Here is a 70490-nt window from a genome sequence, read left to right on the forward strand (position 1 = left end):
TTAACTAAACGTGGTGTATTTGGACTAGTAGTCCAGACACCTGAGAGTGTTAATCCTGTTGGGTACAAATAGGTATTTGTACGAAAGCGTAATGAGAAAAATGAAATCTTAAGATACAAAGCCCGATTGGTAGCCCAAGGTTTCTCACAGAGACCTAGTATTGATTATGAGGAAACATACTCCCTCGTGATTGATTCACCCACATTTAGATTCATAATACATTTGACAGTGACTGAAAGATTGCATATGCATCTAATGAACGTGGTTACAACATATTTATATGGATCACTAGATAGTGATATTTATATGAAAATCCCAGAAGGATTTAAAATGCCTGAAACAAAATTACGTAATATGTACTCGATAAAATTACAACAATCCTTATATGGATTGAAGTAATCTAGACGAATGTACCCGCCTTAGTGATTACTTACTCAAAGAAGGGTATGTGAACAATCATCTTTATCAATGCATTTTTATTAACAAATCAGAATCTAGTTTTGTTATTATTGTAATATATGTTGATGATCTGAATTTTGTGGGAATATTGGACGAGATCGAAAAGACGGCTACTTATTTAAAGAAATAATACAAAATGAAAGATCTTGGAAAGACAAAATTCTGCCTTGGGCTGCAAGTTGAACATTTTTCAAGCGATATTCTCATTCACTAATCAACATATACAAAAAAGATTCTGAAACGTTTTCATATGAATAAAGCCCATCAATTGAGTTCTCCAATGGTTGTCCGATCACTTGACATCAAAAAAGATCATTTTCGTCCTCAAGAGGATGATGAAGAACTCCTTGGTCCTGAAGTGCCCTATCTTAGTGCGATTAGTGCTCTTTTGTATCTTACAAATTGCACAAGATCTGACATAATTGTTCCAGTCAATTTATTAGCAAGGTACAGTTCTGCACCAACCCACAGACATTGGAATGGAATTAAACACATATTGCGATATCTTCGTGGCACAACTGATATGAGATTGTTTTATTCAAAGACGCCAAATTCTCAATTAATTGGATATGCAGATGCTGGTTATCTCTCTAACCCACATAAAGTTTATTCACAAACAGGATATGTGTTTAAATGTGGTGGCACTGCTATATCATGGCGTTCTATGAAACAAACAATGATTACAACTTCTTCAAATCATTCTGAGATACTCCCAATTCATGAGGCAAGTAAGGAATGCATTTGGTTGAAGTCAATGATCCAACATATTCGAACAACATGTGGTCTCTTATCAATAAAAAAAAGTCCAACAGTATTATATGCAGATAATGCGGCATGCATTGCACAGATGCAAGAATGGTATATTAAAAGTGACATGACCAAGCACATCTCACCAAAATTCTTTTATGCACATAAACGCCAAAAAAAGAGTGATATTGATATTCAAAAGTTATGTTCATTTGAAAATTTAGTAGATCTATTCACTAAAATGCTTCTAACTATAACATTCAAGAAGCTGGTGCATAACATTGAAATGCGTCAACTAAATGATCTTTAGGGTTGAATTAATGCAACAATGAGGGTGAACAATTGATCGAAGAGGTATTGGCATACTTTACTCTTTTTCCTTCGTCCAGGTTTTGTCCAACTAGGTTTTCCTGGCAAGGTTTTAATGAGGCAATTTTAATATATGCAATACCATTTTCAGATAGACATGAATACTGTACTCTTTTTTCTTCGCTAGGGTTTTGTCTCACTGGGTTTTCCTTAGCAAGGTTTTAACGAGGCATATTCTTAGTGTAATATTGTGGACCCCAAGGGGGAGTGTTATATATATATCTATGTTTGTGGGGCCCATAATATTTTAAATCATCCATGATGACATCCTTGGTGTGGGGAGGAAGCTCAATTTTTTGCTTACAGTGAAAGCCTTATTAAGGCTTGTTTGGGAAGCTTTATGTTAAGCCTATAAAAGGCCATATGCACCATTGTTTTGAATATGCTTGAATGAAAACAATTTCATTTTTCTCTCTCTTTGAAAGCTTTTCACTTTCTCTCACTTAAATTACTCTATATAAATACATATATATTTATTATATGGATGAGGTTTTTCATATTTTTTTGAGGACAAAAACATGTGCTTCATAGCTTTGTCCTTTTTCTTTTCCTCTGTTTTATTAACAACCTAACTGAGAACTAGGGTTTACTATTCATTACACTCCCTGTTAAAAGTCATCATCTCTTGGTTTGCATTTTTTTTTTTTAAGGGTAAAATCACAAAATCTCCATCTATTATTAAATTGGTGCAAAAAATTCGTGACCTGTTAATTAGATTATGAAATTATAATTTAATCTTATTATTTAATATTTAATATTAAATTTAAATTTAAATTTTTTTTTAAAAATGACACCCCTTCATTATTGACAACATGACGTCGTTTGTCACCAAATAGTTTCTTCTCTCTTGGATTTCCCGCACAACTTATATACATATATCCATATATATACACACATACTGAAACCCATTTTCCTTGCTCTTTTCTTCCAGATTTACAAATGCTAAGTTGCTAATCCCCGCAAAAGTATTTAGTATATTTTTATTTTTCCATTAAATTGCTTCTATTATATTTTTAGATTATTTGATTTTAGCTTATCGTTGTGTTGTCCGGTAAACAAAAAAATTCAAGAATCAACATTTTTGGTCAAGAAGGTTGGCTATGCACAAGGAATCACCATTTTCTGGTTGTGTAGATAAAACAATTTAATCCCATATTCAATCTCTCATTCGTTGATGCTCTGTTCTGGGTCTTCTTCCTCCACTACTTTATTGATGCCGGCAGCGGCCACCAAAACCCAAAATCAACCAATAGAGGTCGTCATCCTCCAATGATCATAGCAACAGAAATGGGTTCAAAACAAAATGATATCCCCATTTCGATTCGAGCAATTTGATCAAATTTGGGTTCAAATTCATGGTGGTCTGAATATATCCAATACTATTCCAAGTAGTTCTAAACTTCTCTACTCTTTCTCTCTTTCTCTTTGTCACTTCCTCTAGATTTTCCTACCGATCGATTCTCTTTCCACTTTGTTCCTATCACTGTGTACATATTCGATTCAAGATTTATCTCTGTTGATCTCTCTCTCTTATATGCAAATGTATTTATTGTCTTCGATAATAGTTCACTTTCCCTCTTTATATGATCGATTCTCTCTTTCTAGGGAAGGATTTTCTCTCTCTAGATTCAGAACCCTTGGAGTTGGTGAATCTGAGAATGAGGATTGAGAAGGAAAGAGAAAGTAGAGAGAGGAGTTGAAAAGGACAATACTTGCATCCAACCTAGGTTGGATGAAGTTTGTCCAACCTGGATACGTGGCCCAATCATATGGAGACACGTGTCCACAATTAGTATTAAATTAAATTGGGCATTGCCCATTAATTTTTGGGTATAACCCGTCTTTTTACTTTTTTTTTTTTTTTTCTTTTTTTTTTTTTCCTTCTCATCTGATCTGCGCCTTCTTCTTTCTCCTCTGATCTACAGCCTTTCCCCCTCTCTTTCTCTCTCTGATCTGCAACCCCTTTCCTACCGCCTACTTAACTCGTCTCCATCACCAACTACACACTCTCTCTCCTCCGCTCCCCAAACGCTCCACCACTGCAAACCGAGAAGAGTGCTTCGACACATCCCAAACTTCTTAACCCTAACCCTAAACCCCTCTCCATCACTTTCCATAACCTCCATCTCATTCCCATTCCCCCAATTCTCCACCACATCCGGATCAAATTCGCCTATCTCGAACTGATCCGACATCGTCCCATTCTCATCCACAACCCCAAATCTTTGCACCGACGGTGGTGGCGGTCGCAACAAGGGAGGCGGAGGCGGTGGAGATTGAGGAAGTTGTTGTCGATCCAAAACAGGGGAAACCGGAGCTAGGGTTTTGTCCTTCACGATTTCAATTTGATTAGCGTTTATCGAGTTAATATATCGAAGGTTTTGTTGTGATTGGGAGAGAAAGAGACTAAAGGGCTTTTGAAAGAGTCGAGATGGGTTTGGCTGAAGTTGAAGAAGATGAGCTGTTGATAGCCACCAGATCAGTGCAGATTTTTGGAGTGATGAGAGAGAAAAAAATGGGTTATACCCAAAAATTGATGGGCAATGCCCAATTTAATCGTGGACACGTGTCGCCATATAATTGGGTCACGTACCCAGGTTGGACAAACTTCATCCAACCTGGGTTGGATGCAAGTATTGTCTGGTTGTAAATGTTTCTGGTGAGAGTTGATGGTATTGAGGAAGAAGACTCAAGGGTATTTTTGTAATTTTATAACAATTATTAGTTTTTAATTTAACATTAAATCATAAGGATACTTTTGTCATTTCACAGGAACATGGGGCCAACTTGATAACATTTTTTTAGTGGGTTTTTTTTTTTTTTTTTAACCCTTTTTTTTAAAAATGATATGATGTTTGGTTTATTAGCCTTTTAAACCTTGTTCTTAGTGGTGTGCATGTTTTCTTTAAATTTCCAATTTCGGTTATTAATTTTATTTATCAAAAAATTGATTATTGATTTAAGATGGGTTATGATTTTATGTTCTAAAGATACAATTATATTTTTATCCCCCATTTGGATAAAGAAAAAAAATTCCTGGAATGGGGATGTATGAAATCTCAATCATAAGCTGATGCTTGGAAATGATAGTGAAAAGTGAAGACGAGATAACAAAGCAGAGAACACTAGGTAGCAAAAAAACAGAATCATCACCACTATCATTACCAAACCAACCGGTTATGCCTAATATATTAAGTGTAAAATTAGGAAGGATGTATGATTCCATTCGAATGGTATCAATCCAATATATTTTGCCACTATCATTTTACTTCAATTATAAACTTGAATTATCACCACTATCATTGTTAACGTGTGCAATGGTCCCATGTGATGTAGGACACACTTCTTATATTTTACTTTTGGAGCAGTAACTTGTATGGGAAAGGAAGATAAAAAAAACATAGCAAAAAAATGAAAACAAAACTTACCCTTTGTGAAGGACCACTAAGAGTCTCTGAACCTTAAATTGATGTATCAAACAGCTTCTCTTTTGGGTGGATATAGAAGCATGTGGAAACAAACAGAATCAAAATTGAAGCAGCACAAGGAGAGATGTGATTAAAGAAAACAGCCCTGATTTTTTTGAAATCTTCATAAAAAACTTGATGAATGCTTATATTAGTTTAGCCTAAAAGGTGTTAGAAACTTTTTTCTTTAATATTTTTATTATTTTTTGGTGGTAAAATTAGAGAAAAATAAAATTAATGACAATTTAAACTTACTACTGACCACTTCAATATTGTCGTACGCGATATGTATGGTAAAAAAAAAAAAAAAAATTATGAGCATATTTCCCTTCTGCCATTTTCTCATCCAAAAAGAAGTCTTATGTTTTACAATATGCTAATGTACTGAATGACCCTTCTTTTTTCGGAGAAGAAGCAATGAAGGTATCTGGGGAATAAGCATCAACTAACTCTCTGCTAGCAGCCACGGTAATACAGAGGATGCAAGCATTATCTGGAATAATTGAGCATAAAGCATCTGTAGGTGACTTTTGGATCATTCAATGTTTTTGCATTTACTACCAAAGATTTTATTTATTTATTTTATTATTTTTTTTGGTAAGAAAAAAAAATGATCTTTTTGGTTAGGTATTTGATCAATATCTAGGTCTTCATTTTAGCTAATTTTCAGTGCAGCATATATGTTTTCCAGTTAAATGTTTGAAGGCACTTGTAAACAATTTATGGTAGTTGATAGTTGGTATGATATTCCCAGAACTTTATATTATTGAATTACTCAGTTTTGCAGTCAAATTGAATGCAAATGGAATGGTGGTTGGAAGTCTTCGTGGTTAGTTTTGATCAGTTTATGAATCTGGTGGTAGACAATACTATGGAAGTTAGTGGCAATGAGAAAAATGGTGGTGAGTCTATGCTCTTCAACCATTTTGTTGTCTTCTTTCTAGTTAGTTTTTCATTTAATAATTAGCAAGCTTATGGCAATTGATACAACTACTTCTTCCTGCAGGTTATAAGAGGAAATAGTGTGGAAGCACTTGAACCAGTTAGCAGAACACAGTGATTGTGAATATGTATTGGCATGGATTAGTTGTATGAAAAAGGGGAATATGTTTTTCGTGGAGTGACTAGTCTTGATTGGATGTTTTGTATTTGAAGTCATTTCTATGTCTGAATATATGGATAATGCTATCTATCTAATGAGATGTACTGGTATCAACTACACGAGCTCAAGTTTTGCTTATGAGCCCTCTAACGAAGAAATCCGTGTTATTGTATTTTATTAAACGTTCTTTCGCATTCAATGGCAAATGAATCCAGGTTGAACTCTATTATCTCTAATCTGTTGAGTTAGTGGATTTAGAATTAAACATGCCATTAATTGACCAAATTTTGATTATTTTAGCATTCTGAATTCCTCGTTCTCGCCCAAAATTTGTGACACAGATTTTGTCGCTAAACTTAGTCAAATTTGTCAATAGCAGTCTGAGAATTTCATATCTGTTTCGTCCTGAAAAACTTATAGCAATGAAAATGAAGCTATTTTTCTTCACTTTCCTGTTGTAGTGATTAAAGGATTCATTGCTTTTGCATATAATGGAGCCATAGACTTGCACTTGACTATTAATCACAGGGAAAAAGTAGCTTGAAGGCTGACAGACAAGTTGAGTCCAGGCTTGAAGTCCCACTGAATATGTGAGTCTCTCACAATTTGCAGATATGCTTTTGATAAAATTGAAAAGGCAATTGCAAATGTAATATTTTTTTTTGGAAATTAAAGCAATTTCTATTTGCATCAAGCACATCTATGATTTTAAGAGAATAACTATAAAAAGGAGTTGGTCTGAAGAAGTATGAGATTACTTTGGTTACATAATGTACATTTTAGTAGCAATAGGAATTAAGGCATTATCCAAGTGATGATTTACTCCTCAAAATAAAAAATAATGATGAGGCCGGTGGTATTTACTAATTGGTGCTTCTGTTGTCATACTAGATGCTACTGCAATTAATAGATACAAACAATATGCATACATGTATATACATACATGCATCAGCACCACCTTGCCTTAGTTTGGATTATACATAATACATAGGAGCTATATATATACATCGAACGTTGAATAAAGGGATTGAACTAAAATAAATGGCAAATTTATTATTTCATATTGTGGGGATTTGACATGCAGCCCTTAAATTGCAATTTATTTAAGAATATTATTTTTTTTTCGTTTTTTGTAGTTGAAGGATATTTTACTATGTCAAGGGATTGTGACTTTTTTCTTTTCTTGTCTATTTAATCAAAGTTAGAGTTTTTTTAATAACTTTATGGAAAGATGTATTTATATAACTTGGGACTTTTTAAATAAGGCTAGTAAACTTTTTGGAATGCCTACGCTCCCAGAAACCATGTACTTGAGACTTGGTCCAAAACAAGAAAAAGGAGGTAAAATTGAGGAAGAGTGACACACCCATTAAGCTATTACCGGAAACTTTTTAATCCTTAACCTTTCACAGGAATGTAAAATTTTTGTTGGTAAAATAATTTAGGTTTCAAAGGGGATTTTTTTTTTTTTTTTGGACAAATTTTGCTTTTATTGTGTAAAATCCGCTTAGTATAAAATAATATTCTCGGAAGAAAATATCCGCCATATCTATATCCATCGATATGTTGGTGTTTTCAAGAACATTGTGGTACCTTTCTCTTGTAGTCTATAGTCCCAGTATTATAGTAGTCTCTCTCTTATTATTGGAAGTTACTCTGCTTTCTGTTCTTGTGATGGAGCTATTGTTACTGTTAGTAAAGTTGTCCGCCATAAGTATTTGAATTTTAAACAGTAACGGTTATAACTTATATACCCTAAAAAGTTGTAAAGTTCGATTATGCTCTGTGTGTGTGTTTGTGTGTGTGTCTCTCTCTAAGTACCTAAATTATGTTGGACCCTACAACCACTTTTCCTTTTCGTCTGTGTTTTGTCTCTCAATTGCTCCACACGCAACAAAACTGCATTGCCGAGGCAAGCTTACCAGTAGAAAATGGGAAAATTGTGATAAAAGAAAGAAAAAGGTGAAAAACAAACTAAAAAACAAAATTATTGAATAGTGGGGTATGCGGACATTTCAAAAAAAGTTGTTGTCTCGTGTTCTTCTAATCAACCCAAGCGAAGTGTTACATCACAACGTCAAGCCCTAGTCCCAGCACATTTACAATTTTGTTGTATTGTGAATGTTCCATGAAACTGGACTCCTCCTTGTTGCAGTAAATGACATTACAAATATCTCCCTCTCATCAAAATTAATATGTATAGCATAATAATGTCCAAAAAATGGTGAAAATATCTACATTACACACACACACACACACACACATATTTATTTACACATTTGCTCTTCGATCAGTTCTCTTCCTTTAATAGGGTGCTTCACCAACAATAAACCAAGAATAATTTGCTTTACAGTGAGAGTAGCCGTTAAGGAGAGTGTATATATTCTCTCATGAGAATACAAATTGCCAAAGTTTCCTACCAAATACATATTGTCAAGTGAAAAGTGGCACATGTATTCTATAGTCATATAATCAATTCCTCTGCTCCTTCTTATACTTCTCACTCTTGGTGGTCATCAATGATCTGCCACACTGTCACCTGCCTACATCTTATAATAATATCACTTGTGAGACTTTTAACCTTTTATAAAATAGTCCATTTTTAAATTACTAGCAAATTATATTGATATCACTTTAGATTTGAACAAATTACACAAGATGCAGTGTTTATTATATTACTTCCCGTTAGATTTGATGCGTGTGCTCAGTGACACCCCTAACATTTTTATTTTGGTAAAGTTGTTAACCAAATTTTATAAGTTGACAATTTTATCCTTCCATTGTATAAACTGTAATAGTATATTATAATAATAATATAAGTACATTACTGACTTTTCACATTTTATATCACTTTCCGACATTAAAGAACGAGTTTAGAGAATGTTAAAATAATAAATGTTGAACAGTATATACGTGTGTCATTTGTCCAAACCTAAAGAGCGGTCAAGTCTAATTTATTCTTAGATTTTTTTTTTTTTTTTTTCTCGGTAATTAAGTGGTAATTTACCCTTAGATTGATGCTGCTGAAAGTAGTTTAATTCTGTGCTTCTGAGATGCAATCACTTAAAGGTTATGATGCATTTGGGAACCAGCATATATAATGGGATTTGTTGTTGGGGTTGAAATTTTTGCACACGACAGAATGGAGGAAGCTAACCGACATTGATGGTATTGTCGATGGCAACATCCCAAAAATATTAATTAGGGCTATATATTACCTTATATTCAGTTAGATTTTCCATTGTGGCTACAACACTTGTTTGTCCACCAAATGCACCAGAATCCAAAGCTAGAATGGTGGTTTCTTCTACCAAAAAATTTGGTCTGTTAGCCATAACTATCATTCGTGAAACTACTTAGCTAATCAACATATAATACAGGACAAACCTCCACAATCAAACCTAGGAGTAGACCTAGGTCCACTTTAATGTTAAAGGAATTTAGGGCAAGTACTTGGCACAACTATTACACAAATGAAAAGGTCACAAGTGTCTTCACCTGAAACTATCTATCAAATCCTACTCAACAAAACTAGTAAAAGTAAAAACATTTTGAAGTGCAGTAATATAATTGTACATACAGAGTAAAATCTATAGTTTATTTGCAATTCAAAATTTCAAATACCTAATTAATTGCTCCAACAAATTAAGTACACAAAAAAAAAATAAAAATAAAAATTATTAAGAGTCAAACATGGAACATTTGAATTTTTTTGTTGACCTTCTTAGTAGGTCTTTTTGGATAACTAGTCCCTATTCTTATGTGATACTTCAAAATATATATATATATATATACACACTCCTATATTTGACACATTATATTAACTTTGATGGACTTTCAATTTTTGTTAATTAGAGTCATATTACGATGTTTGAATTGAATTTTTTATTATTCCAATAAATAGTGTTCAAATAAAGACTCATTGTAGCATTAAATAAGTTTAGAGTCTATTTTACATCATTGTAGCATTAAGTTATAATTAATTTAGACTTTATGATTTTTTATATTTAGTTTAGATTTTATTATTTGTTGTGTGTGTGATGTGATATGCCCGTTGGTCAATTATAGGTGCTCGGTCTTCATGGATTAAAATAAATAAATAAGTAGTTATTTAGTGACAGATATACAAATATCAATACAGAGGAGAGGAGCCAAGCCTTTTAAGTCACTTGTAAGAAAGGAATTGTATTTGATTCCAGCAGAAGCGGAAAAAGCACACCATATATTCTCTCTGTGGAATTTAGTATTTAGTATTTAGTAAATTACCCACTTCTTCACTCTCTTAAACTATACAATAATAATACATTTCTTGCTAAACCTCCAAAGTAAAGCAGCCAGCAAGACCAGATATAAAAAGCACAAGAAAGAGAGAACTGAAATGAATAATGATGTTCACATCTCACCATCCAAAACCATTCCTTCAATCCAACTCTACTCAAAAGTCTGAAACATTCATGCCCAATCTTCCTATTCTCTCTTTCCATCTATAGTCTTACTAATCTACCAACCCATCAAAAAACAGGGAAAACCCACCAAACTCCTCAATCTTTTCCCTCCCAAAAACCCAAAATATATATCATTCATTTACTATATCACAAATTTACAAGAAATGACAGAGATACTACAATCCCCATCTCATTTGCCTTCATCTTCAAGCTCCATACCATGTGTTGTATCACCTACGCTCAATGATGGGTCACACCAACAGGCCCATCTCAACCATGAACCCCTTTTTAACAATCCCACTTCGTATTGTGTAGCCGTATGCAGGGGAGATACAGAGGAAGAGGAAGAGAGAGAAGGAGTTAGAGAGAGAAAGGAAGCAGAGGAGGGAGATCAGCTGTCTCTGTTGGCCCTTTTGGTGACGGTGTTTAGGAAGTCCCTGATTGCTTCTTGTAGCAGTGAGAGGGTGGAAGAGCTATCTTCTTCAATGGAGATTGGGTGCCCTACAAATGTCAGACATGTTGCACATGTCACCTTTGATCGCTTCAATGGCTTTCTTGGTCTTCCTGTTGAGTTTGAACCTGAAGTTCCTAGGAGGCCTCCCAGTGCCAGGTCTGTTCTCTTGTCGATTTTTTTCTGAGTTTTAGATTATGGGTGTGCCTGTATTTGCATTGTGTTTATGTTTGTATATCTTGAGGTTCCGGTTTTTGGTTTAAGATAATTGTTTTCTTTTCTTTTTGGGCATCTAGTGGTTATCTTTATGAAAAAAATTCTGTGACAGTCATTTATTTGCTGTTAAGAAGTACTCTAATTTATTCATTTGTCAGAAATTGATGACTGGATCCAGACATGATCTATCATCAGGACAATATTTGTTATTTATGTTTAAATTATTTAACAATTGGAGGTAGATTGTCACTAAGAAACAAGGGGAAAAAAAGAGTCACTAAGAAACAAAATTCAGGTACTTAACCCTTGATTAGTCCTATACATTGATGAGATGGTTGGAGTAGCACTAATTAGAGATAAAATGAGAGAAAATTGGTTCAGATGTTTGGACATGTGCACAGAAGACCTTTAAGTGTGCCAATTAGGAAGAGTGACACAGTCAAATTGAGGGTAATACTTGGGAGAGGGGAAGATCAAAGTTAATATGGGTATAGTTAGTAAGAAATAATATGATAACATGTGGTTTGATTGAGGCCATGACCGTGGATTAAGCGAAACAAAAATCAGGATTCATGTAGCCAACCCCAAGTGGTTGGAAAAAAGACTTTGTTTGTTGTTGTTTTAAAGCTTGGGTACATTCACCATGTGAACAAATTGCAGGATTTGGTTTGCAGGTATATTCATTCATTGTCTTGGCAATGAAAAGCAAAGTTTTTTATTTATTATTATTATTTTATTTATTTATTTATTTATTATTATTATTTTTATCTTGGCAAGAACTCACATACCCACTTTGTCCCTATGGGAGACACGAAGGTGAGGAAGTACACTAGGCTACAATCCTCGTGCGCATACCATATCCTGATTACCATTCAGCTCACACCAAGTCTCCTTGACAGCCCTAGGAAGTGCCATAACCTGATTTAAATTACATTGAATTTCAGCTCCTTTATTAGATTACTCATAGGTTTTATATAAGCAAGTAATATAATTGGAAGTCACTCCTGACATGAGTTGTTATATCAGATCTTTCACATTAGATCTTTCACAATGTGAAATCCACTATCCATAATTGAGTAGAATAACATCTCCAATTCCTAATATCAGGAGAAGTTGCATCAAAACAGATATAATGTGGTTTTTTCATGGCGCTTCATTCTATACCTTATGCCTGGTTGGGGGGCTTTTACCTTTTTCTTTTTGTCCTTTGTTTTCTTTTCTTTTATTATTTTATTGTTTTGCTGGTGGTTTTGTTGTACGTGGGTGGGGCTTGGTAGTTGGTATGGACCTGTAACAGATATCTTGGTTATGGCATAAAAAGGTGATCAACTCTTCATTCCAACTCAATTAAAGATAGGAAAACAAGGATAAAATAAATGACATGAACCTCTGCTCTTTTGTTTTTGTAATAGTGTTACCTAAAAGCACGCACCTCTTCCACTCAATTACAGACACTTCTCTTGATTATTTTTTTCCTTTTCCCGGTAAATCAAACCCTATGTGCATCACATATGCTATCATATTGTGAACTTTGAATTACTTATGTTTGTACCAGTTTACAAGAGCCCAGAAAAGATTCTGACATTCTTTTTTGCATTCTTCACTGTTCGTAACCATTCTATTCTGTTTTTGAACTTGGTATTTCTTTCTGACATATTGATGACCTTGGCTTAGTTAATATTACACCATTGACTTTTTTTATTATTCTTCTATAGTGCAAGTGTTTTTGGAGTGTCAACGGAGTCTATGCAGCTTTCATTTGATTCCAGAGGGAATAGTGTACCTACAATACTTCTGATGATGCAAAGACGCTTGTATGCACAAGGGGGCCTGCAGGCATGTGTCCTCAGATTCTATTCTCCTTTTTGTTTCTGTATTTGATTATAAGTGATTCAACAATCAGTTACTTTGAATGCATTGTCTACTGATATTTCTGTATTTCTTGATTGTGCAATTTCAACAATTATGTGTTGAACTTCAATATGCAGGCGGAAGGAATCTTCAGAATTAATGCTGAGAATGGCCAAGAAGAGTATGTTAGGGAACAACTAAATAGGGGAATTGTGCCACATGACATTGATGTGCATTGTTTAGCAGGTCTTATAAAGGTGCTGTTTTTCAACTTAATCGTAATTATTCTTTTGCTCATTCATTTTGTTATAAAATTCTCTTATTGGAAATAGGAAGTTGGCTGCCTGATGTATGCATTAGGTTAAGAATTTTAACCCAAAAAAAATAATTACTAAAGGTTTCAAACCTTGATCGCGCAAGCAGAAAGTTTGACCTTAGGGAGTCCATTGGTTTCCTCACCCCATTGGACATCCAGTTTGCAAATGATACACAAAACTGAATATTTGGCCAATGATAAGATTCTGTTCAAAAAATTATCTTACTAAATTCACTAAAAATACCTCGAATAAAATATGGCTCTGTTTGCACGTGAAATATTTGTCAGTATTTAAGGTGTGACCAGAGCTGCTCATATAATGAGGGGCTATAATATGGGAAATCCTGACTTATTTACATTCTATTCTACTGTATTATACTGATCAATACTCATGGATGAATTCTTAAAAAACAATAGTAATAATAGTATTCAGAATTTAACTTGGATGCAAGCACAATATCTTGATTACATTAGGCATGTGCATTTTCGAAAAAGTTGGATTTCAAATGGTTAGAATTAGTGACATGAGAATTTCTGATTCGAGGTGAATTGACATGAGTTCCTTGTTTGTACTTGTTTCATTGATGCACTGCATTGAAATGGAAAAATTATTGGATTTGACTCCTGTAGTTATACTTGTCGATAACATTCATTCTGCCAAAATGTGAAGAGTTTCCTTTCCCATCATGCTGGTGATTTTAATGTTGCATTGACTTGAAGTTGGTGTTTCTGTAGGCTTGGTTTAGAGAACTCCCGAATGGGGTGTTGGACTCTCTCTCACCGGAGCAGGTAATGCAAGCTCAATCAGAAGAGGAATGTACTCGACTTGTGAGGCTCCTTCCCCCAACAGTAGCTGCTCTGCTGGACTGGGCAATAAACCTAATGGCTGATGTTGCTCTACTGGAACATCTAAATAAAATGAATGCACGCAATATCGCTATGGTGTTTGCACCAAATATGACTCAGGTGCGCAGAAAAAATAGTACTCTTCTTGAGACCCATGCACAAGTCACACACTTTGCACCAAGCAAAAAAACATAAATAGAAAAAGGTCATTCAGGTATATATTACCAACTCCTCAACTCCCCCACCAAAAAAAAAAAAAAAAACCCTTTTTCTTGCATTTCACATAAGGTAGTTGTCTTACATTATATAAAGTCGTTTTCCACAAAGAATTGGTTATGGTTGTACTGTCAATTCAGTTTTAGGTGTGCTGACAGTCTTGATTAACTTGTGCTGATTGCAGATGGCGGATCCTTTGACAGCATTGATGCATGCAGTCCAGGTGATGAATTTTCTCAAGACTCTTATCGTCAGGACATTAAGAGAGAGAGAAGATTCTATTTTGGAATCGGCCACTGCATCCCACTTAGAGCCTTCTGATGAGAATGGACACCACAGCTATTCACAACCAATAATTGAGGAGGCCGATGAAATGAACCAGGAAGAGCAAGTTTTCGTACCCAAAGAACCCTTTTCGGAAAGCCCTGCTCATCCAAATCATAGTGACTCAGAAGCTGGATCTGATGCTCATGGTTTTTTGACTTCGATAGGGAATATCATTCCTGGAGGAAATGGACAATTGGCTGATAATTGCCCTGGTGAGCTTCCGAACCAAGTTGACTCCACAAGAAGGGGACTTGAAAAGGGTGGTTCTAGTCGTCCAAATGGAGGGACTCAATCAGACAATTGTAGGACCAAAACTGGCCAGTCAAGTAATTCTAATATCAAGAAGGGATCCAAAAGAGTGAATAATAATGACAGGACAGTGGTTCGGGCAACAGGTCCTGTAGACAAAATTCGGGGAACGAGCATTGTGAGCCGTTTAAATTCATGGTCAGAACGAGTTGAAGCTTGGCGATGAAGGGGACGGGATTCTGCATCTGAGAGACAGGTCCTGGTGGAACAAATTGGTGCATTGTGTTTTTTCATTTGGGAGTTTGTGTATGATTCATTTTCTGGTCTGTATTTATGTTTCTGAGTGGGGTTCTCTAACTTCTTCTTGTTGATCAACAATATTTCTCTTTGCTTTTAACACGTTTGTGCATGTCCATTTATGCAAATCATGGTTGGAAGTTGCCGTATTGACTCATTGATATTGGGTGTTACACAACAATGTGTTGTATATGAAGCTTGAATTATTATTACTCTATTTTTTTTTTTTATAAAAAAAAACATGAAAAATATATAAAACAATAACAACAACAAAATGGAATTATGAAATAAGCAAGATGCTGTAACAGATCCTTACCCAAAAATAAATAAAAATACTAGGCATAATGTCATAGGATTTACGGAAATGAAAGAAAGAGTGGAGATAACAGGAGCCGAAGATAAAATAATTAGCTTGTGTGTTTGGTTTACAGAGGTGGAAAGAAGAATAAGTAAAAGATAATGATTTGAAGTCAGATATTTAACTTTAGATTTATTCATGTGAGTGAAAATGATGTCATCATGACATAAAAAATATTAATAAATTTGTGATAACATCATTTTGCTCACATATTGTTCCAGGAATTTTTTAACATAATTTTGTATTGGTTTTGAGATTAGTCCCTTATTAAAAATTTGCTAAAAATCAATCCTATTTTTATATATTTCTGATTTTCTGTTAGCCAACAACCTGTTAATTATAAACAATGTTAACGACTTAACCTAAAAGATTTTTTAAAAGAAAATTCCAAAACTAACCCTAATTTATTCCACCAAACTATCCAAGAGAGGATGATCGGAACCCTTCCCTCCTCCTCTTTCAGACGACACAATCTGCTTCGACACTCCGCAGGGCGCAGCCTCCGCTATCGCCTCAGGTGACAAGGTATGTTCATCCTCTCTCTCTCTCTTTCTCCTCTCCTTTTGCATGAATCGATCTTTTATATATATGTTTCTTTCTTTCGTTCATCTCATCATTTGATTTGTTCTAACTTTGGTTCGTTTGATTCGGGCCTTTACCTTTGTTCCAATAGTGAAAAGTAGCTTCCAAACTAGGGTTTTGTGTGTGTGTGTGTCACTGTGTGTGATGGCTATCAAAAGCTGAATGAATTTTTTATGGTTCTCTTAGTATTTTAATAAATGTGTGCCTTTCTACATGTGTCTTTCATGGCGATCGAGTCCATAATCTATGGCAGGTACTTCTTTTTTTTCCTCTCCCTAATTCCACCCCAATCTCACAACAGCAGCAACCATACCCCTTTTCCTCGTAATTTTTTTCATTTTCACATTCAATCCTACCACTTTTTCGATTTCTAAGTTATGCTCATACTTAAAAGTGCCAAATTAATTGTTTTTTTATATTTTATCTTTATATGAAGATACATACCACCAATCCACCATTATTGATGTTATTTGAAGTTGGCTCAGCTAGAATTTCAGTTAATAATACTGTCAAAGCACTATCAAGAGCAGGCTTTAACAAAACAAAAGTTAATGGTTTTTCTATTAATTTGCACAGGTCTTCTGTAGCAATGATCAATCAATCACTGCTACTGAAGTTGATTCCTCATCCTGAAATCAAGGAAGGGTAATTGGCTCCCAAAAAAAATACACACAAAGTGTAGTGCAGTTAATATAAAGGGCGAAAGACAAAACTATATATGATAGTGAAGGCCACATATAACCTAAAAGTCCCACTACTTCTTAAGTACTACAAGTTCAGCCTCCTATAATATATATAGTCACCTCATCTCCACATATTTTTATCATCTGTAATCATCAAATTTTAGTAGCTATATAAACAATGAATGTAAAAGAAGCTGCAGTTTTCTGTTCTCTAGTAAACTGTTCTCTTCATTTTTTATTTTGTGCCTGTGAAAATTTCGTACTCTTTAATTGATAGATTTATTGTTATTAGTTAACCGTCTTATGCATACTGCACATGCGCACAATTATTTATTGGTGAGGATAGATTTATTGTTATTAGTTAATTGTCTTATGCAAACTGCGCAGACGCACAATTATTTATTGGTGGTGATAAAAATTTATAGTTATTAGTTAGTTGTCTTAAGCACACTGCACAGGCGAACAATTATTTATTGGTGGTGATAGATTTATAGTTATTAGTTAGTTGTCTTATGCACATTGTACCGGCGCACAATTATTTGTTAGTGGTGATAAATTTATAGTTATTAGTTAGTTGTCTTATGCACAATGCACAGGCGCACAATTATATTAGCTATAGAATTTGAAAACATTGTGTGAAAATTTTGCACTCTTATATTTTTTTTTTGCGCGTGTGAAACTTAAGGGCCTCACATTTGAAAGTTCGCCTGGGGCCTCTCAAAATATTTGGAATCTCAGGGCCGGCCCTGCCTCCACCCCTAGCCCCCATTGCTTAATTATATATTTGGTAATTGTTTTTTCCAATTAATTCTATGACTTTATGGAAGACAATTTTTTTTTTTTGGCTAGCAAGAGATGTTGCAAACACCACAGAATCCTCTAAACCAAAGAATAATCATATGATCTCCGTATCAATCTCTAACCGACTATTCACCATCATAAATAACAGTGCTAATTTCTTTCCTTTTTTTTCTTTTCTTCTTTTTTTTTTTTTTTTTTTTTTTTTTTTCCCCCTTTTTCGGGTATATGATACATGTACCTAAATCAAGGATTGAGAAAGAGAAACATAGACACTGTCAATGTGTTGTTGAATAGGATTGTGTGTGGAACAAAGGTGTCAATTTTAAAAAAAAAAAATTGAGAAAAGCTACTCCATTGATTCATTGAAATCTAAGAACAATATTCACAAAATTAACTTTACATGCGAAACTGGAAGAGCAAGAGTTCTCCTTGTTTTTCTCATAACTCAATCAGGAGCGGTGGTAATTGGTTAAGAAAAAAGAGATCATATCTTACTGAATTAGCAGCGGGTAATTTTAGCGAAGGGTAGTTTTGGAATTTTATAAAATAATACTCTTAAGTTCTGTTTGTTGACTAGCATAAAGATTTAAAAATATGACCAATTTCTGATTTTTTAATAAATGGACGAATGTCAAAATTCTAACAAAATTATGGGACTCAAGTAAAACAGACCTTGTTAAAAAAAAAAGATTTCTTCTTTGAAAAGTGAATTTGCTATATTTCTAAAAATAAGAGTAAACTGAAGAAATTTAAGAAGATAGTGATTAGTCTTCTCTTTTTTTTTTTTATTATTATTATTTATTTATAACAATCCAATTATTGTCATCAATTACTTTCTCTTTACAATTTTTTCGCATTTCTTTCCTTTCCCTCTCATAACTAATTTATAAACATCCTGAATACAAATGATTCCTCATTGAAAACAACCCTTTTGAAACCAAAAACAAAACCGAATAATTAAACGAATAAAATAACACCGGTATTGGTCTTTCACTTTTTCTTTTTTTTCCTTTTTTTTTATATAAATTATACTAACCTCTCATAAGGCTTAAGTAAATTACACACAAGTAAACCAAAATTTATAAAATGACAATTTTGTTTTCTAATATGATATATTATTATAATATAAATATGTTATTCTCAGCCTAAAAAGGTTTAGGGGAGGTGAAAATAATAAATGTTCGAACAATGTAATTTATTGAGGTCGTTTTAATTAATTTTATTTATATATATATTTTTCATCTCGAGTCTCCATTCTGTTAAATTGTTATTATGCTCAGAGGCTACGTCGTTTCAAGAAGGTTTATCTGCTAGCATACAACTACTCAGAAAGGAAACTAGAGATGTTGAATTTATTCTCTTCCGGCCTTCGTCCCTAATTCGTCTGATAGCGTCGGAACTTCCAATGCTCTTTCCCCAACCAGGTAAAATCTCTCTCTATTTGTGTGTGTGTGTGTGTGTATATATATGTACATCGATCTTGAATTTTGGAGATAGGCCCCAGTGACTCAAAACCCTAGCATTTTGACTCATGGTAGAATCAGTGATGAACATGTGGAGGCCTTAAAAGAACCAACACCGAGACCTTTTTTTGTCTTGATGACTGATGAGAATGGAATTATAGACAAAATCAGGATAGAATTTGGTCTGGTTAGTGTAAGGGGAGATAGGTCTGGAATAAAGCCTGACTGATTATAGTTGCAAGATAGTTTCAAAAGTGTTTGACATGTAAAGAGTGCAGAAGAAATGAGAAGCGTGGATGAACTTGGGAATGATGGTTTTCGAATTTACATGGAAATTATGTTGTGATGACAAGTATCTGAGCAATGCCATTATGAAAAATACCTGGAATAAAGAAAAATGGGCAGTTTGACTGCCCAAGAACCACAGATAAACTCCCTTTGAATCAAGTAAAAAGCAATGTATCTCATATTAGACATATTGGCTTCAAACCCATAAACATAAGTTCCTTAATTGCAGTTCCAGGCATTTTTACTTCCCTTGTGTTTCATTTCCATTTCCAGCTATGTAATCTTTTATTTAAAATTCTAGTTCAGTTATAGTATTTTAGTTTGTTCAATTAGTTTTTGCACTAAACAAAGATTAGTTTACTGCAATGAAGTTGAGAATTGAGAATGTGTGCAATATAATGCTCTTCAGTTGGGTACAGTTTGTTTATTGATCTCTTGTTAGTTTTATTTCCATTTGCAATTGATTAAGCTATTTTCCAAGAGAGGTCATTTTGCAATTTTGACTTGAGGGGAAGGGTCATCCCTACATTCCATTGCATTTTATGTAGTGTTACCTCAATTAGAAATGTTTGTAAGGGATTAACTGATTGAATTAGTGCAGCAGCAATATGGTTTAGCCTTAAGAAGGTAGGTACGCCTACTTTTTTGCATAGGAAACTTTTCTTCTTTTTTTGGATAGGTAAATATTTTCTCTCTTATGCTCTCACTGGGGCATGAACTCTCAACCTCCCCTTTGGAGAGTTGGAGGACACACCACTCAAGTCAAGGCTTTGGTGGTTTGTGCACGAAATCTTACCTAGAATGGATCAACTTAATTAAGTTTCTAGGGGATTCTTAGTCAATTTATGCAAAAATCAAAAGGTAGCCATGAGATGCCACAGTGGAAGGTTCTCAGCAATGCTTGCCTATTTATATGTATGTATTAATGTACATAAGTATGTGTTTCTTGTATATATGCTTCCATTTAGTTTGTTTTTGGTGCCTGCTGTAATTCAGCCTGTGTAGACTCCAGACCACATTCCAGATGCTAGTCAACGGTCAGTTTGAATGGACCATGACATAATTTCCTTTTTGTATTACAGGTTGTTACTTTTAAGTTGGTTGTTTATTGGTGCCTTGGTAATCCTGATGTGAGGGAATTCATAAGAAGATAATTCGTGTATTGGAGTATGCATGTTCTCATCTCTGTGCAGAGCAACTTTTACAATGAAGACACATTGCTTTGGAAGGAACTTCTGCGTTTCTTCGTTCCCTTTGGTCCGTGTACCACTCCCTTCTCGAATGTATGATTCGACCTATATAATATTTCTTAATTTATTTTGTGTCATTTCAGGTGCTTACTTTTTGAAACTTAGTAACTGCTTCTGTGTTAGAAATTCTATTTAATTATGGTTATCAAGGACTGCTTGAATTTTAATTTATTTGATAAGCACTGTCAAGGTATATTCTATGTATGTTTGACTTATTATCGATTTTAAGTACTTTCTCCTAGGATTTATATTGACTATATATTTTTTGATTATCAGGGAGACCCATTTGTGGTATATTCTACCTGATGAAGTGAGCAGTGCATCTATCTTAAATCAATATCAAGATCTTCTATCACCTTTTGAGAAGGAAAATGTTTTACGTATGCGCGGAGACGAGATGAAAAAAAGAGCCCTCTTAGCCCGTGCTTTGGTTCGCACTACCATAGCAAGATGTAGGATACTTTAATTTTCATACTATCATCTGATTTTATTATATTCCTTTTGTTTTTATTCTCTTGTACAAGATGAGTAAAAAGCCAACTGGGCAACTGATACAGGTAAACTACATGTTTTTGGCTGTTTACTTCAAATTATGTATTGTAGTTTCTTGACTTACTTGGTACTTCTCAATAAGATAATGGCTCCGGCCAAAGTGTGGAATTGTGTATTTTTTCACTCCAATTACTCAGGACTGTAATGTTTATCATGGATGCTTATTTGTATTATGCTGAAACTTCACAAGCTCAAATATTCTTGGAAACTAACTGTATTGCAAGTTAAGTACAGAAATAATTGCAATATTTCAGTATACACATGTGATGACCTGGTAATCGTTCAGAACAATTGAAACTGACAGCTTATTTTTGAACCAAAATAGCTTAAAAAATAGTATGTTGTAGAGGTTGTTCTGTCTGAACAGAAATGTTGATTTGAAGAATTTGTTCCCTTCCAGAGCTTGGTAAAATGCTCGGCAATAATTAGATGATAGATATACAATATAAAAGGGGAATTAATTGCTGTGCCTAAGGTGACAGTGAAATGTATGACCTAATTTTTTCTTTAACACATTAAATGTATTTCCTTCTATTTATAAATATATTTATCAGCGGATATTGTTTTTTTCCTACTTGTACGAAGAGGTTATGGGATTACTTAAACTATATTGTTTATTGTTAGATCAGATTAATCCTCAAGTAAGTGCAAGATCCTTGAAGTTTAGGAAGAACATCCATGGGAAGCCTGAGGTGAGCTTGCTTTTCTCACTGGATGGCTGGTTCTGGCGCCATCTGTTTGCTCTTGGATCTTGTCTTCCTTTTGTTCATTTTTTAAGCTTACCATGTGATCTTGTATTCCTTTATCTTTGTTTGTGGAATGTGTTAATAGGTGGAGTGGCAACTTGATGCTGATTGGAGCTCACCACCTATGCATTTCAACATCTCACACACTTCTTCTTTGATAGCCTGTGGAATTACCGTCGATTCATCAGTTAGTACCTGAGATCCTTCTCATTGGCTACATACATCCTCAGTTGACGTGATATAATTAGATTAGCTTGCTTTATTATTATTTTTTTTTATAATTTTGCTGCTATAATTTTTGAACATCGACTTTAAGCTAATGCAATTCACTTTGTATAATTATTTTAGATTGGTATCGATGTGGAAGAAAAACAGCGTACAGTGAAGAACAATATCTTGTCTTTTGCTCGACGGTATTTCTCTCACCAGGAAGTGGAACACTTAACTTCAATTTCAGACCCTGAAGTTCAGCGCCAGGAGTTCATAAAATTATGGACGCTGAAGGTTGACTAGGATATCACTAATTGAAACATTTATGCATCGATATTTTGATGTTAGTTAAAAATTATTTATTATGATACATTCTAATTTCATTAAAAATACATGCAATCTTCTAGATGATGTAGCATTTTGTTGATATCAGTATCCTCAGAAACCTACATGCCTAATTTATCCAGGGAACAACTTTGACTAGAAAGTAGAACGATTTAATCTTAAGCAGTAAGATATGACTATGAAATTGGGTAGTTGTACTTGAATTTTCAGTGGAGGTTTCTTTTGAGAGAAGTTAGGAAAGACAAATTTTGACCAGCTTGATTAAGGACCATGAGTCATCATTCCATTTGGTTGAAGGCTTAATTTCTTTCAATCTGGCATGCCTTAGAATAAGCCTTTTTTTCCTTCTTGATATTCTTTTTCTTGACAATCTAAGTCTAGAAGATAATGTCTCATGGTGGTCTAAAATTAGGTTTTTATTGTTTATATTTTTATTTACCTTTCCAACCTGAATGCAAAAGAGTGTCTCACTAAACGGGGGAGTTCAATAAAAAATTTGTTGCTCTATTTTTGCTTTTTGAAAAAAATCAACTCAAATTCATCTTCTGTAGTGAGACCGTTACAAGCAATGGCTTCGTAATAAGAAATTATAGAAATTACTTAAACACCTTCATGTCTCAAAGGTGGAAATAGTAAAACCAATTATTTACCATCATTTGTGATGATGGATCTTATTTGATTTGGCCCATGAATGATGATGGATTTGTGCCTTCAAGTGCTATCTTAAGTATGATGGAGCTATTCTGTATTTAATGGGACATCTAACTTCAATTCAGTTATTGTTATATTATTCCTTTGTGAATAAAAAAAAACTTTTATGCAGGTCAGGCAAAAATGCATGAAATTTCTTATCAACTTTGTCATTTTTATCAAAAGAAGTCTATCAATCTAAAATCTGTTTACTTAATTTTTTGGTTGGGGGTGGATGAATGGATGGATAATGGGATAATGTTTGCTTAATTTGGTCCACATGCAAATCATGTGAAGCAGTGGAGTTTTCATTCACATGATGGAAAATTTGTAACAGATCAAGAATAAACAAATAATAGCATTTAGTCCTGTTTTATTTAACAAAATTAGGTTTTCATATTTGTTTCACTTGAGCTTTGTTATATAAAGATGAATTACTTTCAGGAGGCCTATGTCAAAGCATTGGGAAGGGGCTTCTCGGCTGCACCTTTCAAGACCTTTTCCATCCAATCTAGGGCATCGATCTCTCCAATTTCAAACTCTGAGGTACATCACTCACCTGAATTGATGGAAATGAACTGTAAATATACTTGTGAATTGTTATACAAATAATGCAATGTGATCTAGGTCTAGAAATGTTGCATAATCTCATGTTGGGGGATCAAAGTGTCTGATTTTATGTATTGTAGCAGAGAGGGTGTTTTATTATTTTCTTTCTTCCACAATTCTGAGTAAAAAAATAGCTGTATGCTTAGCTCTAGATTTTCTCTCCTTTTCAAATTTCTAGAAGTGAGGTTTCTTTCTTGTGTATGCTTGGTTCTGCTGTCATTTTATTCTAGAACCCTGCCATTCCGCTACCTTCTGTTTGCTTAGTGGTTCATATTCTTTTAAATTTTATTTTATTCCTTTTATATAATTTAACAGTGATTTATGTTTTAATAAGTCATAATGAGAAATTTTACTCCCGCCCATGTAAAACGTCTATCAGGCATCTGAAATAGTTGTGGAGTCTCTTGATAGCTCCACAAACCTTACAAGCAATTGGCAGTTTGGGCTCTTGGAACTAGAAAGTTCGCATTTTGCTGCAATTTGCACAGAAAAGAATAATGCCTGTGAAGGTGGGACTCCATTTCTTTTTAGATTAAAATCTTCTGAAAACAAAAATGCTAACAGTTATTTTCTATTAATTGTAGGCAGCACGGGTAATATTCCGAGGAAATTGACAGTGTGGAAGACCATTCCATTTGTGGAGGATACTTGTGTTTCTGGCACTGATTTAGTTAAAATGATTGGTGGCTTGACTTAATTTGTTGTTATCATGTGAAATTATGTATCGGTGGTTATGGTATTATACTATGACGTTGGCTTAGGTTTTTATTTTATTTTTTTTACATCGGTTTTTAGAGTTGTAAACCAGAAATTTCAGACAGCGTGGGTTCTATGCACATTCATACTCTTATGATGATGATATGAGTGGCTTCCATTAAAGGTAATTGACCAACGAGCCAGTCGCCTAGCGGTATCGGTCTCTTACTTCCCAAAGGGAGGTCAGGAGTCTCAGAAGAGACGTGTGTTGAGTATCAACTAAAAAAAAAAAAAAAACATCAAAGGCAATTGAATTGTACTACGTAATATAAGGTGTATTTGTAATTTCTTATGGATCTTGTTGATGGAAGCATCAACTCTTGGGATTTTGAATTTTAATGCTTTATTTCTATTTACAAGTTTTAGTTTTACAATGGGTGTGTTAGAATGTTACTGCAATCATTTTATATGCAGAATATTATGAAGAGTAGGGGAAAGTTTAGCATCAGAACAGCTGTAAGGTTGAAAGTTTGGTGAAGAAAACATTTGCCGTATGAATTCAGTAAATGTCAGTTATGCCCTTTCTCAATAATCTTGCCATGTGATTCATGGTTTTATATCTTTCAGATGGAGAAAGTATTTGCCATTTGATTCACGGTTTTATATCTTTCAGATGATACTCCAAAAAGTAATAAAAATAAAAATCTAAATGTGAACATAATACAAGATAATGAGTTTGGCTTAACCCCTTAATAGCAATCTAAAATCACGAGTTCATAAACTTGGGCAAGTTGTGGTCTCTTGTTATATGTTAAAAATGAGGTTTTTTATGTTTCTAACTTTAATATTTTGTAGGTGAGTTAATTGCTTGTGTATGCTTGGCCACACTATCATTTTATTTTGGAATCCTCTCATTCTTGTTATTCATTTCATATTGTTTTTATTATATTTGCTTCCTTTTATATAATTTTACAGTGTTTTTATGTATTGGCAGTGTGTGTTCTTGGAACTAGCGAGTTCACTTTTTGCTGCAATTTGCACACAACATAATTTGCACATTAAGGTCCATTTCATTCATGCCTTAATATCTTTTAGATGATACTCTCCAAAACAAAATAATAATTACTGAAGAGTACTAATAAGAAATTATTGGTCCATTAACACTTGGTGGATCAGTTAGATATAGATTCTCGAATTGAGAAAATGGTCCTACAAGAGTGTATTAATAAATTACAAAGTTTTATAATCGGAGGGTTTTCATTGAATTAGTCCCGGACCATCTAATAATTTCTCGTCCTATCACAGTGTTGTTAGAATTGGTTATTTTTAAATACATTAATTAATTGAATTTCTATTTTCATGAGACCCCCTTTTTAAACAAAAGTACTCTTTTAAATTATGTGACTTTCTTCTTCTCTTCTCTTTTAATGGATTCATATAGGCCAGGAAAGAATCCATACACTTGCAAGACGGATTCTAAGATAGATTTTTTTTTTTTTTAAAAAAAAAAAAAATTAGTTGTTATATATAAATGGATTTTTTTTTTTTTAAAAAAAAAAAAGAAGAAAAAAAATTCATTCACGTAGTTGTAAAAAGAAATATATACGTGTGTGTGTGTGTGTTTGTGTGTGTATATATATATATATATAAAAAACTAATTTTGTATTTTTTTTTTTTTGTTTAAATCTCAGAATCCATATTGCATATGGATTCTCTTCTGGCTCTCTTCTCTCTTTTTTTTCTTTTAAGATTTTTTCCCTCATAATCCATCTCTTGTGAATGGATTATCTTATCTAATTTTTTTTTTTCTTTTTTCAGAATCCATTTACATAACATTAGTTATATTATATAAGTTATATACACACATACATCTCTAGATGAATCGATTAAAAGATTAGAGAAGAAGAAAGGCTTATATATTTTTAAAAGGTATTTTTGTCTAAAAAAATAATGTTTGTAGAGTCTCATAAAAATAAAAATAATTAATACTTACCAGTATTTTACTAATAGCAAATTATAATCACGAGACACAAGTCCTATAAACGTAAAATTGTGAATTCGGTCGGCCCAAAGACTTTTTAAAAGAAAAAAAGTTTTTTCAGTGAAAAAATGAATTCCGCTGCCGGGACTCGAACCCGGAGCTCTCGTGAGAGAGCTGAAACCATTGATCATTTAAAGTTGGCTACAGCGGATTTTTGTTAATATTGTCCACATTATATCATTATATAGTATATATCATTTTGTTGACCACCAACCTGCTGCTTTACCGCCCAATTTAGTTGGCAACTCAGTCATGCTGGCTATCAAACAATTCGAGATGTATTACGCAGTTCATCTCAGCTCCCTCAATTTGGTGCAAGTTCATGAGAAGATTATGGCAATGGATTGGCATTGTAAGCTGCAGCATGCAAACAGGGAAGCTGGGTCGAATGGGCTGGTAACTGGTTAGTAGTCCTGAATGAGCCCTTGGTTTTTAGGTGCTGTGGCCTGCGGCAGGCAGCCTCTCGACCCAACCCGAAGAGGATGTAATGTTAGCTACACCTTTCATTGAAGACCCTTCCTTGAAAGGTATCATTGAGCAGCAATAGCCAATAGGAGATTATATTGCACAATTTAAACAAAACATAAATACAATTTATTTAAATAAGCATCCTCTGTGTAAAAAGCCAACTATTACTGAGTTTTGTTGGCCATACAAATGAATAAAATAGAAAACAAACAACATTAGACTTGTATTTATGATGTGGTGTTGGTCAAAGAAAATTTTCCTCAATGTCCATTCGCATGCTTCTTGAGCTTCTTGTGGATGTTGTCTTTTGCAAACTTCGCTAGTTGTATAACTCTTCCTTGCCAATCTCTTCAGAGTTATAGACCCCTCTCCTGATTGTTCAGCTAAGTGATGGTGGTGGTCAAGACAAATTTTCTCATTGCTTGGCTGAGATTTCCAACCTCAAAAACAATAGCAATATCCCTTGTCACCTCCTTGGTTAAGACAGCTTTCCTTGTGGCATGGCGTTCAACAACCAAGAGCTAATCAGCAGGAGTTTCCATAAATCCTTATAGCCACCTTCAACTGAATTTGGCAATCCCAATATTCAAAATCTGAAACCTCACTCTGAGACTCTTTTGAATTTCATACTATATTGTCAAACTTCAAAATTCCATTTTGTTGCCTATCGGACATGTTAGTCTGAAATTGAAAACCTTTGGCAAGTCTTACCAGTAGCCATTGCATGAACAGACTCCGCTTTTAAAATGGTGGAAACGAGTTGCATCCCTAACAACAAACTGACGATCCACAATTTTGCTGACCAACGTTATAAACAAATGACAATCTCCACATACCCTTAAGTTCTTTATCACAAGAATCTCTGCCCCCACACCAGTATTTAAGAGCGCAAATGCAATGGCTAACCTTTCGCTGTGCACTCTCATGCCACTTATAAGCTCTTCATTTCGTCCTGCTTTATCATTCTTCTTCGGCCGATCAAATCCCTCAACTAAATCTTCTAGCCTATCGAGCATTTTATATATCTCCTCTGTTTGAGGGTGACTTGTATCCCCGGCCACAAAGAGGTGAGTCCTACCTTTATGTTCAACATAACTACATCCGGGCTCCTTCTTGAGCTTCCGCTCTCTCATCATCACTCGAATTCTTAGTACTCCCTCCAAATTGTTTGCTTCAGAGTATATATTTGACAACAACACATAGTAACCAATGTTTGTGGGTTCAAGCTCAATGACTCGTTGGAAAGCTAATTCAGCAAGTTCAACATTTTTATGGATCTTACAAGCTCCCAAAAGGGCACCCCATAAAGCACCATCAGGTTTTACTGGCATTGACCTAATGAGCTCCTGAGCTTCCTGAAGTCTACCAGCCCGACCAAGAAGATCTACTACACAAGAGTAATGCTCTGGACCTGGCTGCAACCCATATTCCCTCCCCATTACAGCAAAATAATGCAAGCCCTTATCAGTCAATCCAGCATGGCTACACGCAGACAAAACACTGACAAAGATTGCTCCATCAGGTCGAATGCCAGTCATAATCATCTTGTCAAAAAGTTGCACGGCAATTTCTCCTTGCCCATGCATTCCATACCCACCTATAATTGCCGTCCACGAGACCAAGTTCTTTTCCGGCATGTCATCAAAAATAGCTCGAGCTCTTATCAAATTGCCACATCTAGCATACATATTAATCAGAGCATTTTTAAGGTATGTATTAAATCCAAACTCACTTAATTCTATTTGTCGTTCTATCTGACAACCAACTTTTTGGGCACCAAGGTTAGCACAAGATGACAGAACTCCCACAAGAGTCACAGGATCAGGACATATACCTGACAACTTCATCTCTTGATAAAGGTCCAAAACATGGGTAGCAAGCCCATTTTGTGCATATCCAGAAATCATCGCGTTCCAAGTAATCAACCCCTTCTGGGGAATTTCATCAAACAACTTGCGGGCGAGTTCAACTGACCCACACCGAATATACATAGAAAGCAAACAATTTTCAACAGAAATATCAGTGTCCAAACCACACTGGACAGTACAGCAATGAAGTGACATCCCAAAACCCAAATGCATAGCAACTGTACATCCTGGAATTAAGCCCAACATTGTAACAGCATTAACCGATACACCCAGTGACCTCATTCCACAAAATAAGATAATTGCATTCGAAAATTGAGAATTGTGAGCGTACCCAGCAATCAAAGCATTATAACAAACAGTGAGCTTTCTTGACTGGGGATTTTCATCAAACAGTTTACCTGCATTGTCAACTGAATAGCATTTACAATACATTGAAATCAAAGCAGTTTGGACAAAGGGTTCCGATTGGCACCCGGTTTTCACGACGTGGGCGTGGAGCTGTTGGCCGAAGATGGGAAGCGAGAGGAAGGCGCAGGACTTGAGAGGAAAAGGGAATGTGAATGCGTTGGGAGAGTCGCCTGAGCGGAGCATTTGGCGGTAGAGGTTGAGGCCTTGTTGGTATTGGCCTTCTTTTGCTAGTTTTCTCAGGCGAGGGTTCCATGAGCTGTTTGTCTTTGTTGCGTTTCTTATGGTTAGAAGGTGTGAAAACAATGTGTTTGTGGAGGGAACAAGTGATTGGGGTCTGGTCATGGCATGGCATGGCACCGGTTAAAATTGAAACCATTTCTATTAAAAGGCAAATATTTGCTCAAAATTTTAACATATAGAGATTTTAAACAAACACGTTGAAATATATTTTAAATATTATTATTTTTAATTTTAAAATCATTACTTTTTGTTTCTAACACAAATTTGATGGGTTAATGTTTGGATCAATGCGCTTCCGAGTTTTCGGGATTAGTTGGTTGTTAGAGAATTTTAAGGGTTCGAACACCCAAATTAACTAAATATATACACACACACAGATACATGTGTGTGTTTAAGTACATATTTTAATAAGTTGGCAAAAGTGCAAAAAAATGCAAATACTCCCGTAGGACTTAGGGGTGCACAGGATTCCGGTCGGAATCGGAACCGGAACCGGAACCGGAACCGGAACCGTTCACGACGGTTCCTTAAAATTGGAACCGGAACCGTATAGATGATAACCGAACCAGAATCGAACCATAGAACCGATTCGGTTCCATGAGAACCGTTACAGTTGATGGCATAGCAACAAGGAGGAGGCAAACAAATTATTTAGAATTTCCCAACAACAAGAGGTTCTAGAAAAAAGGAAATTTAGCAAACCAAACAGCATCACCGATGCCACTCGTTTTTATTAAAATTTCAAAAATGAAATTTCTAACACAAATTAACCCCTTTTCAATTCAGTAATGAAGTTCACATTCACATTCAAAGAGGAAAAAAACAAAAAATATATAGTTAAAAAAAAATGAAAAGATCCATCGGACATCAAATTTCCAGTGTTCATGATAATGAACTTATGGCAACTGAAAGAAACATAATTGCATAAGAGTAGAAAATCAAAATCAAAGATTTACACCATCCGATCAGAAGATAAAAAAACAGGGGACAATAGAAAAAGAAATACACTACCCAATAATTAAACACCACATTAGTCTTTGCAAACTCAAATTTTAGTAGTCATAGAAATATGAATTAAAGTGAAAAAAAAAAAACATGGTTTCACGGATCCCCGAGTGGGCTAATCTTGAAGTTCTTGCCGATGGTTGTTGGTGCGGCAGTGAGAGAACCTCGGCGATCCTTGCAATTGGATTACTTTGATTCTTGCAGATTTTGTAGTTTACAGACTTACAGTTGCAGAGAGAGAAAGAGGGGGCAAGTTCAGAGTCGAGAGAATAAATATGGAGATTGGGGAGGCTAAGGCTCAAATTTAGGGCAAAAAAACTAAAAAAATAGGTGTGTGAGTGTGTGTATATATATATATATATATAATTAACCGTATATATAATATATATTATTTATATATATAATTAACCGTATATATATGTATATGGTTCTGGTTCTTACTGGTTCCCATGGACTGGAACCGAAATCGGAACCGTATGTTCACGGTTCCTAAATTCGGAACCAGGATCGGAACCGGAACCGTGAGAACCAGAAAGTGCACAAAAGAATCGGAATCGTGGAACCGGAACCGTGAGAACTGGGAAAAACGGTTCCGGTTCTCACGGTTCCGATTCTTTTGTGCACCCCTATTAGGACTCATTGGATCAAATTTTTCCGGCATGTGTAAAGTCACGCACCTGGTGAAATTATGATAATGCCCAAATTGCCCTTTTAATATATATATAAATTTATTTTTTGTGATATTTATATGTTTGATGGTGTATTTTCCTATATATATATATATATATAGAGAGAGAGAGAGAGAGAGATTCAGTAATATATATATATGTGTGTGTGTATATATATATAGTATATAGATTCGGTAGTATATAGACACTGAATCTTTGATGATACAAAATAGGGTCTTCTTATTATTTCTCAAAATCATTCTACTGCCCTTTTTCATCAAACCCGCTAAAATACTTGTTTATGTCAGAAATTCTATGTTCTTGGTTATGTTTGGTAAAGGCAATTGTTGTATAGGAGCGCGTAGGTGGCAAGTTGAATCACCCATCATCTCATCGAAACTGAGAAGCCTTGGTCGCTGTTCTCAACCTCTCCGATAACCGCACTCTCCTACGCATCAGACCGCTTCTTTCGTTGCTCAACAAACTGAGCTCATTAGAAAACCCATCAACGCCAAGCCTTAATCCGACCCAGTCAAGGCAGCCATCACCGTGCCCAGCTTCCTGCTCGCCTCTGCCATCGCCATCGCTGGTCTGATCACTGTCAGCCGGAGCCATTCAAGGCCGGACCAGCCGCCACCAACAGCAGAACTCACCGCTGTTCAATGCTTTTTATCGCGAGTCGTCCCATCATCTCTGTTGCCGCCGTCGGGAATCCTCTGACGTCGCTCTCACCACCACCCTCTGCTCCTGCCCAAAGCCCACAGACACTGCCGACATATTTTATTGCCGTCTTCCTCAACTCGCCGTCCCGAGCACATCATTACTCGTTACGATGGGTTATACAAAGCTCTTTGCACCACAGAGTCCTCTAATCTCACCGATCTTCCCACCGTTGACAAAAAATAATTTCATTGTCACTGGCAGTCCATTTTTTTCATTCATGATCTCGTGATTGCCATTCATGGTGATGATTTTCCCGTCACTCCTCTTGGCTTCGTGCTTCAGTTTTTAGAGGAAGTAGAGGAACTTAATATCATCTCCACCACGGTTAAGCACGTCGTCGGCAAGTGTCAGGACTTGCTTTGATTTGTGGAGGTGGCTGACGGAGGTGGAGGTCGTTGATTAGGCCGGCAAGTGTCGGGGATTGTTTTGATTCATAATTTAGGGCAACTTAAGTCAGTGGGGATATAATTGATATTTTATAATTAAGTTTTTTTTTTTATATATAATGAAATAAGTAAGGTTATTTAGGTCATTTCAAATCAACCGACGCTGAAAAGCTGATCCGGCGAGTTCCGGGGATCTTTGCACGCTTTGATATTTAAGGGGGAAATTTGCAACAAAGTAAATAGTTGAGTTTTTTTTTTTTTTTGCACTTTTGCGTAATAAGTTAGGTTGAGAAATCAATAATGTGTTAGCAAACTGACGGGCCAATGCGTATGCAAACGAAGCCCTAAAAACATTTTCTCTTATTTCCCGCCTTCGCACCCAAAAGTGCACAACATTGGCGGCAAAATTAAAAGGGTTATTGGAATGGGTCCTTGTGGATGAGATCTAGGGTTTCTACTTTCTATTCTACCACTGCCAGTAGGCCCCTCCCCACTCACGCTTTCGGCAATCACAAGCAGGTCGCCGGCCTTCTCCTTCCGATTAACTTTACGGCCACACCAGCTTCGTTCCGACCAGATCGTAATTTTGTGGAGGTACTCTCTCTCCATTTATATATATATATGCATATTTTTTTATCCATGGAGAACTCTCTGATCTATTTCTCTCTATCTTGTCCTTCAATTGCACACACAAACACACGTTAATACCTTCAGATGCACACATGGTGAACTCTAATATACAATTCCTATCAAATTGAATAAATTTTTTCAGATTCTGTCTCATATATTCATGTTATGCAATCAACTCATTTTTCTCATTCATGTTCAAGGTAGACAACTCTATGTATAGCTCACACCCTCGTTCAGTCTTCCCTTAAAAGGAACGAAGGAATTGACAGAAATGAAATCCTCCCTAATTGTCAAATCTATAACGAAATCAACAACATTATGTTTGGTAAATATGGAAACAGCAGTGACATGATTTCTCTATTTCTCTCTGTTTTTACAATTCCATTACGTTGGAAAACAGACTGTACATGATTTTTGACACGGATAAATTTTGGTGTTATAACACTCAGCCTCTCTTTTTCAATACGGAACTAAGTCTACATAGTCTCTACATCATTTTTAACATCCAAAGTAATGGCTGAAGAGCCTGAAAAATGAGTTATGCAATTGCTTGCGTTTGTTAATACTTACAGAAAGAAGCCCATGTTACTGTATATGTGGGTTTTATAACTCATAATCTGTCAATCTATGGCCTGTATGATCTGCATAAGCTTAGTAATTGGTGAACTACGTTATACATTAATACTTTCGAGAAATTTCAATAAAGTGGAAGAGGAATTACAAGCACGTAAAAGAAGGAATGGATAATGTTATGTACACAGTTTCCACTACCCTTGCAATTCATTGTTACTCGTATGTGGCACCCATTGCAAAATTGGTGGTGTAGGTTAATTGGTTTTTCTCAGCTCTGATTGGTGCATTGAATTGGATGGTCCAACTACGTTTGTAAATGAACTTAATTATAGTTGTCATAATTTTTAGAAGTTATGTCAATTTAGTTACAAGGCTTCGTAGCTGGACAATTAATACAATGTGAATAAGTTTTAGTGGTCTCTATTATAGTTGCAAAAACCCATAGATCTGGGTTCAAGTCTTTGCTGGAGTTGGGGTTGGAAGACCTTCATCACTTTCTTGCATACAAGTGAGAAGGGGAAAAAAAAATCTCTGAAGTCCAATTGTTTAAATCACAGTTCTACCGCCAAGGACTATAAGTCTATAACCTAGTCTAGTGATACTTCTTCACCTTCCATGGTATAATAGAAAGTCGAGAATTTAAGTTCCCATAGGGGCAAAGTGGGTGTGTGAGTTTTAAATAGGAAACAATTGTTCATATCATAACTCTGCTATGCTTAATCCTCTGCAATGCTACCTAATAATTTTTTCCTTGAGTCCACCCGTTTAGACCACCTTATCTTTTCTGTTAACTAGCTGTTCTCATTTTCTATTTAGTTGATTAGTATTCTGTATTATACTCAAAAGTTCTAAATTTTTTTGTTGAACTAATAAAATGGTTATTAATCAGTCCTGATCCTGAGCACTGGTTATGTAAAATTCATTTGGGATTGCTCATTGGTCATTGGTCATTATGTTCTCAGTTTCCATACATTAACTTACTGCAGGTAGGTTATGAACTGCGACTTGTGCTCTGGAACTAGAATCACTTTTCGGGATTGGGCAATTCTTTCATTTTTATGTGATCAAACCCTTCTCGTTTCTTATTTTTCTGTTGCCTTGGGTTATGTTCTGCATGAAATTTACCTCCTTGTAATTTCACATCCTGCAGTTCAGTTTCTATTTTTTTGATAAGTAAGAAATTTTTTAGAAAAGCGCTCAAAAGGGGAGAGAAGCCCAGAAGATATACACAAGGCCACAAAGGACCTTTAAGCCTTCAAAGAGGCCAAAAAAATTGACAATTTCCTCTAAAGATCTATGATCTCTCATAGAAACCCAACAAAAAAGGGTGGAAATAATAGAGAATTTAAGAGTAGAAATCGACAACTCTTTCCCATCAAAATATCTTCTATTCCTCTCGAGCCAAATACACCACCACACACAAAGAGACGTAGCCCTCCAAGCATCCAGAATGTGGGCCCCCACATGGCAACCTCTCCAAGCCTCAATCAACCCTCTAATGGATCCAGGCATAACCCAAAGAATCCCAAACAAGCCAAACATCAAATTCCAGCAGTCTCTAACCATGGTGCAATGGAGGAGAAGGTGATCCACAGTTTCCTCATCCCGAAGACACATATAGCAACGATTGACCACCACCTGATTTCTCCTTCTCAAATTATCCTGGGTTAAGAACCTTCCCAGAACAGAGGTCCAAGCGAAAAAACCCACCTTGAGAGGAGCCTTAGAGCGCCAAACAGCCTTCCAAGGGAAGCGAACTCTAGGATCATCCGTGAGGCATCTGAAAAAGGAACTAACCTCAAAGCACCCATGAGGGGTGGCAACCCAGGACTAACTATCAGAAACCCCATCCACAATCCTCTGGATATACAACAACTCCAAAAAACGATTGGCCTCCTCAATCTCCTAATCCTGAAACAACTGCCTGAATCAAACATCTCAAAAGCAGTTAACCACCATGGCCTGCCTATCCGTAGCAATCTTGAAAAGTTGAGGAAAAGTGATGGCGAGAGGAGAATCCCCACACCAAACATCCTCCCAAAAACTGATCCTCCTACCATCCGTGATTAGAAAACGAACATGTTTGGAAAACTCATCCCATCCTTTCCGAATGACTTTCCAAACCCCCACACCCCGAGGGCTACGCACCTCCAAAGAACACCACCCTCCTCTAGACTCCCCAAAGCGACAAACAACAACTCTCCTCCAAAGCCAATGCCTCTCCACACCAAATCTCCACAACCATTTTCCAAGGAGAGCCTTATTAAAAGGCACCAGTCTTCTAAGACCCAAACCTCTATAACGAATTGGCCTGCACACCTGATCCCAACCAACCAGATGAAACTTAAACTCTTCTCCTCTACCCCCCCCCCCCCCCCCCGGGTAGAAAATTACGCTGCAATCTCTCAATCCTCTTTGCAACTGAAGAGGGAATCTGGAATAGAGAGATACCCCGCAGAAAATTACGCTGTAATCTCTCAATCCTCTTTGCAACTGAAGAGGGAATCTGGAATAGAGAGATAAAATAAGTAGGAAGGCAAGAAAGGGTGCTCTTAATCAGAGTGACCCAACCTCCCATGGAGAGATACTGCTTCTTCCAACCCGCCAACCTCTTCTCAAACCTATCCATTACAGGATCCTAAACCCTAACACATCTTGAAGGGGCCCCCAAAGGCATCCCTAAGTAAGAGGTGGGAAAAGAGCCAGTACGACAACCAAGAATATCAGCAAAAAACTCAATCTCAGGGACCTCTCCCACCGGCACCAAAACGCTTTTACCCACATTCACTTTAAGGCCAGAAACAACTTGGAACCAGATCAGGACACACCTCAGATATTTAAGCTGGGACACATTCGCATCACAAAGAACCAAAGTGTCATCGGCAAACATCAAATGGGAGACCAACTGGGGAGCAGCATCCCTGCCCACCCGAAAGCCTCTCAAAAACCCCAACTCAATAGCCTTGCTCATCAGTCTGCTAAGGGCCTCCATCACAAACAGGAACAAAAAGGGGGAAAGCGGATCCCCTTGTCTCAAACCCCTCAAGTTAGAGAAAAAACCGGTAGGAGCACCATTCACAAGAATTGAAAAGCGAGCACTGGAAATACAAAAATGAATCCATCTCCTCCACCGATCACCAAACCCCATCCTCTCCATCAGGTAAAGAAGGAAGCTCCAACTCACGTGGTCGTATGCCTTTTCCAAGTCAAGCTTACACAAAACTCCCGGGACCCCACTACGCAAGCAGGAGTCCACACACTCACTAGCAATAAGAACTGAGTCCAAAATCTGACGACCTCCCACAAAAGCATTCTGAGAATAAAAAATGACACCATTCAGGACTTTTCGTAACCTTGAAGCAAGGACCTTGGTAATCAACTTGTAGAAACACCCCACTAAACTAATAGGGCGAAAATCCCTAATATCCATCGCCAACCTCTTCTTAAACCTATCCATTACAGGGTCCTAAACCCCAACACATCTTGAAGGGGCCTCCAAAGGCATCCCTAAGTAAGAGATGGGAAAAGAGCCAGTACAACAACCAAGAATATCAGCAAAAAACTCAATCTCAGGGACTTCTCCCACCGGCACCAAAACGTTTTTACCCACATTCACCTTAAGGCCAGAAACAACTTGGAACCAGATCAGAACACACCTCAGATATCTAAGCTGGGACATATTCGCATCACAAAGAACCAAAGTGTCATCGGCAAACCTCAAATGGGAGACTTCCAACTGGGGAGCAGCATCCCTGCCCACCCGAAAGCCTCTCAAAAACCCCAACTCAATAGCCTTGCTCATCAGTCTGCTAAGGGCCTCCATCACAAACAGGAATAAGAAAGGGGAAAGCAGATCCCCTTGTCTCAAATACAAAAATGAATCCATCTCCTCCACCGATCACCAAACCCCATCCTCTCCATCAGGTAAAGAAGGAAGCTCCAACTCACCGAGCTAGAGAAAAAACTGGTAGGAGCACCATTCACAAGAATTGAAAAGCGAGCACTGGAAATACAAAAATGAATCCATTTCCTCCACCGATCACCAAACCCCATCCTCTCCATCAGGTAAAGAAGGAAGCTCCAACTTACGTGGTCGTATGCCTTTTCCAGGTAAAGCTTACACAAAACTCCCGGGACCCCACTATGCAAGTGGGAGTCCACACACTCTCTAGCAATAAGAACTGAGTCCAAAATCTAACGACCTCCCACAAAAGCATTCTGAGAATCAGAAATGACACCATTCAGGACTTTTCGTAAATATCATGGTAAAACCGTCAAGACTTGGGGCTTTGTCCCCGTTACAACTCTTCAAAGCAATAAGAACTTCCTCTTTAGAGAAAGGCTCCTCAAGACCCGAGCACTCCTCATTAGAAGTAGAGGTAAACTGAAGCCCTTTAAGCAAAGGTCTGCAGTTCAGTTTCTGATTCCGTTATTTGCTATTTTTTCTTTTCTTTGTTGAGAATGTATTGTTCCAGATAGATAGTTAAGTAGTAAAAGTTGGCCATCATATTTCAGGCATCAGTTGGCATCTAAAATTCCAGAAAAGTTTATGTGAAAATGACAAGGGAAAGAGTATAAACCATGGAAAATATATGGGGAAAGAAAATTTCAACAAAAAATATTTGGCCAACCAATCTTTTTCAGAGATTTCAACACATAATATATGTGTGTTAGAAGAATAAACGTTGGTAGTATATCTTGAGGTTTGTTGAACATAGTGGCTGTGCTTAAATTAACTGTTGATGGTTTGATGATTCTTAGTGAATTAAGGTTTGGAAGGCCTTTTCTTTTTGAACAGACACAAACACACATATATTATGTGTGTGTCTGTATATTAGAGAGGGCTCATGATACCATTTTTCAATTGGTTCGTTGGGAGCAAGTTTGTAGGCCGATTCGGAATGGAGGATTGGGGCTTAGAAGATTGGTGCCTTTCAATAAAGCTCTCCTTGGGAAATGGTTATGGAGGTTTGGGGTGGAGAGGCATTGGCTTTGGAGGAGGGTCGTGGTGAGCAGATTTAGGGAGAATAGAGGAGGGTGGTGCTCTCTTAAGGTGCGTGGTCCTAGGGGTGTGGGGGTTTGGAAGTTTATTCGACAGGGTTGGGCTGATTTCTTCAACTATGTTCGGTTTTGCCTCAGGGATGGCAGGCGGATTAGTTTTTGGGAGGATGTTTGGTGTGGGGACCTCCCTCTTGCTCTTGCTTTTCCTCGACTGTTCAGGATTGCTTCGGATAGGCAGGCCAGGGTGATCAACTGTTATCATCTTGATAATGGGAGATTGGTTTGGGATGTTCGATTCAGGCGTCTCTTTCAGGATTGGGAAGTTGATGATGTCATTCGTCTTCTGGAGGTGTTGTATAGGCAGGGTGTGATGGTCGGAGATTCTGATGTTTGGATTTGGGCTCCCAATGCTCAGGGTCGCTTTGATGTGTGGTCTTTCTTCAGGTGTCTCACTCATGAGCCTGAAAGTCCTTTCTTGTGGAAGGCAGTTTGGCGTTCTAAGGCTCATCTTAAGGTGGCCTTTTTTGCTTGGACCTCTGTTTTGGGAAAGATTTTGACTCAGGATAATTTGAGAAGAAGGAATCAGGTGGTGGTTAATCGGTGTTACTTGTGCCTTCGGGATGAAGAGTTAGTGGATCATCTTCTTTTGCATTGTCCTTTGGCCAAGGAATGTTGGGATTTGATGCTTGGCCTGTTTGGCTTTCTGTGGGTCATGCCTGGCTCTTCTAGAGGTTTGATTGAGGCTTGGAAAGGCTATTCTGTGGGGGCTCACATTCGAGAGGCATGGAGGGCTGCGCCTCTTTGTATTCGGTGGTGCATTTGGCTTGAGAGAAACAGGAGATACTTTGAGGGAAAAGAGTCTCCTATTTCTGTTCTAAAGTTCTCCATTGTTTTTACTCTTTTTTGTTGGGTTTCGGGTAGAGATTGTAGATCTTTAGAAGACATTGTTGATTTTTTGGCCTCTTTGAAGGCTTAGTGGTTTTTGTTTTTTGCTGTTCCTTTGGGTTGCGCTCCCCTCTTGAGCGTTTTTATACAATTCTTACTTAAAAAAAAAAAGAAAAAAAAAAAAGAAAGATTGGTTGGCCAAATATTTTTTGTTTCAATTTCCTTTCCCCTTTTTCCATCACAAGTTCTTAAACTGTGAATTTAATGGAACCTTTTGATGTCTACTTCTGGTTGGAAATGAATCAAGAGGGGTACAAGAACAATAGTATGATTTTTTCCTGAAATTATGTTTGGGCACATCGAATCGGCGCATTAAAATTGAAATTGGAGGAAATTTAGTTCAAAGTTGTGCTCAAATACGATCCAAGTCGCCTATTTGGTGTCTCCAAACGCAATGTGAGAGAAATAGGCAGGTTAGGCCAGAATTACTGTGTGGAAAGTAACAATAAAATAGGTCTTTGTTGGTTTCGTTGTTGGTTTGATGCGATATATTATCCTTGATTTTGTGCTGGGATAGATTGTTCTCAGTTGAATTAATTTAATAAAGTCATAGAAGTTGACTACTTGTAACTAGCTGGGTAAGTGAATATGGAGGAGCCGTGAAACAAGGTATGTCAGAGGAAGCCTAGTTAAATTAAGTGTTTCTTGAGTGTCCTAGAAGTACAAAACATAGAGTTGTTTGTGAACTGAAGAATTTTTCTTTTGACACCAGCCAGCCATTGTTTAGAATTTGAAACCTTGTGCTGTTTAATGTGTGTTTGAAGGATATGGATACATCAAACCCTGCTGTTTTTGTCAACACGGAGCTGTTGCGCATGTATGTGGGAAGGAAGGTTCGAGCAGTTATTCAGGTTATACGATCTGATGGTGGTGTTGTTGTTGGAAAATCTACAGATGAAAAACAGTTGATGGTAAAAGGCTCTCCACCCTTTCCTCTTACAACCTTTGTTGAGGTAATTGGCATTGCCGACAGTAACCAATCTATCCATGCTGAAGTATGGACCAACTTTGGTGATACATTCGGTATGACTTCTGCTACCCCATTAATCTACCGCTTCTTACTAATTTTTGTGTCTCAGTATAGTGTGTAATGTGTGTTTGAGAATGCCAGCTATTGAAATGTGTTCAAATTAATAGCTATTAGCAGTTAACTAAATTTTATTACTTACAAATAATTTGATGAAAATGGATTGGATTACAAGTGTTTGTCCAAATATCTATAAAATAAATTAGATTGTTGCTAGAAAGTTCATATGTGGCAGCAAAATCTAATTTATCTTGTCTAAATTTGGTGAAGCTGAAGGAATTCTTATAAAACAGTGACTTCTACATCTAGATTTTACCTGAATTACTAGTTCTTTTGCCCTGCAAGCAAATATTCTCAAGAGAGACACTTGCAATATACTGGAAAGAACCCCCATCCTTTTCCTGCTTGCAGTAAAATGTTTTAGAGATTTTGAAAAAATCCCCAGCCATTTTATTTAGTCGTTGTCATTACTCGTCAACCCTGCCTTCAGTTGAGTTATTCTTCTAGATGGTTAAAAGGCACTAGCAGCACAAAACACGGTGTATCCTACTAAGATATTTGATAAACAAAGAAATGCAGCTTAGGTCTATTTTAAAGTTGAATGACATCTGATAGTGTATTTTCTTTGTGTTTATCTTTTATTTTTAAAATTTTTTGTGGATTAGGTCAACAACTCGCACAATCTTGTTTGCTTCCACATCTCCTATGGGGAGGTGGAGGCGATACCACCCAAGCCAAGGGCTTTGTGGTTGAAGTGTGATGAAATTATTATCAATCAACTTTTATATTATAGTGGATTCTTATTGGTCTCTTTGATTTTATGATTATTGTGGACATTTGCCTAGCTATTAAAGGACATTCCTCCCCCTCTTTTGGCAGACACAAACAACTACAATCAGCTTTGCCAGCTTGCAAATGGGGAATACAAGCACTTGTTTATCTAAGGAAGTACAAGGAGCGTGGTTTGCACTGTGACAGCATATGAGGTAGAACATAGTGATGAACCAAGCCTGCTGTTTGGTTTTTGGCATTGAATTAGGAGCTTAAATTTGGGTTAGGTCATCTGAATAACTATTAGTGAAGTTGCTTGGTTTTCGGAGTCCCTTCTAACATTATTCAATGCAAGAATATCAATCTTGTTTGAACTTCAATGTGGGAGCCTCTGGTTGATTTAAATTTAATTAATGATGCTCGAGACATTTCGTGTAATTAAATACACTTTGGGCACATATGTCAAATTTATAATGCTATGATATGTTTGGATATCGTGTGGAAAGGATATGATTCCCTTGTGATTTGATGTAGCATTTTCTCCAATTTCAAATCTGAAGTGACTAATTGGTGCTCCCAAATGCAACATTAAATTAGTTTTCTCTCTTGTTGCTTTGTTGCTGCTCGGGTGGTATCAATTTTGAATTGCCTATTGTAACATTTTCAAGGTAACCCTATGAAAATTATAAGGGAATTCCTGGCTGGATGTGAATTGGGAAGGTCATGACTCATAACAGCTAAATGTGTGGGAGGATTTAGTTGTATGGGACCCAAATCATTTCCGATAATGATTTCATGTTATTCCTTCCAGATTGTTGGTGAATTTTATCATTTTCAATGGTGAAATTCGTATCCATAATCTTCACAAACAAGTTAATTCAAATATGTTAGATTTTACCATTGTAGTAGAGATCATTATTGAAATTTACAATCCAATGGCTTAATTGGTAGATCGTTCAGCTTCTTCTTGAGCGGGTGTGAGTCTCCTTGTTTGTCAGGAAAAAAACAGGATAGTAAAATTTACTAACCAAATATAAGTGAATAGATATGGGAGAAGATTTTCATTCTAACCCTACCTTGAATGAATGTTTGGACAATGGTTGAATGGGTGGCCTCTTTCTTTTGTACTGGTGCAGGTGATTTCGGAATTGGTGCAGTAGCGTTTTTCTAAATATAAATTATATTTTTGATGACTCTAGGAAGGTGTCCTACTCCTAAACAATATTTTTAGTTAAGGAGCTAAGAGAGCCCGTTTGGAAAACTGCTTTTCAACGGTTTAAAAACACATTTATCTTAAAAAATTGCTTTTAGAATTAGATATGTTTGGTGTTTAGTAGTTACTAACTTACTAGTACTTAATTTTAGCTTTAATATAATTTTTGAATGAAGCTAAAAATTTTAACTTTTAAATCTGATTTTTGGGCAGAGGTTTCATATTTTGTGTAACTAATTTTCAATGGATAATTTTAATTTTAATTTTAAATTTTTTTTAATAAAAATAATTTCACCCTTCTATAAAATTATTATTATCAAATATAGTAAGTAGTAGTAGTCATTCTATTAGCATTAATTAACAAATATTGTCACCAAATAAATTATTAAAATGTATTTTAGTTATGTATGATAGATAGTACTTTATCACCAAACATAAAATAGGCTTTTATTAAATATATATATATATATATTTATTTATTACCAAACGACTCTCAGTCTCAGGTATCCAAAAGCTCTCTAGTAAGGTATTCAAAAGCTCTCTAATGACGAGTATTATCTAATACTCTCTTTATTAACCACTAAATTGAGATACCATTTAAAATCTGTAGAAAGTCATAATTATTTTCTTCAAATAAATTTTTTAATCCAGCATTCAATTAGAACGTCACTGGTGTATAAAACACTTTATTAAAAGTTGGAGTGATACCTAATTTGCATTTGATATCATGCAATTATTTATTATTTGAAAAGATTTCAGCCGTTGAATATGTGATGGGATTCACCTGATGGATGATGGATGATCCAATGATCGAGAGAACCCGAGGGGACCCTACCCCAAGAATATTGTAGACTTTCTGGAAAAAAAAAAAATGAGGGAGGTTAAATTGTTAAATATCTAACTCGAGTGCAAAAACAATTTAAAATGTTTTTAGTTTGAATTTTGATCAAAAGATCGGTATAAAAAAAATATACAATGGTATTTGAGATTATCAAACAAAATATTGTCAGAAATTCATAAAATGAAAGCACAATATTATATTTGAAATGATGGTATTGATAGGGGCAATATCTACAAGTTTTTTTTTTTTTGGGAAGGGGGGTGAGGGGGGATTATATAACATGTGGGACAAAAGTGGAGGAAGAGAAAAGTAGACGTGGGTGAAGAGCGTGTGAGATTTGACTGACCAAAGGTAATAAAATAAAATTAAGGTCTTAAATAATTATGTCCAGCTAATACCAGTAGTTATGAACAAATTACAAACATTGAATTCAAAAAAAAAAAAAAAATACAAACATTGGCCAGTGAAATATTGACACCTGTTCAAAAAAAAAAAAAAAAAAGGATCACACCCATCTGAAGATCAGGTTTGTTGGCCGTAATCACCGAACTTCAGCCACGTGACCGATCAAAATCTTCAATAAGATCGATATAGTAGACGCCATAACATAGGAATTTTGTTGCATCCACTAGCTTTTCAAGACCGAATCTCATGAATCTAAATCGACATTTACTCAGTATTACACTATTCAATCAATCATGGTTCTTTAATTTTCTGGGAGTTTAATTTTGTGCTCTCTTATGGGTGATTTTGGTGATTACTCGAGAGAGGTGGGGAGTGGCTGTTGTGGTGGCCAACGGTGGAGAGTGGCTGCGTGGTGGTGGAGGTGGGCAGGGACAATCATTAAGGTTTTCTTTTCTCAGATGGATTTTACCCTTTAACCCAGTAAAAATAGGTCTCGTTTAATTTTTTTTTTAAATATTATTTAATTTTTAAACGAGCCTTTACCGGTTCACGACATCTAAGGAGGATGAAGTTTATTGTCTATATATAATTTAATCCACAACTGTTTTTGAGACCTTTAAACTTGAATGGGGTTACAGAGGAAATTTTAAGATGAAGATTGATTTGGAATTGAGTTGATAGTATTCCAAAAACTATTTTAATTCAAAAATATAAAGTACTTAAATATTATTTTCTAATACTAATAATTATATCAACTAACATAAAACAAACTACATGTAATTTGATCCGTGGAATATGCTTTTGCCTCCAACTCTAATAGCATAAGGTTATGGTAGTGATGTCTAAACTATTGGGACTGGGAAGTGTGTGGAATCATTTTAATAAGGTTAGGAATAGATTTGGCAATATAATTTAAAATTCTCAAAATTCTAAATTCATCTAATTAATAATTAATATATAAATAAATATTTTTTATTAATCGTAATTATTATTTTTTATTTCTTATGATAATTTTAAATTTATCAATATTTTTGTTACTATGATTATTAAATAATTGACTATATTAAAAAAAAAAATTACAAAATTTATTTTAAATTTGTTTAAAATTTGAATTGTTTTTTAAAAATATATTTATATTTGGATGTCTTGACTTCTATGCGGAGTGCTTCCAAAGTTCGAACTGAACTTGAGATGAAGACAAATATTAATAAGACGGATTTGAAAAAGTGGTGCCCGTTCCGAACCTGCCCTGCCCTATTGGTATTGTTGGTTAGAGCATCTTTTACGGTATGTTCAAAAAAAAAAAAAATTATTAAATATACAATGCTATATATGATTTGTAATTCTTTTTCATCCCCAGTTAAAATACACTGTCATATCATTAATGTGTAAAAGGGTTATATATTTTACACCGCCACGTAAGCATATTTTCTCTCTACTCTCCCTTTTCCACTCGCGGTTTTCTTTCTTCATTTTCATTCATTTACGCCTCTTTGTTTCCTACTTTTCTAGAGCTCACAAGAGAATACTCTGCAACTGGCTCTCTCATTCCTTGACGCGTCTTTGTTTCCCACTTTTTTAAAGCTCTAAAGAAGAATCTGTAACTGGCGCAAGATAAGAACTGCTCGACTATTTTTTGTTTATTTTTTAATAAACATAGTTTAATTCATTACTTTCGTTTTATCTTATCTCTTGTAATTATCGCCGTAAGTTTTTTAGATTTTTTTTTTTACATTATATTCTAGTGAGATAAATATGTACTAGCTAGTCAAAGATTAGATTTATATTTTAATCACGTTTTTATTGATATAAAATCTTTGATTATGTAAATTCTACATACTTGAATCTTATTTTATTAATTGTTATTAAGTTAGAATTCTGATGGCGGAAGGAAATGTTTGCTATTGGCGGGATGGAAAAGTGAAATATAAGGGAGAATTATTAGTTTTTTTTCTTAATTGAGGAGAATTGGGACATGAGGTTTAATCATAAAAAAGTGAAGTGAATCAAGTAGGTTTGTAAAAGTTATATAGATCTTGGATATGACACGTGGTTGGTTGTTATTGAAATATATTAAATAAGTAATATAATTTTTTTTGATAAATTTACTCTCACACATTAAATTTACACAAAATTATATGCACTACACGTTATAGGTGCTCGTAATAGTGGTGGTTTGTAATTAGGATGTGTAACCCGAATTGAATTCGGGGCATAGGCAGCTATATAGGTAATCTGCACGAATAGCCTAATAATCATTCTAGGCTAGTATTGTCTATGTTTGCTATACTGGGCTTCCTTATTGGGCTTCTTGTAATATGGATTGTAGAATGTTTTGTGGGTTGGCTGTACACGGATCGTGGGCCAGCCGCTCTTATCTATTGTAAATACTTCCTTTATTTTATAAAATTATCTTACCTTCCAAAAAAACAATTCTGCACGGACCCGCCTGAATATATGGTAAAATCGCATGTATACCCTTATTTTTAAGTTAGTATTCCTAACATCCCTTTATATATATATATATATACACACAAATTACACACACACACACACATATATATATATATATCTACTCTGGATGAGAGCTAGGGTTTTCTACTTTCTATTATACCACTACCAGCAGCCCCCTCCCACTCTCGCGCTCGGCAATCACAAGCAGGTCGCCGGCCTATTCCTTCCGATTAAATTTACGGCCACACGAGCTACGTTCCGACCAGATCGTAATTTTGTGGAGGTACTCTCTCTCTCTCCATATATATATATATATATATATATATATATATATATATTTATGTATATATTTTTATCGATCGGGAACTCTCTGATCTATTTCTCTCTCTCATCCTTCAGCTGCACACACCAACACACGTTAATACCTTCAGATGCACACACGGTGAACCCTAACATACAGTTCCTATCAGATTGAATGATTCCTTCAGATTCTATCTCATATTCGTTTTTCTCATACATGTTCAAGGTAGACAACTCTACTTATAGCTCACATCCTCTGTCAGTCTTCCCTTAAAAGGAACGACTGAATCAACAGAAATGAAATCCTCCCTAATTGCCAATTCTATGACGAAATCGAAAGCATTATGCTTGGTAAATATGGAAACAGCAGTGACATGTTCTTGCATTTGCAGCTTGTCCGGACATACACTTCTTAAATTTTGCTGGTGCTTCCCCCCACACCCCACCCAACCCCACCCCCCCCCCCCCCCCTCCCAATTCCGTAACTTTGGAAAACAGACCGAATATGATTTTTGACACGATAACTCTCAGCCTCTCTTTTTCGATACGGAACTAAGTCTACACCATTTTAAACCTCAAAAGTAATGGCCAAAGGGTCGGTAAATGAGTCATGTAATGGCTTGCGATTGTTGGCCCATCTAAATTTCTCTAATAAATGGACAGAAAGAAGCCTATATTACTGTATATGTGGGTTTTATAACTAGCCTGTCAACCTATGGCCTGTATGATATTGCATAAGCTTCGATGTTATTCCTGTAGTCATTGGTGAACTGCGTTTTACATTAATATTTTTGAGAAATTTCAATGAAGTGGAAGAGGAATTACAAGCACCTAAAAGGAGGAATGGATAATGTTATGTACACAGTTTCCACTACCCTTGCAATTCATTGTTAATCGTATGTGGCACCCATTGCAAAATCGGTGACGTAGGTCAAAGGGTGATTATCAGTTCTGATGGTGCATTCAGTTGGACGGACTAACTACGTTGGCGTACATAAATGGATAATTAATACACTGCTTGAGTAGTTGGGGTTGGAAGACCTTCATCTGAGAATGAAAAAAAAAAGAAAATCAATCTTTGAAGTCCAATTGTTTAAATCATAGTTCTACCACAAAGGACTATAAGTCTAGAACCTAGTCTAGTGGTACTTCCTCACAGCCGTATTAGAATAGAAAGTCGATAATTCAAGTTCCCATAGGAGCAAAGTGGTTGTGAGTTTTAAATAGGGAAAAAAACAGTTCGTATCATAATTCTGCTATGCTTAATCCTCTGCAAAGCTGCCTAATAATTTTTTCCTCGAGTCCACCGTTTAGACCAACTTATCTTATCTGTTAACTACCTATTCTCGTTTTCTTTTTAGTTGATCAGTATTCTGCATCAATCTATTTTTACTCGTCAAAAAAGTGACTGAATTGTTGGTTATACTCAAAAGTTCTAAATTTTTATGTTGAACTAATAAAACAGGCATTAGTCAGTCCTGATCCTGAGCACTAGTTATGTAAAATGCATTTGGGATTACTCATTGGTCATTATGTACTCAGTTTCCGTCCATTAACTTACTGCAGGTAGGTTATGAACTGGGACTTGTGTTCTGGAACTGGAATCACTTTTTGGGATTGAGCAATTCTATTTTATTTTATTTTTTTATGATCAAACCCTTCTTGTTTCTTATTCTTCTGTTGCCTTGGATTATTTTCTGCATGAAATTTACCTCCTTGTAATTTCACTTCTTGCAGTTCAGTTTCTGATTCTGTTATTTGCTATTTTTTCTTTTCTTTGTTGTGAATGTATGGTTCCGGATAGATAGTTAAGCAGTAAAAGTTGGCCATAATATTTCAGGCATCAGTCGGCATCTAAAATTCGAGAAAAGTTTATTGCTTCATTTTTTTTTTACACCTGTTAAGCATCATCATCCTCTTGATTTTTTTCCATAATTCTATCTTGCCTGTTTCTGTTAGTATTGCTGCTATGTTATGATCCCTTTCTATTGAAAATTATTCACATTGAAACTCCTTGAAGCCATTTCTCATGGCGCAAATTCAATCAAGATTCTTACTCGGAAACTCCTTTTGGCCTCTAATTTTTTCTCCACCTGTCCATATTTGTATCCTTTCTTCTGCAAATGCTTCTGGCTTCTGTGCTTCCATCACAGTTGCTGTGCAAGTTTACTTTATTCGACACGTAAGATGCCGAGGACAAGAGCCAGTTCTGCAGCAGCAAAATCAGATGAGCGAGTGAAGCCTACTGAACCTGAAAAGCCTGTTGAGTCTGAAGAGCGGGTAGACCTTGACGGAGACAATGATCTTGAGGAGACAGTAGAGGAAGAGGTTGAATATGAAGAAGTTGAAGAGGAGGAGGAAGTAGAAGAGGAAGAAGAGGAGGAGGTAGAAGAGGAGGTGGAGGAAGAGGAAGAGGAAGAGGAAGAAGAGGAAGCTACTGATGTGCAAAAAAGCCCAGATGGTGATGAAGAGATGGAAGCTGCTGATGCTGATGCTGATGCTGATGAGGAAGTACAAAAAAAGCATGCTGAGCTTCTTGCACTTCCTCCTCATGGGTCAGAAGTTTATCTTGGTGGCATTCCTCAAGATGCTTCCGAAGGGGATCTTAGGGGTTTTTGTGAATCTATAGGAGAAGTCACAGAGGTAAGATATATTCCTGTACATAAGATGGGATGCATGCTTTATGTATAGTTTAAACTGTAAATATTATTATTTGTGCTTGCTACAGGTCAGAATAATGAAGGGAAAAGACTCAAGTGAGAACAAAGGTTATGCTTTTGTTACCTTCAGAACTAAGGAATTGGCATCCAAGGCGATTAAGGAGCTTAACAATGCTGATTTAAAGGTAAATCAAGAAGATTGTTTATGTGCTCCCGTTGCCCCCCAACCCCACCCCTCCCAAAACAGCTGCATTATGTGCCTCCGTTGTCCCTCATCCCCACCCCATTGCAGGGGCCTCTGGTAGTGCATTCTTTTGTATATACATTATTTGTGTGTGTGTGTATAATATTATGTTTAACTGTAATCTGATTTTAGGTTTTCAATGACCTTTCTGCATGCTGCTGGAGTTTCTGAGATTACGAATGCATTACTCTTGATTTCTGTGAATTCTCTTTTATTCTCAGGGGAAAAAAATCAAGTGTTCAACATCTCAAGCAAAGCATAGGTTGTTCATTGGCAATGTTCCCAGAAGCTGGGGAGAAGGGGACATGAAGAAAGTGGTAACTAGCATTGGTCCAGGAGTTATCTCTCTGGAGCTGCTGAAGGTACGTTCACTTATTCAATTTTGTTTATTTTCTTGCATTATTTGCTTTATTTGGCTCTATCGTTGGTACTCCTAAGTTACCTCTACCATAACATCATTTATGAAATTGTATTCTAACTATCGCTTGTGATGGTTTTTATAGGTATTAATGTACTAAATATCTATCTGAGTTGATATTTATTAATCTTCTTTACTGTTACAGGACCCACAGAACTCAAGCCGCAATCGTGGGTTTGCATTCATCGAGTATTATAACCATGCATGTGCGGAGTATTCAAGACAAAAAATGTCAAACCCAAAGTTTAAGCTTGATGATAATGCTCCAACAGTGAGCTGGGCTGATCCTAAAAATGCAGAGTCTTCAGCTGCTTCCCAGGTGCTCTGATCTGCACTTGCTTTAACTTCCATCTTTTTAGAGTATAATAATTGATGAAATGCTAGTATCCATTGTAGTCCATGGATATAGCTTTTTTGGCTCATTTCTAGGACTCTATATTGGCGTTCTTGTGGCATGTGGACTCTCCTATTTTATCATATTGTCTTCTCTTCCTGTGTCTCCATGTTTGTTGCCCTTAAGGGCTTTAACACTGGTGCTCTTTTTGTAGTTTGTGATGATATTGACTACTTTTGATTAGGTCAGAAGTCAACTGCGATTTTGAACTACTTCACTTCTTATCTTTTGCTTAAATTAACTGTACACCAAATGCAAAATTTATATGTTTGAATACCTCTGAGTAGCATACCATAAAGGTGGAGTCATAACTTCAGGTTTTCTTCTTCAGGTTAAAGCAGTTTATGTAAAAAATTTGCCCAAAAACATTACTCAGGATCAGTTAAGGGAGCTGTTTGAACATCATGGAAAGATCACAAAAGTAGTACTCCCTCCTGCAAAAGCAGGACAGGAAAAGAGCAGATTTGGTTTTGTTCACTTTGCGGAAAGGTCTAGTGCCATGAAGGCTCTGAAGAACACTGAGAAATACGAGATAGATGGTAATACTTGCTCTTGTTTCTCCTTCGTAATTTCTAATTTTTGACAATGAGTAAACCATGTATAATGCCGGAGGTTAGGTGGTCTGTACCTGCACTTCTCCCACCACCATGCATTGTCGGGTCAACATCGGGCATGACTTTTTTATTAGCGTAACTATTCTGAATTTCATTTGACAGGTCAAGTTTTGGAGTGCTCTCTTGCAAAGCCACAGGCTGATCAGAAGTCATCTGGTGGACAGAATTCACAGAAATCAGCCTTGCTTCCAAGCTACCCACCTCGTGTTGGTTATGGCTTGGTTGGGGGTGCCGGCTTTGGTGCCCTAGGTGCAGGATATGGTTCACCCTTTGGACAAGTATGATGCCCTTTTTCGCTTGAGAGAATGCATCTGTTTCTTTGCTGCACATTAATTGGTTTTTATGTGTTAACACCTTTCTTTTTCTGCATTATTCATTCTTGCATTTTTTCTAAGAATTTTATCATGATCCTTAGTGGATAATCCATATTTTGGTCAACATATGGTTGGGTTACTCTTAAGGATTTTTAGTTGTCATGCTGCTTAAAAATAAAATGCAAATTCCGTATGGATGTGGAAGTGAATATAATATATACGTATATATTTTTGCAGATGATGATTCAAATTATTTCTTCACTTTGAAACTTATCAAAAAAAATATATACGTATATATTAAGACAACAAGAAAGGCTTAGTTCATGACTAAAATCCTCTTCAGGACTACAGCTTACAGTTTTTTCAGTTTCACATGCTGATATAAATGTCACTGTATTGCAGCCACTGATTTATGGTAGGGGACCTACTCCTGCTGGCATGGCGATGATGCCGATGCTGTTACCTGATGGAAGAATTGGATATGTCCTGTAAGTGTAGCTTGTTTAATTCTGCAGTTTTTTGTAACACACTGGCTTGCTTTGTTTACTACCCTATACGAGGGATCTGCATGGTTGCGCTCATCATTCTGTTTAATAGACTAGGTTTTTTAACCATGCTTGTTTCAATAATATATTTTTTTATACTATTTTAGGCTGCAATAATTATCTGTATTAGTAAAACCAACTTACACGTTACAATTGACAGGAAGAAGCATCAAAGATTTTGAATTTTAATTTTACGGTATTTGAACCCATTCTGTTTTAATATTTCGTTGTATGACTTGCATATTGACATGATTTTCTTTTGTTCTGGGCCAATCCTTTCAAAACCGAATTTTAGTACTCTCTAAGTGTTTTGGGTGTTCTTGAACCGCGGTGAATTTACAAATGTGTATTTCAAAATATTATTTGAACAGCTCAACAACCTTGATGTGTTTGGCTTGCCAGCTAGTATAGCTATACTCTCTTGGATACTAGTCCCTCTACCTTTATACCATTAAAAAATTTATAAGTTCTGGTGTCTTTTACCTTTTAACCAGTAAAAATTTTATAATTTCTGGAGTCTTTTAGCTTTATGCCATTAACAATTTTATAATTTCTGGAGCATGTTGAACACTTACGTGAAGCTGTCTTTCTGTAGGCAACAGCCTGGGGCGCAGCCACACACCCCACCTCCACAGCAGAGAAGTGGCAAAAGTGGTGGTGGTGGTGGAAGCAGCTCAAGTGGTGGAAGACGTGGCAGTGACGGTGGGCGCGGTCGTAGCCGGTATAACCCATATTAATTTAGTCGTATTGCTTGGCTGTGAAATTACTACGGGCAGCACTTCTTAAATTATCAACTCTTTGCTTCCATGGCAATGTTCAATAGTTAGCCCACAGAGCTAACAGCGTTTATGTAAAGCGTTCTTAAATTCTTCCGCTACTTTGTTCTGAAACATATATATTGCGCATTATGCATTTCTGTTCTCGGAGAATGGAAGCCTCAACACAACACAGTACTGATGTTAAAGTCATGCATGAACTTTACGGTGTGAAATTTATTTATTTATTTTCTGTATTTGCTGAAAAAAAAAAAGGCTATTGAAGAAATAATTATTTTTCACCAGTGTGCATGTACGGGTTAGGGGCCACTTATCAAGCTGGTAGAGAAATATTAGCCAACTTGGGTGGGTCCAACACCCAGCTTGAAATCTTGACAATACTGCTCCCATCCTGACTTTTTTTTTTTTTTTTTTTTCCAAATTTTAGGCTCTGTTTGGTGGAGTTTCCAAATTAGAAAATTTCTTTCATTTAAAGGTCTTTGCAAAATGTATTTCAATGGAAGGATTTTAAAAGAAAAAAGCGTTTGGTGGATGCAATTTTGAAATACCTTCAAAAATTAACATATCGTTTTTAAGTAGTTTTATCCTTAATAATTAATCTCAATTTTCTCTCTAAAAGTTGACTTTTTTATCCTTAATAATTAATCTCAATTTTCTCAAACCCTTATCATCACTCCTACTGAAATGATTCCCAGTAAAAATACTGATCCGCGTAACTTTCTTGTGGTGCATAACTTTCAAGCAGTCTATATTTATACACAAACAATAGATTGTAGAGAAAGTGAACCTTGAAATTGAAAGTTTTAGGATCTAGGGATTGAAAGTTTTAGGATGGTGATTACATATTTAACCTCCTAGTGATTTGTAAAGGACTTCCAGGATGATTTGTAAAAAATAAAAAACTGGAGACTAATTATAGTAATGAAATTTGAATGGTAGTAGAAGACTCCGGAGATCTTGTCCAAATAAAAAACTTCTTAAAATAATGGAATTTGAATGGGTGAGGAAGACTTTCTGCTCAAAAATTGTACGATCAATGGGGGCATTATGGCAGCAGTAAAAATCATCGGCACTAAAAAAATTGTTTGTGGGCTTGAATGTTTTTTTTCTCTATTTCTTGAGAAAAGACAGGTTGCAGTTAAATAGACTTTGAGGGTTCATATCGAAATTTTGATATAATAGGTAAGGATAATTGTGTAAAATATAATTTATTACTTAAAATACGGCTAATTTGGCGAGAAGGTTTTTAGTCGAACAGGCTTTCAATGACTTCCAATCCTGGCATAAGTCCTTTACAAATAATCCTGGAAGTCCTTTACAAATCATCTACCAAACACTTGTTTTTTTGTGAAATACCTTTTTGGGTTTGGAAGCCTGTTTTAAAGCACCAAAAAGCCACGCCAAACAGTACCTTGAGCAACTGAGATAAAGAGTAGATAATTACATAGTGGACTTTGGTCAAACAGCCCAAACGAGGGACAAAGGAAGCCTGAAAGAAAACAGGCAAAACTAGGGACAAGCCCAATACAAAATTAATAGTTACAAAACCAATCAAATAACCGTAATTAACGGCGTGATTTGCCGTTAATGGTGGTTATTTGCCCAAGCAACGGTGAAGAACCCTAGCCTATAAGCGAGTGCTGACGACAGATGTGCTTAGTTTGGGGGACGCGGTGGTGGACGACAGTAAGATGGAGAGATGACAATCACTTAGAATTCGTCTTGAGCTTATGCAATCTTTGAGAAATCCTAACCTGAGGATTGAGGTTATTGGAGAGCAAATTCTTGCAAGAACCACCTTGTGCGACGGTTTTTTCTAACAATAGATCCTGTCGTTTCGTTCTTTCGAGTATGGTAAACCATTTAATTGATGGTCATGTTGTGTGTCGGATTATTATCTCTTTGGTGCTGCAAGCCTGCAACCCCGGCTAGAGGGGTTAGTTCTCTAACAGCATCATTCATTGCATGGTTTCTGATTTGGAGGTTGTCTATGCTTTATGTGATTTCAGAATATATAGGGTGGATAATTTTAATTTACCCTTTTGTAGGGAGAAAAAATAATTGAAATTTTAGAGGGGGTGCCTATAAATGGATCATGATGATGCAGAGGATCACCAAGCAATGATGCCCTTTTTATCTAAATAAATATATCTAGGTTCAAATGCAAAAAACACCTTTATAGTGCATATTGCACCCCTTTCGTGTAAAAAACACTCCTAAACTATGACATTTGTTCAAATAGGTCATATTTATAAAAATTGGACTAAAATGCCCTTAGCAACACATTTTATAATATATATATATATAATAATATTTTGTAAAAAGACTAAAAAGGGTTTGTCCATTAAAACCAGTAAGCTACAAGATTGTTCCGGTGCGCAAGGAAAACTCAGTCGGTGGAGACGATTATATATATATATATATATATATACAGATGGGGTCAGAGGAGCCGAGAATCAAGGTGAGTTGATGAAGCAAGGTGGGTTAGTGAAGCGATGGCAGAAAGCAAGGAACTGAATGGAGTGGCTCGCGGCATGATGGCAGCGATGGTGATGGCGTGATAGCAGTAATGAGGTACTGCGGCGGTGAGCTCAGCTGGATGGATCGGCCTCGGATGATGGATGCGGTGAGCTCAGCCGGATGGCTTGCCCGTAAAGAAGAAGCTCGGCTGCAGATGAAGGCGTTTGATTGGTGATTGATTATGGATGGTATATAATAATTCTAGGAGAAACCATAGCATATAACAAGTTACCCATAACCCTAGCTTAGAAAATCAGCTAGAGAAAGAGAATGTGTTTTAGTGAGGAGAGATAGATAGGCAGACAAGAAACAATTGGGGCATGTCCATGCTGTGAAGGGAAAGTGGAGGCAGTAGATGTAGAGAGACAATGGAGGTTTTTACTGTTGGGATTTATATGCCCTGCAAATTTCTAATTGGATTAAAGTGACATATGTTCCTAAGATATCTGAAATATTTATGCTTTATACAATTAGTGAATTCAATATATTATGTTTCGATTCATTATGGAATTGATAGTGTCCACTTGATTACAAGAGATATTTATATATGTATGTGATGTCGATCAATACATGAATATAAATAGTAATCATAAATAGTTCATAATTGGTAATTATGGATTGATTCATTATTAACTAAGACTTGAACTGAATTCGCGTTAGGTTGAGATATATTACGAGAACCGTCGTATGCAATTGCTCCCCATCACCGTCATGGCATTTGACTCTTAAGTATGAGAGAAGTGTAGACTCTTTTATTAATTAGTAATTACTTTGATTTGTTCGGCAAAATCTTCGAAATCCTTAAACTGGAACTTTGGGTAATTATGTAATTAATAGTTAGAGAGTTATATTTTCAATATTTGCATCATTGCTACTTGTATTTATTTTATTGATCACAAAGTAAATTCAAAGGCCTTCGTGTGTTTTTAGACAAAATGATTTATTATATATATATATATTTATTTAAATTATTATTTTTGTCAAATAAATATTTTATTGTGATCAAGCCGGAAATAATCAAAGGTAACACAATAAATATATTAATTAAGTAGTCAGATTGATGGTTTTATTTATCCGATAACTATTATGCATAGAGGGGTCAAATTGCAATATTGACTTAGAGATTATTTATTATTTAATTGGAGTTCAATTAATTTCTTTTAGTGAAGTAGAAATTAATTTATTAATTAATTGAATTGGGTCCATAGACGGGCCAATTATTAATTCACTGTAGTCAAGAAAATAATAAGCCCAAATGATTCTCACTCATAACCCAACTTGATATTGGAATCCTATTAGATTTGAGATATGTGAATTAGAAATTGAGAAGGATTTATTATTTCATTTCCTTATCTTTATGTTGCCTATATATATATTTTATGGGTGATTTTTGGAAGAAAAAAGAATATATTTTCTCTCTCTAGAATTTTAGGATTAGAGTTCTCATCTAATGGAGGCTCCCACAAAGTCATTTATGGAGATTTATGGGTGATTCCTAAAGGTAAGACCATTACCAACAAGATGGAGATCCAAGGAGGAGGCATCTAGGAAAGGGATCTACAATAAGTGAGAACATTCACTTTAGAGAAGAGATCTAAGGTTTACTCAAATTTTGATGTAAGTTTTCTATCTTTAAATTGAATGGATCATCATATTATTTTTGCATAAAACTTGTCTCTATGTGATGAATTAAGATCTATGTATGAAAATCCCTTAGAAAGATTTTAAAACTTGCACGTTTCCCAACATTTATGTATACCCATATGCTGCAACATCAAGAGAAAGTTCTTCTGTACTTCCTGCGCCAAATGTTTAGTCTTGTACTCTTATATATATATATATATATAAGAGATCACTGTGTATCTTAGCTTCTGCTCTAATCTAGGTACAAATTAGATACCCTTATTGTTGGCGGGTTTTCTAATGATTTTAATATATTTTCTTTGCTTTGGATCAGTCCGCATTCGTGACCTTCGAGAGAATCAAATCAACCCGAGCGAAAAAGGAAGAAAAAGAAGAATAAGAAGTAAGGTTTGGTATGGGCATTTTTGAAAAAATAAAAGGGTAAAATAGGTATTATATTAATTGAGGGGTGTTTTTGCACAAATTGAAAAGAATAGGGGTGTTTTTTGCACACCTTTTTATATAAGGGGTAAAAGTGCTATGAAAAGTATACTTAAAGGGGTGTTTTTTGCACTTATCCCATATATCTAAGGTACCGTTTGAGGAGCTTAGCTCAGTTTTAAATGCAATTTGTAATGGAGCAATTTCACGTCTTAAAAAACAAGCAAAAGACCATTTTGATATCATAATTTTAAAAAAATTATACAAAATTGTAATTATATGTTGTAGATAGATGAATTATTTTTTATTAAATTAAAGAAATTTTTTTCGATAAAGTATTTTGCAACTACTTCGTATTTTGTTTCAAAAACTTAAAAGTTTTTACATTCTCGGCAAGTTAATTAAAAAACGACAAACAGACGAGGTCTTTATCCATTGTCTTTCTCATCTCAATCTCAAAGCAAAGCTCCAAGACCAATTTACGATACATATACATACACATACACTAACATAAATTCATAAGTTCAAATAACATAAATTCATAAGTTCAACGATGGTTCACAATTGTAATATAACGGATTCGGATGAATATTGAGATAAATTAGTCGAATCGGTCAGGTGTAATGATATTAGACCCTTAAAAAATAATTATGAACCAATCTATATTATCAATCGATCGTCCAACCAAAGAGTAGTTTTATAATACGTAGAAGGTCAGTTAAAGATAATCTTTAATTAGTCATGTTTTCTAAATATAAAAAAGTGAGGTGCCAATTTTTTATATTTTGCATAAATGGGCAATATTAAGATACCCACTAGTAAAGATGTACGACCGTAACGTAACTAATAAATGAATAAGCGGTTACAGTCCTCTTAATTATCAAAAATGGTGAATTATCATCTTTGATTTGCTCAGGTGCTAAGTGATAACACCATATATAATTAAGGATTAATCACAACGATACCCTCTGAGGTTTAACATAATGACAGCGATATATAAGTTGGGCCATTTTTGAACGATGACACCCCTTTAGATTTGATAAAGTTAACAAAGACACCCCAATGGTCCTGAATTGACATTATTACCCTTGACACATTCAATTACCAATTTATCCAATATAATTATTTTTTTATTGATCAAAATACCCCAACATAGCCACCACAGCAACCATTATTGCCATTGTTACATTCAATTACCAATTTCTCTCCCAGCACCATAGCCACCGCCGCTGCCACGGCACTAACCGCCAACATGAGGCTCCACCTGCATTGTAACCAGCTCCACCGTCACTTCCACAAACCACCACCATCGTTATGCATCGGCACTCGAACAAAATGTACCATTGGTCGTTGATGCCCAGTTTAGGCAAGTGTTGATAAGCAAATTGTGGCAGGTGGATCCAACAACTGATAGTTCTTCAAGCAATAAGTTTCTATTGGCCCATTGTATAAACACACACACACTTTCAAATGGATCGAAGACCATCTTACAAATTAACGATGTGATTAATGGTGAAACAATATAGGGCAACCTATATACAATTGAGGCAGTATTCAAGAGCATGCTGGTAAAAATTGGAACCGCAAAAATTAACACTGACAATGAAAAAAATCCCAACTAAAACAAAATTAAATAAATACAAAAAGAACTAACATGAGAAGAAAGAAAGGGTTTTTTTAAACTAACAAAAATTAATCCACCCAAGTGAGAGTATGTTTGAAATGTTGTTTCAAGCCTTAGATGCCGAATTGCCCCAAAATCGCAATAGAAGGCCGAATTGCCTCAAAAATGGAACAGGGCTTGTCTCGAAATAGTCGCCAACGAAATTGCTATCCAAACACGCCGTTGTCATCCCAGATTCTTCCGAATTCATCGACGGAGTCCCCAGTCGCGTCTTCTCCGTTAGCTTGGCCGGAAACCCCGTTGTCAGACTGAGATTGAGATTGAAGAGCTCCAATTTCGAGAAATCGTCAGAGCGTCTCCGTTTTGGCGCCTTCGATCGTGATGTCGGAGTTAGATCTTGAAGCTTAAACACGTTGAAACTCGTGTTGTCGTTGGATTCGGACGAAAGCAAACCTCCATCGTTGCCACCGAGGAGCTTCAGAATCGGCCGCAAAATGCCGTCGCGGAGGACGGTTTCCACTGCCTCCTGGCACACGTAGTGGGTGGAGAGAGATTGGGGACTTAGGTGTAGCACTGTAGTGGAGAGAGGTTGGGGAATTGGGTGTGTGGGGGTGGCGTCGATGAGGGCGGCGGTGGCTGCTGCTCTCTCTTCCCGCTGCTCTTCCACACATACACACACACACACACACACATATATATGAGTATATAATGTATATATATAAGGGCAAATTTGACTTTTCATAAGTTATGATATTTTATAACAAAAATAAATTAAATATTGAAAGGCAATCTCATATTTTTAATGTTTTAAGGACTTGTTTTGATCAAAATTATCACAAAGGTTTCCTCCTTCAAAAAATACCTAAATTGTATATGGTTGTCAATATGTCAAACGGGACTGTTGTTGTAATTAACACTATAATTTAAAAATGACTTATTCAAGAATGGTCAGACCCGGTACAGATTTTTGGAGGTCATCTTTAAATCCCGATTTACGGGGCCTCTTCTACTTTTCCCGGTTCCCAAACAGCTTCTGACACAAATTGTTTGCTCTCTCTCTCTCTCTCTCTCTCTCACAAAGTGGCTGGTTTTTCCGTCGCCGATCAATTCTTCACCGTCGATCGACATTGTTTGGTGTCCTCTCCTGTTGCTTCTCCAGGTAAGTCTCTCTTCATCTGGCGCTGCATATAAAACGGAACCATGGACAATAAGCAAATGAAGATTGAAACATAGGGACATTATTAGGGTTTTAGACAAGTGCATTGATATGATCAAGTTCTGAGGAACATACCACAATATTCTCTCGGCAGTCTCTTCTTCTTTGGAAACCCCAAATTCACTATATCACACACAAACTCATCCGCACACTCGAATTTGGTGTGTAGCTCCAGAGGCTTTTGATGTGTTGCATGCCTTTGAGATATTATTAACTCTGTTTAGTATGTTAGTATATATTGGAACGAAACGAATGTCCATGGTGAAGCTAGTGAAATTAGTTTGCATGTTTGGTTCATAATTTTGTAATTGTCCTGTTATGCTGGGGCGAATTTGGTGATTGGGCTAGATAAGTTTTCTTTATGAAATTCTAAATATTGTAAACTTGATTTGTCTATGAGGTTTGCTGATTGTTTTCTGTTCTACAGGTTGTTGAACAAAATCTAAATTTTAGTTTCTTAATTTTTATCTCTACAAGGCAAGATAAATTTATGTAGTTTTGAAATGTATTGAGTATTGAATATTTATCACTTGGTGATTATGTCATCTTCTACGTCTTGATTTAGTCTTAGCCACTCAATCCCTGCATGATGAAGCTGGCTCTTGCCGAGTTGGGACATGGGAAACAAAGGGTTTGGTGTGATAATGTTACACTTGATCTAAAAATAATAATATTTTCACCCATCGGAAAGATAATATTATTATTTCTTTAGATAGGCCAAAGGCAAGTTAGGAGTCATCTACTAAATTCATTTGGCTCTAAATCCTGAGAGCCTTATATGTAGCATTTTGGTGTGTATGAATGATTGCAGCTGAGTCTAGAGTTAGTGACCAATACTGTGAGGTTGAACCATATTGTCTGTATTCGCCCCTCCCCTTTTTTGTTGCATCAAATGCCTCAAATTTGAGATGAATGCTAACTTTTGCATCAATTATCCGTGGTTTAGTCATATTTTATTTATTTTCTTTAAAAACTGCTTCAATATAAATCTCATCTACTTATTAGATGTCATCTTGTGTACTTCACTTTTTAAATTTTTTTTTCCCTATCCTCTAGGTGATGATGGATGGAGCTATAATATTTAAATTACAGAGCTTAAGGGAAAGTGAGAGTGTAAAAGCAACCAGAAAGAAAAATGGAAAAAAGTAAAGTCTTACATGACATGGTCTCAAATGAATAACAGTGTCAATATCAGTGTGAAATAAATTAATCCGTAGGGGCTTTATGTTATGATTATCAGGGTTCATTTGAGAATGAAATAAAAGTGAACAGTGATAATATATGATAAATTATGCAAAGCATAAAATAGAATGAAGCATAATTGTTGTTCTATGAATTTACATGCAAAGGAAGAGAACTACACAGTAATAACAGAGGGGGGATGAATAGAAAAGAAAAATGGGGAATTCACATGTAACGTGAAGCCCTAATCCACCATCTTTATTTTCTTTTTATAATCTTCTTCTTCCAACAACAAAACCTCCAAATTATTTCTAAATAGCATTTAGATGCAAATTTTTAAGTAAATAAGTGTTGGATCACAAGTTTAAAGCTTGGGAATTTCCAAATAACCATGTTTTAGTAAAGGAATCAGTATGTAGATAGAATTTGCGAAACTTAGTATTTAACCCACAGATTCAGTTAAACCAATCCACAGATCGATGGACGCCGAGTCATGCTGAGAGAATGGTACTCCATTTAGACAAATCATCTAAGTTTTTTTGTTTTGTTTTGTTTTTTTTTTTTTTTATCATCACAAATCATCTAAGTAAGTGTAGTATATAATCATTTGCTTCAGGCTGATTGTTGTTTCAGAAGTATGGGTATTCTGGAGAGGTGGATAATTATTAGTGCAATAGACATGGATTGTTATATCAATATTATACATGTCTGATAAATTGTAGAATGTTGGGATTTAGATGACCTTGATCTTGGTAAGCTATATAAGAAATATACGTGCTTGCTTTTGAACACGTTTTTGGGCTTTTTATATATTTAGTTTGATATTTGTTTTGTGCTATTCTGTAGGGTAGCAATTAGTTGTTTGATTGCCTTCTAATGGGTGCCAGTTCCTGCTGTGACTCTGAGGGGCTTCTAAGATTTTGAATCATAAGCCTAGTTGTATAATTTTTGGTCTAAGATGTTGTCATGTTCAAATGAACTATTGACCCACCACAATCATCAGAATGCTGTCGCTGCTGATGCAAGCTTGTCCAAATGCGGTGAAAGCCATTTGGAACACGAGGACGAAGAAGAGGACGAGGATGGGGACGAAGAAGAGGATGTAGACTTCTATCCCATTTTTAAAGCTACCCCATCTATGGAAGCTTCTTCAAGCTTGAGCTTTGAAGTTGAAGGTCTAGATGTTGATGTTGTTGGCAGTGGGGAAAACACTCGCAGGGATTTGGTTACTAATTTGTTGTCAAAGCCACCTTCTCAAATCCAAGACTATGCTGCTGGAGATTCCAAGCATGGCGAGGAGATTGTGTTGCAAACTGCCGTTTCTTCTGGAGGAGCATGTGAAAAAGAATCAGAAAAATCATCTCCCACAGGCATAAGGAAGAGAAAATCAGATTCTTGGAGCTGTCAGCCTGAAAATGAAACATTTTGTGGAGAAGAAAATGGATCAAACAGTGGAGCAGAAGCGGTTAATGATATGACTGGAGAGTGTGGCAGACATTCTAGGAGGCTCATTATGGATATAGATGATGAGGATGCTATATGCATGCGCACTAGAGCTCGCTATTCACTTGCCAGTTTTACGCTTGATGAACTTGAGACTTTTCTTCAAGAAACGGATGATGATGATGATCTTCAGAATGTCGACGATGAAGAAGAATACAGGAAATTTCTTGCTGCTGTTTTACTGGGTGGAGGTGGAGACAGTCAGACAATTCAAGAAAATGAAAATGTTGATGATGAAGATGAAGACAATGATGCGGACTTTGAAATAGAAATTGAAGAGGCACTTGAGAGTGACTTCGATGAAAATACAGGTGGTGAGAAGCAAGTAAAGGAGCACGAGGCAGCTGGTCGACGACCTGAGACTAGGCAAAACAGACGCCAAAGATCTTCTGCCCAATATAAAAAAAGGCTGCTCAAGCAAACAAATAGGCCATTGCGCCCCCTCTTACCAAATGTAGCAATTGTACCTTTCCCAGTTCACGATGGAAAAAATATGGAGACTTCTTCAAATTGTCTGTCATCATCAGCACATAATGGTTTAATAAATGGTTTTACTCCACATCAGTTGGGCCAGTTGTATTGTTTAGTACACGAGCATCTACAACTTCTTATTCAGGTGTTTTCTCTTTGTATTTTTGACCCTTCTCACCAGTGCATTGCTTCCCAAGCTCAGGAATTGATTTCAGAGATGCTTCATAGACGTGATAAAGTATTATCAGGAAGAAGGGTACCCTATCCCAGTTTTTGTTTTTGCCCTCCTTACATTCATCCATCAGTGCCAGACGAACCCTTCAAATCTTTGACAGCACAGAGCACCTCTGGATCATCTTGTACCTTGGAAGCACAGAGATATTGTTCTTCTGGAAAGAACAGAGTGTTACCTTCTGATGTGATTTCCCCTTTAAAAGAAGGAAGTGTACATGTTTTTAACAGGGAGGAGGGTCACTTTCAAACTACTGAGTGCTCTTTCTGGGTTCCTTTAATAAAGGGTCCTGTACTTTCTGTTCTGGATGCTGCTCCACTTAATTTAGTTGGAAAATATATAGATGATGTTTCTACTGGTATGCCATATATGTGGAATTAAAAGTTCATTGTGTTTCTGCAGCTACTTGGTTGTTCATGCTAATAACCTTTATATGCTTGACCATTTGTGTTGGTTTGTTGACAGCTGTGCAGGAGTATCAACATCGACAAATGGAAGCTACTTGTGATCCACGTCTTCAAAGGGAGCCCTTGTTTTCCCTTCCCAGTTTTCAGTCATCCACCGAAGCTAATGGTGAAGTACGAGGAACCACTTCCCCAGCTGCCAACCCGGCGCCGCCTTCGCCAGCTAGTGATCTACCACCTAAGAAGACATTGGCTGCTGCACTTGTTGAAAGGACTAAAAAGCAATCAGTTGCTGTAGTCCCTAGAGAAATTGCCAAGTTAGCTCTGAGATTTTTTCCACTGTTTAATCCAGCCTTATTTCCGCACAAGCCACCTCTTGCATCTGTCGTGAACCGGGTGCTTTTCACTGATTCAGAAGACGAGTGAGTTATGCACTTACTTGACCCATGTAAATGTTCTTCCTAATGATTGCTTTCACTTTTTATTCCCTTTGACAATATGATCTAGTAACCATTGGCTGCAAATCATACCTCTAATTTCCCAGCTTTGCTAGAACTGAAACTGGATTGCTATGTGATGTACTTTGATCCCATAGGCAGTGCATATCTTTATTATGAACTTTATGCGGCAAATCATACCTAACTTTTTCAATTTTTTTCCTTTGTTTTTTTTTTGGGGGGGCGCGCGCGCGCGCTGGGGGATTTCTGCAATAAGGTGTGATAATAATTGCTTCAAAAAGTGAACACCTTTGTGATTGTTGATTTGAATGAAAAGGAAATCGCAACCTACGTGGAGACCTCAACTTAACAAAATCTTGTCCCAACTACTTGGGGTCGACTATATGAATCTTATATATTCATTCCACTTTATCTCGGGCCATAGCCTCAGTCAAAGCACATGATGCTATATTTTTTAACTTTATCCATGTTAATTTTGGTCTTTCCCTTGCCTTAGCATTACCCTCAATGTAGACCATGTCTCTCTTCTTACGTGGTGCAGTTTGTTCTCTTCTTTGCACATGTCCATAACATCTTAATCAATTTCTCTCATTTTATCTCCAATTGGTGCTACTTTAACCATGTCAAAAATGTATTCAAGATTGGGTTCAGTAGGGAAAGAGAGGGGCAAAGGGCAAACCTAGTGCACGAGGCTCCCGCCATTGTGGAATTTGGGGAGAGTTAGATTTATCCGCATGCGGAGAGGTTGTTTCCTTGTTTAGAACCTGTGACCTCCAGGTCACAATGGCGCAACGGTAAGTTGCGCCAAGGCTCGCTTCAGTAGGGAAAGAGACTCATGTTTAAAAGCTATGTCGTGGAATAAAGATTATTGAGTTGAGTTGAACATAGAAAACCATATCGAAGATCATGTACCCTTGAACTAATGTCGGCCTTGATCTCTGTCTTTCTTTGTTATAGTTATGTAAGAAAGGCAACAGACTAATTGGAAAAGGACTTGCTATTCATTTCTTACTTTGTTTTGACTTTGGTGGACTTTATTGGATGTAAGGTTTGCCCTGGTGGTAAGAGTCCTTCAGGGTGGATGGATTCAGTATGTGCACTTTGGAGTTTTTTGGTTTTTTGTTTTGGTCCTCACACCTATGGGGATTTAAAACCTTAACTTTCTATTTGTGAGGTAGAGGATATACCATTGGGTTACAAGCTTTGCTTGGTTGCACTTTGGAGTGTTTTGTGGAGTAGGATATGGTTGTTGAGGATACAGGGATATACATTGAAAGAAAGCGATAGCTAAATACTTTTCATTTGTGTCGGCTTCTTAAAGTCTCATATATTCTAGGTTATTGGAGTTGTATAGGGGTCTAGTTCCAGCCTTCATAGCTCCTGTATACTTCGCATGTCTAAGGGTTGTGTTTCCTGTGTGTTTTTATCTATAAAACAATCACTTGTCAAAATATATGACTTGTTACACTTTGGTTTGCTGGTATCAATATGATGGAACTTGTATTAGTTGAACTTTATATTAGGGTGGAATCTTTTGTCAGTATCAGGTTCTGATTTTGCATGTTGTTGGGAATGCTAATGAATGGGCCTTATTTTAAAGTTATATATAATGATAGGTTCTAAGTCCTTGTATACTTGAAGAGTTGGAGGAATAGTGGTACCTCTTAAATCAATATTGTTTGATTCTCTGCCTTCATCATAGAGGGAACATATGTCTAGAATGAAGAAAGCTCTATGCCAAATGTCTGAAATCATCTGTTTCCTTGCAGTAATCAGTTTAATATATGGTGTTTAGCTTCATGATGGGGTGTTGTCATATTGATCTGTCAAAAATGGTCATGTTTAATCAACTGTCTTCCGGTGAAATTTTCAAGGAATCAAACTTTTTTATTATTATTTTGAACAACAGTTCTACCTGTCTTTTGATCCTGTAAGTTGCCTTATAGGATAGACATTATGATGCATGTGCACTTTCCTTCATTGTTTTCGTGGCCATAATGAGGGTTAATTCCAATTTCTAACCTTCTTTGGCAGTAATCTGTACTTCTATTTCTTGTTTGGTTGGAATGCCCATTGTCCATGGAAGGTTACCTTTTTGATTTTGAGATTGCATTGCAGGTTATTAGCATTGGGGTTGATGGAATATAATACAGACTGGAAAGCAATTCAGCAACGGTTTCTTCCTTGCAAATCTAAGCATCAGGTAATTTCCTTGTGGATTTGCCATTTCAAGTACTACATATCATGTTTTTTGTTGTTTGAAGTTCCTTTGTTTTCAGTTTGAAAAAAATCCCTTTTTAAAATTTAAAAAAACTGTCAATTGTATGATAATTCTTTTTTATGGTTTAATAGCTATTCTGTATGCTTGATTCCTCTTCTTTCGCCCCCTACCATTATGAGCTTTTGTTTTAATTGGGGAAGGAATGGTGGAAACCTAAATTTTGGCAGAGTATGAAAGTTAAAAAAACTTATTGTAGTCTCAAATCTGCTTTTGGACTGGAGTACTCCTATTCACTCCAGAAATAGAACTTTTCCTATATGCCGTGACATTTGATACAATCTACACAACAACAACCAAGCCTTTTTCCAATTACTTGGGGTCGGCTACATGAATCCTATGTTTCCATTTCGTTCTATTTAAGGCCATAGCTTCAATCAATCCACATGCTATCATATCTTTCATTTGATACAATCTATGGATTTGCATAATTCAGCAAGTCATTTTTCATGTCTGTGCATCAACGTTTTTTGTTTTGTTTTTGTTTTTTATACAATCTATGGATTTGCATAATTCAGCAAGTCATTTATCATGTATAGGATGAATTGCATCAATGTTTTTTCTCTCTCTATTTACTTGGTTTTTGGGAATGGAAGTGATGTAGACACAGAGTATGTTATTTCATCAGCTTTAATATGGTGATTTATATGATGTGTTAATTTTGTTACAGATTTTTGTTCGGCAGAAAAACCGTTCATCTTCTAAAGCTCCTGAAAATCCAATAAAGGTATGTAACATCCTAGAGCTTTTTTCTATAATATCTTGATTCATTTCTACTCATTCTGATTGATGAACTAAGTTGTAGTCTCATCTCTCCCCCTCCCAGGCCCCTGTTGCACAATTTGATGCACGAGAACTTGCCAAAATTCCATTGTACCTGGTAGTGATTACTTGGACATCATTAGTTTGATTGGTTTGCTCTGTAATACCTCTAACTACTCCAAAGCAAATGGTCCAGTGAAATTCTAGGGGCTTGAATGGTAAAATACATCAATTAATTTGATATTGTAATCAAATTCCTTGCAAGAGATGGCCTGTGGATTACCAATGGGCCATTAGCCTAACCTCCCTACCCTCGTAGAGGAGGGGAGGGGTTCGAGCGCCAGTGTGGACAATGTGTGTGTGAGTACTTACTTGATAAAAAATAAAATAAAATAAAAAGAAGAAAGAAGAGATAGCCTATGGATTATGTTTATTGATATATAGGTAGAACATGTGTGCAAAGTTGGACATTGATTTATGTACACAACAGACGTTTTGAGGAAAGCCATTTAGCGAATGCCACATTACCTGCTATGAATCAAACACGTGCTCACCAAGTAACCAACCGTTAAAAGCAACTTTTAAAATCATAAGAACTTTGATTTTGGATTTTGTTTAAAAAAACACGGAACTCTTTAGTTCAGATTTGCTTACAAAGTAGGCATGTCTACTTCTATAACTATTTCATTCTGCTCTTCAAATTGAATCGTTTCTTATGATTTTAAGTGTTGCTTTGTGCTTTTTGTATCTCATAGAGATACATAGCCTACCAAGACAAAAAGGGAGCTAAATCCTCAATGTGGACCTAGGGGTTTGCAGATAATACTTATGTCATTAATTTACTACTCTTCACTACTAGAAGTTATAATACTGTTTGCTTCTTCATGCAGGCAGTTCGGAGGATGAAAAACTCTCCCTTGACTGCAGAAGAGATGGCACAGATTCAGGAGGTCCTCTTTCTTTTCTTTTCCCTTTTTCTTTAGTAAAGTGATTTCAAGAGGTCATTTTATTTTATATTCTTTTTGTCCATTTATTTCACAAATCAGTCATGTGATGCATTGCTGTCTTACTCAATCATCTGACTTAAATAACCCAGGGATTAAAGGTTTTTAAACTTGACTGGATGTCTGTATGGAAATTCACTGTCCCATATAGAGATCCATCCTTGCTACCCCGGCAGTGGCGCGTTGCTACTGGAACCCAAAAGACATATAAATCAAATGTGGAAAAAAAAGAGAAGCGGCGGTTATATGCATTACATAGAAGAAAGTGCAAATCTGCAGCTTCGGCAAATTGGCAAACTTCATCTGAAAAAGAGGTATGTTTATTTCTTAATTGTCTGAATGGTTCATATGATATATAATGGTAATTTACATGCAGGATTGCAATCCTTTAACCCTTTTAGTAATCTCTGTGGCGCTTCAACAACCTGAATTTTGCCAAGATTTTGTTTTGGCGTGAGCTTGGCATTTTGTAGGCGGAATTGAGCTTAGTTTGTCATCTCTTGCTATGATTCCAGATGTGCTGAATGGGATTAAACCTACTATATTTATTTTTGAAATGATCAGACTTGCCTTACAGAGGCAAACCAATCTCTACACTTCATCTCATTATTAGAGATCATATTTTCAAACTCAATGAAGCAGTTCATATTTTCGAAGCCCAAAATATTGAAGACTAACTTACCAAATGTATTGGTTTTTTTTTCTTTGATTATGAGATGTCATTGAATGATTTGTAATTAGCTATTATGTATATATGTGCGCATGTCCTACACGAAATTCTACACTTCCGTTGAGATATCTAAATTTAGCCAGAGAATGGCTATGCCCATGATCCGTATAATCAAGACTATTCCAGGCTTATTGGCAGTGTGATGGATGTTTTTTTCTCACAAACAACAAATTTTAACCTCTTTTTAATTGATACAGGACTGTCATACTGATAATGCTGGTGGAGAAAATAATAGTGGAGATGATTGTATGGATAACAAAGATGAAGCTTATGTTCACGAGGCATTTTTGGCAGATTGGAGACCAGATACTTCTTCTAAACTTCCTGTCTGGAATGTTAGGGAAAATAATCCACCCAGTGATTTGCCGTCGCAAGAGGGTTCTCGTGTCTGGGAACAAACCTTTAATAGTGGGTCCATAGGATCTCATGCGCAAAGTGATCAGGAATTTCATTATGGAAATAATTACTCTCAGAATCTCCATAATTTATCTCGTTTTGCTCATGCTAGACATTGTGCAACTTCCTATGGGTTGTCTCACCCAATTTCTGATATGAATTTGAGGTCCTCCAAGTCCCAATTATATATGCGGCCATATCGTGCTCGTAGAGCAAATAGTGCTCGTTTAGTGAAATTGGCTCCAGACTTGCCTCCTATAAATCTTCCACGATCTGTCCGCGTAATGTCTCAGTCAGCTTTCAAAAGCTATCAGGGTGAAGTATCTACTAAGATTTCTGCTGTTGATGCCGGAAATGGTGATGCTGCAACAGAAAATCTAGTTGGGAAACTAACTTATGTTGCAGTGTCTGGAACCAGCCATCTAACAAAAGCCAGAGAGAACAAAAATAATTCACTGATAAATTATAGCGGTAATCTGCATCCACAAGAATCTGGAATCATCAGGGATAAATGTATTGCAGTAGAAAAATACGACTTAGATCTACAAATGCATCCTTTGCTGTTCCAGGCCTCTCAAGAAGCGCGTCTGCCATGTTACCCTTTGAGCTGCAATAATAATACTTGTAGTTCTTTCAATTTATTTTCAGGAAATCAGCCCCAATTGAATCTCAGTCTGTTTCATAATCCTCCCCAAGCAAACCATACGGTTAACTTTTTTCATAAATCTTCAAAGGAAACTACTTCCTCATCATGTAATATTGACTTCCATCCACTTCTGCAAAGAGCTGATGATGTAAATAGTGACTTAGTAGTTGTAGATGCACCTGCCCATCTGTCTGATAATTTTGATTCATTAAGAGGCAACTGTGTTCAGCTTCATAATTCATCTGATGCAGTTCGAACTGAGTCACAGGTCAGTAGCTGTCCAACAGTTACCTCGACTAAACCCTCTAGTCCTAGTGGAAAGGCTAATGAACTGGATTTGGAGATTCACCTAAGTTTTGCGTCCAGAAAGGAGAAAGTGATGGGAAGTAGAGATGTTATCAAGGATAATCAAATGAGGCCAATCTTAAGTGCTGCGG

The 70490-nt window shown here is 36.1% G+C and overlaps 8 protein-coding genes and 1 long non-coding RNA gene across 16 annotated transcripts in view; 7 read left to right on the forward strand and 2 right to left on the reverse strand.

The window, feature by feature from the left end:
* Positions 1-739: 739 nt before the first annotated feature.
* Positions 740-1516, forward strand: LOC132289709 (secreted RxLR effector protein 161-like). Its single transcript, XM_059789999.1, has one exon. The coding sequence runs from the start codon at positions 740-742 to the stop codon at positions 1514-1516; it is 777 nt and encodes a 258-aa protein (XP_059645982.1).
* A 3600-nt stretch (positions 1517-5116) lies between these two features.
* LOC132285084 (uncharacterized) lies at positions 5117-6354 on the forward strand. Its single transcript, XR_009472428.1, has 3 exons — positions 5117-5561; positions 5822-5944; positions 6049-6354. It is a non-coding gene; the product is annotated as an uncharacterized LOC132285084 (long non-coding RNA).
* A 4048-nt stretch (positions 6355-10402) lies between these two features.
* Positions 10403-15515, forward strand: LOC132293274 (rho GTPase-activating protein 5-like). The gene is made up of 5 exons (XM_059790684.1): positions 10403-11199; positions 12972-13092; positions 13245-13364; positions 14159-14389; positions 14670-15515. The coding sequence occupies exons 1-5, from the start codon at positions 10754-10756 to the stop codon at positions 15285-15287; spliced, it is 1536 nt and encodes a 511-aa protein (XP_059646667.1). The 5' UTR covers positions 10403-10753; the 3' UTR covers positions 15288-15515.
* Positions 15516-16096: 581 nt separating this feature from the next.
* On the forward strand, positions 16097-25050 carry LOC132293275 (uncharacterized). Of its 4 annotated transcripts, none has more exons than XM_059790685.1 (10): positions 16097-16241; positions 19063-19206; positions 20616-20816; positions 21060-21235; positions 21960-22027; positions 22167-22268; positions 22430-22585; positions 23771-23872; positions 24315-24444; positions 24520-25050. In XM_059790685.1, the coding sequence occupies exons 3-10, from the start codon at positions 20707-20709 to the stop codon at positions 24630-24632; spliced, it is 957 nt and encodes a 318-aa protein (XP_059646668.1). In that variant the 5' UTR covers positions 16097-16241; positions 19063-19206; positions 20616-20706; the 3' UTR covers positions 24633-25050. The 4 variants fall into 4 exon arrangements, with proteins under 4 accessions (XP_059646668.1, XP_059646670.1, XP_059646671.1 ...); XM_059790687.1 differs by having other exon boundaries at positions 24524-25050; XM_059790688.1 differs by having other exon boundaries at positions 20616-20790.
* Positions 25051-27216: 2166 nt separating this feature from the next.
* Positions 27217-30091, reverse strand: LOC132293276 (putative pentatricopeptide repeat-containing protein At3g11460, mitochondrial). The gene has a single exon (XM_059790689.1). The coding sequence runs from the start codon at positions 29756-29758 to the stop codon at positions 27848-27850; it is 1911 nt and encodes a 636-aa protein (XP_059646672.1). The 5' UTR covers positions 29759-30091; the 3' UTR covers positions 27217-27847.
* A 2606-nt stretch (positions 30092-32697) lies between these two features.
* On the forward strand, positions 32698-41918 carry LOC132293279 (replication protein A 14 kDa subunit B-like). The gene is made up of 3 exons (XM_059790695.1): positions 32698-33032; positions 40352-40610; positions 41494-41918. The coding sequence occupies exons 1-3, from the start codon at positions 32877-32879 to the stop codon at positions 41556-41558; spliced, it is 480 nt and encodes a 159-aa protein (XP_059646678.1). The 5' UTR covers positions 32698-32876; the 3' UTR covers positions 41559-41918.
* LOC132293277 (heterogeneous nuclear ribonucleoprotein Q) lies at positions 33015-52716 on the forward strand. 5 transcript variants are annotated; one of them, XM_059790693.1, is made up of 10 exons: positions 46393-46581; positions 46698-46824; positions 48752-49241; positions 49327-49443; positions 49724-49864; positions 50066-50239; positions 50646-50853; positions 51031-51206; positions 51645-51730; positions 52383-52716. In XM_059790693.1, the coding sequence occupies exons 3-10, from the start codon at positions 48786-48788 to the stop codon at positions 52522-52524; spliced, it is 1500 nt and encodes a 499-aa protein (XP_059646676.1). In that variant the 5' UTR covers positions 46393-46581; positions 46698-46824; positions 48752-48785; the 3' UTR covers positions 52525-52716. The 5 variants fall into 5 exon arrangements, with proteins under 5 accessions (XP_059646677.1, XP_059646676.1, XP_059646674.1 ...); XM_059790694.1 differs by lacking the exons at positions 46393-46581; positions 46698-46824 and adding an exon at positions 33015-33032; XM_059790691.1 differs by lacking the exon at positions 46698-46824 and having other exon boundaries at positions 48403-49241.
* A 6028-nt stretch (positions 52717-58744) lies between these two features.
* Positions 58745-59438, reverse strand: LOC132289725 (LOB domain-containing protein 37-like; the record flags this gene model as incomplete). Its single annotated transcript, XM_059790000.1, has 1 exon — positions 58745-59438. A coding segment is annotated over one exon (561 nt), but the record flags the coding sequence as incomplete, so codon positions are not given.
* A 225-nt stretch (positions 59439-59663) lies between these two features.
* The window catches only part of LOC132293280 (uncharacterized), a 13203-nt gene continuing 2376 nt past the window's right edge, over positions 59664-70490 (forward strand). Inside the window, exons 1-8 of the mRNA XM_059790696.1 lie at positions 59664-59930; positions 62016-63733; positions 63841-64201; positions 66356-66440; positions 67186-67242; positions 68168-68227; positions 68374-68595; positions 69209-70490. The exon at positions 69209-70490 is cut by the window's right edge and continues 293 nt beyond it. Of these exons, the coding sequence (XP_059646679.1) occupies positions 62128-63733; positions 63841-64201; positions 66356-66440; positions 67186-67242; positions 68168-68227; positions 68374-68595; positions 69209-70490 (3673 nt within the window). The 5' untranslated portion in view covers positions 59664-59930; positions 62016-62127. The remainder of the gene's footprint in view (positions 59931-62015; positions 63734-63840; positions 64202-66355; positions 66441-67185; positions 67243-68167; positions 68228-68373; positions 68596-69208) is intronic.

This window comes from Cornus florida, unplaced genomic scaffold, assembly GCF_030987335.1.
Source record: "Cornus florida cultivar Cherokee Brave unplaced genomic scaffold, ASM3098733v1 CherokeeBrave_3.0.0_Hap2_Chr02, whole genome shotgun sequence".
NCBI lineage: Eukaryota > Viridiplantae > Streptophyta > Magnoliopsida > Cornales > Cornaceae > Cornus > Cornus florida.

What these genes read in the sequence shown, in the direction of transcription:
- LOC132289709 (XM_059789999.1), top strand. Translation starts at nt 740, where the DNA reads ATGGTTGTCCGATCACTTGACATCAAAAAAGATCATTTTCGTCCTCAA.
- LOC132293274 (XM_059790684.1), top strand. Translation starts at nt 10,754, where the DNA reads ATGACAGAGATACTACAATCCCCATCTCATTTGCCTTCATCTTCAAGC. An exon ending in AGGAGGCCTCCCAGTGCCAG is followed by an intron (nt 11,200 to 12,971) that starts GTCTGTTCTCTT and finishes ATTCTTCTATAG; the next exon opens with TGCAAGTGTTTTTGGAGTGT. An exon ending in GTTTAGCAGGTCTTATAAAG is followed by an intron (nt 13,365 to 14,158) that starts GTGCTGTTTTTC and finishes GTGTTTCTGTAG; the next exon opens with GCTTGGTTTAGAGAACTCCC.
- LOC132293275 (XM_059790685.1), top strand. Translation starts at nt 20,707, where the DNA reads ATGTTCTCATCTCTGTGCAGAGCAACTTTTACAATGAAGACACATTGC. An exon ending in GTACCACTCCCTTCTCGAAT is followed by an intron (nt 20,817 to 21,059) that starts GTATGATTCGAC and finishes TTTGATTATCAG; the next exon opens with GGAGACCCATTTGTGGTATA. An exon ending in TCGCACTACCATAGCAAGAT is followed by an intron (nt 21,236 to 21,959) that starts GTAGGATACTTT and finishes GTTTATTGTTAG; the next exon opens with ATCAGATTAATCCTCAAGTA.
- LOC132293276 (XM_059790689.1), bottom strand. Translation starts at nt 29,758, where the DNA reads ATGACCAGACCCCAATCACTTGTTCCCTCCACAAACACATTGTTTTCA.
- LOC132293279 (XM_059790695.1), top strand. Translation starts at nt 32,877, where the DNA reads ATGAGATCTAGGGTTTCTACTTTCTATTCTACCACTGCCAGTAGGCCC. An exon ending in CAGATCGTAATTTTGTGGAG is followed by an intron (nt 33,033 to 40,351) that starts GTACTCTCTCTC and finishes GTGTGTTTGAAG; the next exon opens with GATATGGATACATCAAACCC. An exon ending in CAACTTTGGTGATACATTCG is followed by an intron (nt 40,611 to 41,493) that starts GTATGACTTCTG and finishes CTCTTTTGGCAG; the next exon opens with ACACAAACAACTACAATCAG.
- LOC132293277 (XM_059790694.1), top strand. Translation starts at nt 48,786, where the DNA reads ATGCCGAGGACAAGAGCCAGTTCTGCAGCAGCAAAATCAGATGAGCGA. An exon ending in TCTCTCTGGAGCTGCTGAAG is followed by an intron (nt 49,865 to 50,065) that starts GTACGTTCACTT and finishes TTACTGTTACAG; the next exon opens with GACCCACAGAACTCAAGCCG. An exon ending in AGTCTTCAGCTGCTTCCCAG is followed by an intron (nt 50,240 to 50,645) that starts GTGCTCTGATCT and finishes TTTCTTCTTCAG; the next exon opens with GTTAAAGCAGTTTATGTAAA.